Genomic DNA, 72,089 nt, shown 5'->3' on the forward strand with positions numbered 1-72,089 from the left:
CATGCTTCGTGTATCATGCTTCGTGTATCATGTTTCGTGTATCATGTTTCGTGTATCATGTTTCGTGTATCATGTTTCGTGTATCATGTTTCGTGTATCATGTTTCGTGTATCATGTTTCGTGTATCATGTTTCGTGTATCATGTTTCGTGTATCATGTTTCGTGTATCATGTTTCGTGTATCATGTTTCGTGTATCATGTTTCGTGTATCATGTTTCGTGTATCATGTTTCGTGTATCATGTTTCGTGTATCATGTTTCGTGTATCATGTTTCGTGTATCATGTTTCGTGTATCATGTTTCGTGTATCATGTTTCGTGTATCATGTTTCGTGTATCATGTTTCGTGTATCATGTTTCGTGTATCATGTTTCGTGTATCATGCTTCGTGTATCATGCTTCGTGTATCATGCTTCGTGTATCATGCTTCGTGTATCATGTTTCGTGTATCATGTTTCGTGTATCATGTTTCGTGTATCATGTTTCGTGTATCATGTTTCGTGATAAACATGTCTCACGTATCATGTCTCACGTATCATGTCTCACGTATCATGTCTCACGTATCATGTCTCACGTATCATGTCTCACGTATCATGTCTCACGTATCATGTCTCACGTATCATGTCTCACGTATCATGTCTCACGTATCATGTCTCACGTATCATGTCTCACGTATCATGTCTCACGTATCATGTCTCACGTATCATGTCTCACGTATCATGTCTCACGTATCATGTCTCACGTATCATGTCTCACGTATCATGTCTCACGTATCATGTCTCACGTATCATGTCTCACGTATCATGTCTCACGTATCATGTCTCACGTATCATGTCTCACGTATCATGTCTCACGTATCATGTCTCACGTATCATGTCTCACGTATCATGTCTCACGTATCATGTCTCACGTATCATGTCTCACGTATCATGTCTCACGTATCATGTCTCACGTATCATGTCTCACGTATCATGTCTCACGTATCATGTCTCACGTATCATGTCTCACGTATCATGTCTCACGTATCATGTCTCACGTATCATGTCTCACGTATCATGTCTCACGTATCATGTCTCACGTATCATGTCTCACGTATCATGTCTCACGTATCATGTCTCACGTATCATGTCTCACGTATCATGTCTCACGTATCATGTCTCACGTATCATGTCTCACGTATCATGTCTCACGTATCATGTCTCACGTATCATGTCTCACGTATCATGTCTCACGTATCATGTCTCACGTATCATGTCTCACGTATCATGTCTCACGTATCATGTCTCACGTATCATGTCTCACGTATCATGTCTCACGTATCATGTCTCACGTATCATGTCTCACGTATCATGTCTCACGTATCATGTCTCACGTATCATGTCTCACGTATCATGTCTCACGTATCATGTCTCACGTATCATGTCTCACGTATCATGTCTCACGTATCATGTCTCACGTATCATGTCTCACGTATCATGTCTCACGTATCATGTCTCACGTATCATGTCTCACGTATCATGTCTCACGTATCATGTCTCACGTATCATGTCTCACGTATCATGTCTCACGTATCATGTCTCACGTATCATGTCTCACGTATCATGTCTCACGTATCATGTCTCACGTATCATGTCTCACGTATCATGTCTCACGTATCATGTCTCACGTATCATGTCTCACGTATCATGTCTCACGTATCATGTCTCACGTATCATGTCTCACGTATCATGTCTCACGTATCATGTCTCACGTATCATGTCTCACGTATCATGTCTCACGTATCATGTCTCACGTATCATGTCTCACGTATCATGTCTCACGTATCATGTCTCACGTATCATGTCTCACGTATCATGTCTCACGTATCATGTCTCACGTATCATGTCTCACGTATCATGTCTCACGTATCATGTCTCACGTATCATGTCTCACGTATCATGTCTCACGTATCATGTCTCACGTATCATGTCTCACGTATCATGTCTCACGTATCATGTCTCACGTATCATGTCTCACGTATCATGTCTCACGTATCATGTCTCACGTATCATGTCTCACGTATCATGTCTCACGTATCATGTCTCACGTATCATGTCTCACGTATCATGTCTCACGTATCATGTCTCACGTATCATGTCTCACGTATCATGTCTCACGTATCATGTCTCACGTATCATGTCTCACGTATCATGTCTCACGTATCATGTCTCACGTATCATGTCTCACGTATCATGTCTCACGTATCATGTCTCACGTATCATGTCTCACGTATCATGTCTCACGTATCATGTCTCACGTATCATGTCTCACGTATCATGTCTCACGTATCATGTCTCACGTATCATGTCTCACGTATCATGTCTCACGTATCATGTCTCACGTATCATGTCTCACGTATCATGTCTCACGTATCATGTCTCACGTATCATGTCTCACGTATCATGTCTCACGTATCATGTCTCACGTATCATGTCTCACGTATCATGTCTCACGTATCATGTCTCACGTATCATGTCTCACGTATCATGTCTCACGTATCATGTCTCACGTATCATGTCTCACGTATCATGTCTCACGTATCATGTCTCACGTATCATGTCTCACGTATCATGTCTCACGTATCATGTCTCACGTATCATGTCTCACGTATCATGTCTCACGTATCATGTCTCACGTATCATGTCTCACGTATCATGTCTCACGTATCATGTCTCACGTATCATGTCTCACGTATCATGTCTCACGTATCATGTCTCACGTATCATGTCTCACGTATCATGTCTCACGTATCATGTCTCACGTATCATGTCTCACGTATCATGTCTCACGTATCATGTCTCACGTATCATGTCTCACGTATCATGTCTCACGTATCATGTCTCACGTATCATGTCTCACGTATCATGTCTCACGTATCATGTCTCACGTATCATGTCTCACGTATCATGTCTCACGTATCATGTCTCACGTATCATGTCTCACGTATCATGTCTCACGTATCATGTCTCACGTATCATGTCTCACGTATCATGTCTCACGTATCATGTCTCACGTATCATGTCTCACGTATCATGTCTCACGTATCATGTCTCACGTATCATGTCTCACGTATCATGTCTCACGTATCATGTCTCACGTATCATGTCTCACGTATCATGTCTCACGTATCATGTCTCACGTATCATGTCTCACGTATCATGTCTCACGCATCATGTCTCACGCATCATGTCTCACGCATCATGTCTCACGCATCATGTCTCACGCATCATGTCTCACGCATCATGTCTCACGCATCATGTCTCACGCATCATGTCTCACGCATCATGTCTCACGCATCATGTCTCACGCATCATGTCTCACGCATCATGTCTCACGCATCATGTCTCACGCATCATGTCTCACGCATCATGTCTCACGCATCATGTCTCACGCATCATGTCTCACGCATCATGTCTCACGCATCATGTCTCACGCATCATGTCTCACGCATCATGTCTCACGCATCATGTCTCACGCATCATGTCTCACGCATCATGTCTCACGCATCATGTCTCACGCATCATGTCTCACGCATCATGTCTCACGCATCATGTCTCACGCATCATGTCTCACGCATCATGTCTCACGCATCATGTCTCACGCATCATGTCTCACGCATCATGTCTCACGCATCATGTCTCACGCATCATGTCTCACGTATCATGTCTCACGTATCATGTCTCACGTATCATGTCTCACGTATCATGTCTCACGTATCATGTCTCACGTATCATGTCTCACGTATCATGTCTCACGTATCATGTCTCACGTATCATGTCTCACGTATCATGTCTCACGTATCATGTCTCACGTATCATGTCTCACGTATCATGTCTCACGTATCATGTCTCACGTATCATGTCTCACGTATCATGTCTCACGTATCATGTCTCACGTATCATGTCTCACGTATCATGTCTCACGTATCATGTCTCACGTATCATGTCTCACGTATCATGTCTCACGTATCATGTCTCACGTATCATGTCTCACGTATCATGTCTCACGTATCATGTCTCACGTATCATGTCTCACGTATCATGTCTCACGTATCATGTCTCACGTAACATGTCTAGACTAGACACCCCGTCCACCAGCTGCGCCCAGACTAGACACCCGTCCACCAGCTGCGCCCAGACTAGACACCCCGTCCACCAGCTGCGCCCAGACTAGACATCCCGTCCACCAGCTGCGCCCAGACTAGACACCCCGTCCACCAACTGAGCCAGACTAGACACTCCGTCCACCAGCTGCGCCCAGACTAGACACCCCGTCCACCAGCTGCGCCCAGACTAGACACCCCGTCCACCAGCTAAGCCAGACTAGACACCCCGTCCACCAGCTAAGCCAGACTAGACACCCCGTCCACCAGCTAAGCCAGACTAGACACCCCGTCCACCAGCTAAGCCAGACTAGACACCCCGTCCACCAGCTAAGCCAGACTAGACACCCCGTCCCAAACCCACAACCAGACGAACACACATCCAACAGACCTTAAGTGTAAGTTCCTCAAGCCGAATACTCTTGCTGGAGATCTGTCGATGATGGGTCCAATCGATGATCGGTCCACTGGATGATGGGTCCACTTGATGATGAGTCTACTTGATGATGGGTCCACTCGATGATGGGTCCACTTGATACGTCCACTTGATGGGTACACTTGATGATGGGTCCACCCGATGATGGGTCCACTTGATACGTCCACTTGATGGGTACACTTGATGATGGGTCCACCCGATGATGGGTCCACTTGATACGTCCACTTGATGGGTTCACTTGATGATGGGTCCACCCGATGATAAGTCCACTTGATGATGGGTCCACTCGATGATGGTTCCACTTGATGATGAGTCTACTTGATGATGAGTCCACCCGATGATAAGTCCACTTGATGATGAGTCCATTTGATTATAGGTCCACTCGATGATGGGTTTTCAAGTAGTTGTCGATGGCATAACATAGATGTTCTCCCAAAGTTCTGGTGAAAGTTCCAGTATCCAAATCATCCTGTGATGAAATAAGTTAACACAATGAAGAATTTTGTAATGTTTGTCATCTTATCAAAGATTTAATAATCCCCACCCCTCGCCACACAAAATTTTTTGACAGTTTGGCTATCTTATTAACATTTGTAAAACTCCTTTGCAAGTGATAAGTATAAAATTTGATTTATTTTTACTTGGTTGTTTGTTATACGGTAATTTATTTTTAATCTTACAGTTCACTAATTAATTTCTATCATTCCGAACAAAGAGGAGAATACTTCGAGTTAACTTCAGTATTTTATTATTTACAACAGACATCTCTGACTATACGTTAACAGACTGAACATTCAAAGGACGTAACTATGATATGTATAATACTAGGGACGTAACAATAACTAACAAGATATAACGTAAATCGTACTAAAATAATTTTACATTATAAATATATTGTATTATGTGTTTTGTGTCAATGTGCAAATCGTTTAAGAAATGGTCCTGTATAACAATTTTGAAAAAAAAAAGATTTTTTAAAAGAGGGGTTGGGCGGGGGGAAGAGAACTTTCCTGACGAAAAGCACTAAAATCCGTAATATAACTAATTTATCCTAATAATATAAAAACCCAAGTGCGCACTTCTCCCTCTGTCCGCAAGATATTTTCCGAGGCAATGGGATCAGTATCTTCAGCGATATATGGAGAACTTAATGAAACGGGCTTTTGTTGCAAAAAACATGTTGGATTATTAAATGTATAAACTAAATTGTATATAAAGAAGGAAAATAAAAATAAAGGAATAAAGGACCTATACAATTTTCTCGGCCAAAACACAAAACCGATTGTACAGCCGGGTTTTAAACGGAATCATTTTTAAGTCTGTTAACCAGTGTGTGCATTTAATATTGTGTTGCGTTGACTAATAATGTTTATAGTTTGGTTTTTCTAATAGGTATTGGTAGCCTATGTTATTTTTAAAGGTGTTGGATTTTCAACTATTTAACTATTTCTCTAATTTATCACTAATATCGTTCAACGTGTGTAGTAAAGCACATTGCGTTTGACCAATAACTATTTTATAAATTACTTTTCTCAAACAAGAATAAAAAAATATATAGGACTATAATTCGCATATGCCGGGTACCGATGGCTAGTAGTTTATCATAGGTATTGGAAGATATGCAAAATAAATATATCATGCTACTAACTACTCTATAATGTATATTTCGTATAGACCAATATGAGAAAGTAAAAAGTAAAAATTTAAATAAAAGGTTAGCCCTTATAAATTTTAAATATTCTATACAATGATAGTATACAAAACTTACCTCAACCCTCGTCGTCAATGTGATGCTGTTGTGTAGGTCGGCGTTGTTTCATGGCCATGAGATAGATAAGTTATCCAAACACATGAAAGATGGGCAACATTTTATTGGAACCCTCGTCGTCAATGTGATGCTGTTTTGTAGGTCGGCATTGAGAAAGATAAGTTATCCAGCCACATGAAATATGAACGCCATTTTATTGCAACCTTCGTCGTCCAATGTGATGCTGTTGTGTAGGTCAGCGTTGTTTCATGGCAATTAGAAAGATAAGTTATCCAAACACATGAAATATTTTATTGGAATTTTAAAATTCAAGATGGAGGTCTCAGTCCAAAGGATACGCGCCTGTTCCCAAAGACACATGACCAGATTCTACACAGACAGAACAGATGGCCTACACTGCGCATGACATCTCAAAATATTGTGTCAAACTATGAACTCACTATCCCATTCCCAGGCACTTGTCAAAACAAACACGGGTACTGGATGGCATTCTACTAGCTACTGTACTACACCCATCACACACACACACTTCACACAATCTCACCACACATTCTTTACAGTGAGCGATTTCCCCGTAAACTACACACCAACCACGTCACACGCCAGTCACAATTGTCACCAGCAGTGTTTTTTCCACTTTTTTCTCCTGTGAGGGGGGGGGGGGGGCCTCTTGATATTTTCGGGGGGGGGGGGCGGACACTGGTAAAAGTATGTTTTTTTTAATATAAATTCCATTTCGTTCGGGGGGGGGGGCGTAGACTTTCTTCGGGGGGTGCGGAGCCTCCCCCCCCCCCTCCCTCCCCGAAGAGATGCCTGGAAGAAACTCTGGTCAAAAGCCTCCACTAGAATCTATATTTAAGGGGTCACCATTTATGACGTAGACGTAGAGGGGGGGGGGGGAATTGGGTTCGAAAAAAAATCGACTTTTGCAGAAGTGTGACCTGAGCTGCTCATTTAAAAGCTTGTTGCTATAAAGGCTTCTTTAATTTGTTTTATTTCAAGAAATAAACTAAAAATAACCACATTAAAATTAGATATTCAATTAACAGCGCATGTCGACTTTGTTCGCATAGTCAGCTGTAGCGGGGGTTAAGGTTAGGGTTAGGGTTACATGAAATGGCAGAAGAGTTGGTTTGTATTATGGAAACACGTGTAGCAGCAAAGTGTCAGTAAAGTTATGAGTAAGATAATGAGAACAACGCGTTTCTCGCGTACTTTTATCTTTCATACATAAAATAGTCATCCAAATCTATTCTCCTTTTGAAACATTTTGGCGACATAAATAGAAAAAAAGAAAGAATAGACCAGCGCAAAACCTTTTCGCCTTTTTGTTGGAAAAAGACGATCAGTGAAAAGCACAGTGATTTTTTTTATTTCCGGTCGGATAATTTTCCTATATTGGAAAAGAGCTGAGCTGTGTAAAAAAATATCACAGAAAGTTACATCTCTGATAGAGATAATCCTATATTTTTAAGCCATTAGTCCATATATATATTGTACAGTCTAGCGGCCGTTCATCAATGACTTCACGTTAATTCGCCGAATTTTACACCCAAACCAAATAGTGTGCACACACCAGATGGTCACAAATGACATTAAAAATGTTTTGATCAGCAGCCCACCCACCCCTTCTCAATAAATTTAAAAAAAAAAATGATTTTTATGTCTGCCTGCAACCCCTGACTAACTTTAAGAAAAAATAGTTGGTAAAATCGAGTCGTACGCGGTGTCTATGTGCGAGCACTCTTTGAGTAAACAAAAACGTTAAATAGTCTTAGCACAGTCACACCGCCACAGTGTGTTTATAGATCAACTGTACTTTAATTGAATAATTAATGGTATCCGGTAATATAAAAGTGTAATCAACTTTAATAAACACAAAGTTAGCCGTGGAAAGAAAAATGTGTTGATGTTTTGCGATCAGTGTTTCTTCCAGACTTTTTTCTCCGGGGGAGCACTTGAAATTTTTTTTGGGGGGGGCGGTAGACTTTCTTCGGGGGGGCGGACACTGTTAAAAGTTTATATTTTCTATATAAATTATATAAATTTCAATTCGTTCGGGGGGGCGGTAAAATTTTTTCGGGGGGGCTTCGCCACCCCCGAAGAGATGCCTGGAGGAAACTCTGTTTGCGATTTGTCACACAAAAGATTATTCAGTGCATGACTACGTGATGTAAACACGTTTATTAACCTGATGTCAGTTTCTCATCTTTGTCAACAATCAATCGAGTTTCGTTACCGGCACTAAACAATTGTTTCGGTCTATTTTTCACTGTTCAGTTTTAACTATTCGAGTATTACAGTACCGTTTACAAAATTTGTAATATATCGATACCTTGATTAATTGCTGAGCGGATATTTGGTTTAGTTCTAACTCGCATGACGAAGATTGTCTAAGTACTGTTTTCACATTCTTTGAGTTGGTTGAAGGGTTCTGGAAACGATACTTTCGGAGGCACGCATTCCGGCACCCGGGAGGTATTATCAGTTTAGCTATAACGCTAATAACAAATTGGCCGAGCTATTGTAAATGAACACGTACCATAGAAATAACACGGTGAAGATGTACGACAATGCACGGATAAAATGCTCACACAGAAAAAAAAAACTCTGGCGTATTTCACACACAGGATTTAAATAATCAAAAACTGTAACAAAACAACTGAAGCCATCTTGTTTATCTGACCTATGACCCCCAACACCGTGTTTTACCGTCATGGTTTGTTTATATTTTGTTGTTATAGGTTATATGAAGAACATAGTGTGACGACGTGGTCTATCTAGAACATGGTGTGGTTACGTAGTCTATCTAGAACATGGTGTGGTGACGTAGTCTATCTAGAACATCGTGTGGTGACGTGGTCTATCCAGAACATGGTGTGGTGACGTGGTCTATCTAGAACATGGTGTGGTGACGTGGTCTATCTAGAACATGGTGTGGTGACGTGGTCTATCTAGAACATGGTGTGGTGACGTGGTCTATCTAGAACATGGTGTGGTGACGTGGTCTATCTAGAACATGGTGTGGTGACGTGGTCTATCTAGAACATGGTGTGGTGACTTAATCTAGATAGAACATGGTGTGGTGACGTGGTCTATCTAGAACATGGTGTGGTGACGTGGTCTATCTAGAACATGGTGTGGTGACGTGGTCTATCTAGAACATGGTGTGGTGACGTGGTCTATCCAGAACATGGTGTGGTGACGTGGTCTATCTAGAACATGGTGTGGTGACGTGGTCTATCTAGAACATGGTGTGGTGACGTGGTCTATCTAGAACATGGTGTGATGACGTGGTCTATCTAGAACATGCTGTGGTGACGTGGTCTATCTAGAACATGGTGTGGGGAAGTGGTCTATCTAGAACATGGTGTGGTGACGTAGTCTATCTAGAACATTGTGTGGTGACGTGGTCTATCTAGAACATGGTGTGGTGACGTGGTCTATCTAGAACATGGTGTGGTGACGTGGTCTATCTAGAACATGGTGTGGGGAAGTGGTCTATCTAGAACATGGTGTGGTGACGTGGTCTATCTAGAACATGGTGTGGTGACGTGGTCTATCTAGAACATGGTGTGGTGACGTGGTCTATCTAGAACACGGTGTGGTGACGTGGTCTATCTAGAACATGGTGTGGTGACTTGGTCTATGTAGAACATGGTGTGGTGACGTAGTCTAGATAGAACATGGTGTGGTGACTTAGTCTAGATAGAACATGGTGTGGTGACGTAGTCTATCTAGAACATGGTGTGGTGACGTGGTCTAGATAGAACATGGTGTGGTGACTTAGTCTAGATAGAACATGGTGTGGTGACGTGGTCTAGAACATGGTGTGACCTGACGCGATCTACTACCAATTAAGGAATACCACTACCATGAGCATTCACATCACAACGATACAGGCGATAATCGCTTGACACAATGCCTATTATTTTTTGTTCAATACTTATTTAACAACTATTCTCATTTAAATAAACATAAAACTATCTTTGATTACACGGAGTATCTCTTACATTCTCCCAAGTCCGAACTCCCTAGCTTGCATACCATAACAACCCGTTCCTATGGCAAAACCACTCTTTTTCATCCGCGTCATCAAACTTAATTCGTTATATCTCTCGAATCAACATTCATTCGCACAAAAATACCCTGACAAAACACACATCATAATGATGTATTTAATCTTATTTCATCACGACGCACCTACCTATCTAACTACCTACCTAACTACCTCATATATATATATATATATATGTATATATATATATATATATATATATATATATATATATATATATATATATATATATATATATATTTATATATATATATATATATATTTACGGGTTGGTAGGTGGGGGTAGGTAGGTTGTTAGATAGGTAGATGTGTGGGTGGGTAGTTAGGTAGGTGGTTGGGTGTTTGTGTAGATGATATAGATTATGCACATTTCCAATTTGCTAGCTTAGTAACAGTGTTACGAAACTCGAACTTTCAAACTGGTTTGGCGTAAGGTTAGTTCATTGAGCCAATTGAGTCCTAAATTAAATAGTTAATCAGTTTATTAATGTAGACTCAATTGGATTAGGTCTCAGTGGCGTAGGCAGGGGGGGGGGGTTAGGGGGGGTCATAACCCCCCATAGACCCCTCGGTATATATATATATATATATAAAGTATGAGGGGGGGTGCAATTCGAAAGTTTGAGGGGGGGGGGGTGCAAATCGAAAGTTTGAGGGGGGGTGCAAATCGAAAGTTTGTCCCCGGGTAAAAATTGGAACCCCCCCCCCCCCCTTGAGACGATCCTGGCTACGCCACTGGTAGGTCTGAGTCAAAGCCCGATGTTATAATAAAATTTCATCTCTCTTTGTTTCTTTATAAAAATATGGAAGTTTTTTAAGATCTTTTTTCTGCAAATATTTACAGGATGAATGTAAAGTGATAGCAACAACCATAGCTCTTCTGTTATATATGGTACATGTTTGCCATTACGCTTTTCAGTACATGCTTTGGTTGGATGACGCTAACATTGTCATGTTAAAATGTCATGAGTTTGTTCGAAGTGAGTTTTCATACAAGCCCAACGCACTAATTAAGGCTGTCACAAGAGATGAAACATTATGTCAATGAATTTTCATTTTTCTGTGTGCGCAAAAGGCCGAGAAACAGAACGTCGTGTGCAGAGATCGGATGAAGACGGAGACAGAAGGCGAATAGAAGAGAAACACGGGGTTGGCAGTGGCGGAACTAGAAAAAAAAGGCTCCCCCGCAAAGAAAAAATTAGGGCCCCCTATATATATATATATATATATATATATATATATATATATATATATATATATATATATATATAATTCTCCTCTTCGAGCCGTTAGAAAACAAGCTGCAAACGCTCTCCCTACCTCCCCACCCCTACATGGTTTTAGTGAGCTGTGTTCACTCTAAATGTTTACAAGCAGAGCCAACGATTTTAAACGTAAGGGGGTGGGGGGAGGGGGAAGGAAGGGGGGGGTTATGGTCCTTAACGAGCTACTTATAGTGTTTTAAAGAAATATTTTCAGTGTCAGCGTTGGTACTGTCGAATTCACAAATTATGAATTATTGAAAATTAGAAACAACTAAATAGCGGCGTATGTTATGCCGCGGGCCGGCTCGTATATATGTAATTTATATCCTAACTGAGTAATTAAGTCTATTTAATTGCAATATATAACCATTCTGAGAGAACAAACCAGAAAAAATCTAGTCCAAACCAATCATGAGTTACAATTATATCCTAAATATGATGGTCAAAAATATATAAGGACGTTAGCTTGATTCGTGAATGGTTTCTCGCGTTATGTTTATTTTTTTCATTTTTGGCTTTTATAATATCAATTTTGAAAACATTGATTTTTATAGCTATACCATTGTATAGTACGTCTTATTTAAGTAACAATTCAGAGAATTAATTGCTTTTTAATATACATAGTACAAAACTATTTAAATGAGCTTCGTGGGCATCCCTATTTTAAAGAAGGGCAGTAAGTCATGGAAGTAGTGTGAATGTTTACCTACCTTTCAAACTATAGCTCTTGTAGATTTTAAATTATTTTTCTACGCAACAATCTCTGCTATAGTAGACCTGTTGTTGTTTTTTTTTTTACAAAACCACTTTCAAGATGTATGAAAAACATAATTTTTGAAAAAAAGTGCATTGTTTTTTAGTCGGAACTGGGCCCCTAAACGTCCTGGGCCCCCCCGCATTGCGGGGTCTGGCGGTATGGTAGTTCCGCCCCTGGGGGTTGGCCTACCTAGGCTATAGTGGCCATTTGTGCAACGAAGACCCGGCGAGCTTTATGTGAGTGCAGCGCCCGAGTTGGCTCATAAAGAGTACCTTGAGTACAACCGTCATAGAGAAAGATCGACCGCAGAGAACAGCAGTCAGTAGAACATGAGATACGGAGAGATACAATATATGGAGTGACATTGGAAGTGATGATTTTCGTTATTCTTGGAACAGTGATTATTCATTCCGTTTTGATGGATTACTTGTTCCACATATCGCGTGGCATCAGAGGCGTAGCGACCCTTCCCGGCGACAAACTTTTCGATTTGCACCCCCCCTCTCAAACTTTTGTTTTGCACCTCCCTCAACCTTTCAATTTATTTTTCCAACCCATTTTGGCGCCCCCTAAGGTCGGCGCCCGGGGACATATGTGTCCCCCACCTCGCTACGCTACAGCATGACATCTTTACTGTCAAATCCATGAGAATGATCTGGTAGGACTGTACTCACACACGACACATTATCTTTTACATTGTTATTGTCAGGCAGCCGGACTTGACGCTGTAACCAACGCCAGGTTAGCATGTTCAGTTCCGGAAAAAAAAAATCTGGATTTGTGATATTCTCGATTACTTGTTTGTTTGACGTCCTTATTTGTCTATATTGACGTCCTTAAGGTGTTTGTCTGTACTGTAGGTTGTAAGAAAAGTGATCGACAATCTTTCAGGACATGTTGGAGACACTTTTATTTCGCATCCAAACATAGCCTTGAATGCAGGTTGCTGTAATGAGCGGTTCTCACAATTTAATAATCGGAGGTTCTCAGACTAGGTTATTTCTTTGTCTGCATACATGTCATTAATTATTCTGAACATCATTTGTTCACGTTTATGGAATCTTGGCTAATGTTTTACATCCACGTGTCAGTTCAGTACACGGAATTTTAGATAGGGATTCACAGAAAATTGTTTCTATTCTAAATTAAATTTAACAAATTGTAAAAGGAGGTAGACGAGATCTGATAGCCAATTTTCTTAAAAACATTTTTTTTGTACAGTGGTTATGTGTTATGGAGGGGTCCTTAGAATGATTATATATAATGTATGGGGGGGGGGTCTATGGAAATATATGTTAAATAGGGGAGGGTGAAATCTAAATGATCGCTGAAGGATCAAGGGACAGCCAAAATGTATAGAACAAATCATAACATAATGTTCATGAAGAACAAACACTCAATTACATTTTTTCATAGGTTTATATTGTCAATAAAAGCCAAAAAGAAAATTACAACACCATCAATTGTGGAAAACATGAAAGTGAACAACATAAAATTTGTGAGCTCCATTTTACAATTAGCAGTAGGTTATCACACTTTAATTTTCTAAAAATAAAAAAACTATTCCAAAAAGTCTATGCTGAATATTTATTTCAGTTGTAGAAATGATGTTTTTTGAATGAAATTTTTTTTAAATATCAAAGATGTTAACAATTTTGGATGAGACGGTGTGGTTGTACCATGCAGCACACAACTACTGACCTCAACGTTTCTTATTAGGCTGGAGTCCATAGGACGTCACTGAGCCCACCCAGCTCTGAATAGTACATGACTATCATAAGGAAAATTACAAATGGCTAGGCATTGTGCTGACTAAATTATCCCTACTTCATCTGCCCCATGCAACGTCCATGTTCAAAAGTGTAATTTTACTTTTTTTTTTATTTACATATTAGGATATTGTTTATGTGTATGGGAGATTTCCACGTTGTTATAATGTGTTATATGGACTAAGGGGTGAACATAAACATTAGATTGGTTTGATAAGTAAGTTGACACCAAAGGCTAACAGGTTGTTTCTTTAAACACAGTATATAAGGTGTAACAATTAGGTCAAATTAAAAAGTACAAAAGTGATATTTTCTCTTAACTCAAACTTTGAGATTCTCATAATTAATAATTTAAAAATTATTAGTTTTTGTTGATGTAAAATATTATAAAATATTACACTGGTTTATGAAAATGTTATACGTCTATTATACTATTTGTAGTACTGGTGTGTAAAAAATATTTCTAAATGATTTCTTAAGATTTATAAAGATACATTTTAATGTTTTATGTATATACAAAAACACAAAGCAATAAGAAAATCTAAAGAAAAAACATTTTAAAAATGCAGCCTAACCATATGTGTTAATTTAAATAATTAAGATTTGACATATCGGATTAATTAAAATTACAGAAATGTACACATTCAAAGCAGTATTCTAAAGTAAACATGTAATAACATGAATAATAAGAAAATCTAAAGAAAAAACATTTTAACTAATGAAGCCTATATGGTTAACTAAATAATAAATATTTAACAAATCGGTATTTTAACTCGTTAAAATTCACATTAGAGTTTAATTTGCCAAGTAAAATTTGAAGGGTAGGTGAGTTATTAAATGTGCTCCTATTACGCACAGTGATATGTAAATGTCCTTTTAATACTAAACTAAAACAATTCATAGAGCGTTGAACAAAGACTGATGTTAAATATCTAAAATGTTTAAGAGCATCCTTATATTCACCTCTTATGGGGATCTGAAAAAGTTTTTCACTTGGTTCAAGGGGTTGGACACATTTCTTCAAAATTTTTCTACATGCAGGACTTAAACATTGTTTTCTATGTTCAGTTAAAAAATCTGCAACTGATCTGCTATTATTTTTTTCATAATTTAAAATTAAATTGCAGCAGGCTAATATGGAGTCATCTCTGGAAGTTATTTCCCTCTTATAATTTTCATATTTAATTTCTAAGATCAAGTTTTTACAATATAAAACCTCTAAAACTAAGATTTGTTTTTTTTCTTCCAATTTTAATTTTAATTTGACTACACAATCTTTACTTACTTCTGCAGAAAAATCATAAAAGTTTGGCAAATTAAATATATCACATCCAGTACAATGTTTAAAATCAAACCCTGCTTTATCAGCTTTTGAACTTAATCTAATAGCCTCTCCTTTTATCCAATTACTGGCAAGTTTGTATATCTCAAATACAAAGAAAAAATATCTTTTCATGACAAATGGTAATTCATCAAACTCACCAACAAAATAAGAATGTATAAAAGTGTTTATAATAGTAATACTAAAATTATAATTACCATAGCCATTAGGAAATATATCCAATTTATAATTTTCATTGTACTTTTCTAAATACATTATATTTATTTTATTGTATTTTTCAAATAACACTAACTTATTATTTAATCTCAAACTAAAAATGTCTTTTAATGATTTATTTATTTCAATTTTTTTAAGTATAACTGATTGCATTGAATTTTTATTTTGTGAATTGATAGATCTAGAGAAAGTTATAATTTTATTCATAGATCTAAATTTATTTAGCAAAAATAGATTTAACATTTTTAAAAACATTTTTCTCATTGAAATGTTTTTTATTTTATTTATAACTGCAAATTTTAGTCTAGTAAAAAAATATTCTCTCTTATTATACAAGTCACTTGTAAGCCTGCTATTTATTCTAATTTTGACATATACTTTTGAAATTTTCATTTTACTTAAGGAGAAATTGATAAATTTGCCTACATTTACACATGCATTTATTAATTCTACATAAATTTGTCTAACATAATGACCTCTCTCCTTAAATTTTTTAAGTCTTTTGTGTCCTCGCCTTTTTGGGCCAGTATTCACAAGTATCCCAGATGCAGGAAGTTCACCAGTCTTTTTACAGTCTTGGTCTGTAATATCAGTATGAAGTAATATTAAAAAGCCTGCATTACACAAATGTTGATTGACAAAGTAATAAAATGAAGCAGGTAGCCTGCTATCTCACTTGGACATAAGTATACATAAGAGCCCTATAGATCACAAATCCTCAGCTAATTTCCCTCTCACCCCATCTTTTTTATGTCATCCGTTTACTCTTGTCTACAGGTCTTTCTTGACCTCAACATTTTTATACTGCAGGTTTCAGCCTGTATTTTTTAGCTGGTCATCAGCTACCTGAGCATGTGATCAATCCTTCTACATTTTTAAATATCTTTATGGAGAATTTCATCTTCAGAAAGGCCATTGATTTCTTTGCAGCCATAGTTTTTACTTAGAGCACTTAACTGTTAACTTAGTGGCTTGTAATTGGCTTGTCCTAGTCTTGACCACACCAACCCTCTTTATTCAGAAGTCACAGAAAAAGATAAACCGAACCTTATCTACTTCAATAGTTTTGTTATTGGTAATGGCATTGGTCCAATGGATGTAAAGATTAAGACATTAGTTGATAAATGACTGTGGTTCTAATGTCTTTGTTCTATAAAGCACAACTAGTTCTACTGTTGTATCAAACACCCTTTAGTTTAATCTTGAGTGGTATATCACTGGACCTCAACCCAATTTTAGCTTGCTGCAATCTTGCTTTGCATGTCCTTATTTGTATGCCTGCTTCTCTCCCTCATTATAGACGTATAATAACAATATACTGCCCAGGAAAATAAAGTTTAAACGGTTTTAAGAGTGTGTTGCTTGCTGCACTTTTGTGACTTAAATTTTCATTTTTAAATGTTCAGTCCCACACTCCTTATATATTTATCAAGATTCTTTTTTTTAAAAGTCCTAATCATCTAGTTGACTCGATGACCAGTAGAAGAAAAAAATACAGTAAGTATCCTCAACAATTAATTTCACCAGCTTCAACATGCAGGGTTTGATGAGATTTTCTGCAATTGTGTGAGGTTTTTTCTGGCTGGCATTTTCCAACATAGCTCCATATGCTGCTTGCTCTAAGTAATGCTATGCTCTTTTGTTGAAAACTTGTTGTTTGAAAGTATTTTCATCCCAACAAAAGAATTTAGGATAATTCTAGTGTTCTAAATGATTAGTCTCTAAGTGACGTTTGAGTTTTAAAGGTTTCATAGATTCATAACTGAGAACAATTTTTGTTTTTCTGTTCCTTAGCAAGTCAATATTGAAAAAACAAATTGCATTACTGTACTAAAACTTGGCAGCCTCTCAGATCATTGCGTCCCAGTTTGGAAACCCATCTATTAGTAAGAACAATCACAGTGTATTGTTGAAAGCTGAAGTATTGTAGGTTTTATTCCTTTTAGCCCAACATTGACAAAAACTACAATGAATCTTACCAACAGCTGTGGCTTCACTGTTTTCTTGATCAATTGGAGAAGCTGAGACAGGTTTGGCTAGAATAATAATTATAAAAATAAGATTTTCTTAAATAAAGCTATTAATAAAAAGCCAAACATTAAAAATTATGAATGAACTACTGTACACCAGTGCTGAAATAGTAATTTATAGTAATTCAAATAGTAGTGTATTATTGTATATTTAAAGAAAATCATTATTTTCTCCTTTTTATTGCATTATTTCATAAAAGCTTGTTGTTTAAACATTTTTTAAATTTAAGTTGTACAGTCTAAAACTTTCAGCCAGTTTCCATTAACAGTAGACTAAGTCAGATAAATATCGTAGCTTAAGGGGTTTTGGGTAAGTTTTGATAGAATTGGAGGCACACTTACTACAAAGTTCAGCAATATTTTCTTCAGGACTACTAGGCATAAGTCTCAATGGTTTACTGTCCTTTGTCCCAAGAGGCTGATCTGTAAATAATAAATAGTAAACTAAGGGCATGTCATTAAAAACAGATTGATCAGATATATTTTACAAATACCCAAGGAAAATGCAGGAGGTGATAGGATTACTAAAAACAGCACTGGCTAAAACCATCAGGGAATTATGATGTATACTGTTTTTTACACAGTTTTATATTTATGACCATTACAAAGTACTTGCTCTACAATCTACTTTAATTAATGTTAATAATTCTCACCAGCTTCTTCTGCATGTTGGGCAATGCCATATCTTCCTGCTGAAGGTTTATCTGCAATTAACATAATTTGATATAGTAAAGGTCTGTTAGTAGATCTGACAATCTCTAATCATCAAAATAATTGCAGGTGTATGGAATCCCTACACTAGGTAAATTTATGAAAATCAAAATATTCCCCCCCCCTAACTAGTTCTATGATGCTTTAAATTTCATTGTCCTAGGTAATAGTAGACTTGTGGGTAGGCCTCAAGTTGGTAAAATTTAAATTAAAAGTTTTTACTTGTAACACACATCTCAGTAATTTTTATTTTAAAACTTTAATATGCATACAATTAACATTGGATAGCTTACACTCACGTTGAACTGGTAGGATCTTGTCAATTTGTTGGGAAGTGCTTTCTTTTTCATCTGCAATAAATAATATGACCTTTATGAATAAAGACTTTTTTCTTTTTCTTCTGCGTTCTTAATTTTAGTGTTGGGAATCCCTCCAACACAAATAAGTATATATGTCAACTTGTTATGCGCCATGTAAGCCGCTGACTCTGATTTCAGCCTTCTTTTCTTTTTGGATTTGCTTACATAGCCTTTGTCCAACCAAGAACAATCTACAAGGAAGCATTTGTTTCATTTTGGAGTTGTCTATCCTAGAAGAGTAGCTGTCCCCAGCCTCTGAGCCTCATCTGCCTGAGGGTTTGAACTCGAGACTTTTGGGTTAGCAACCATGAGCTTTACAGACTCAACCGACCCCTAATAAAGACTTAAGAAATGTAATTTTGTTTTTAAAATTTAACTTTAAAGATGAATTATTGTGTTCATCATTTTGTTTATGAAAATTCTACAACCTATTCTAGACTGTATTTATTTATAATTGATTGTATTGCTTAGTTTCTTTAGATGCAAACATTAAGTCACAACATTATGTGCAGAACATTATTTTTTTAAAATATGTACATGTTGATCTAATTTATTTCCTGCTAAAAAGTAATAAAAAGTAAAATAAAGTTAAACAGATCTGGCTTAATAAAAAAAAAATGATAGTTCTCTTAGTATAACTTTAAATAAAAAGAAAAATGCCGTATGTGCTGATCTCTAAATATCAGAATTGAATTTAAACAAGAAAATAAAAAAATAAAAATGACTTGAGCATATTAAGTTTTAGTAAGATACTGAAACAGCAATTAGGGACAAATACAATGACTATTAACTTTTACTTATGCAATACCGTTACAGAAACACCTTTTATAAGCACTCTCTTGGACCAGACGGTAAGGCACATGAAGGAGAATTCACTTGATTAAGTGGTTGTGGATGTACTTGAGTTGTACAGTCTAAAACTTTCAGCCAGTTTCCACTACTAGTAGACAAAGTCTGATACCTATCATAGCTTAAGGGATTTTGGATAAGTTGTGATAGAATTGGAATCATACTTACTACAAAGTTCACCAATACTTTCTTCAGGACTACTAGGCATAAGTTTCAATGGTTTACTGTCCTTTGTCCCAAGAGGTTGATCTGTAAATAATAAATAGTAAACTAAGGGCATGTCGATAAAAAAATTCATAAAAAAACGTTTTAATAACAAGCTTTTATGTACTAATGCACTAAAAAGTAGAAAATAAATTATACACTACTATTTAAATAACTATAAAGAAAAGCGTGGGTCACTTTAGTACTTTAGTACCTATTGGATACCTTCACTAATGTTTAAGAAGAGACCCACGCTTTTCTTTATAGTTATTTAAATAGTAGTGTATAATTTATTTTCTACTTTTTAGTGCATTAGTACATAAAAGCTTGTTATTAAAACATTTTTTTATGAATTTTTTTTTCAGTACTTTACATGTTTTATTCACAATAGAGTTACATGACTAAAAACCATTGCGCCTATTAAACATGATGGCGCGCCTACTGAACTTGATGGCGCAGCTATGGAACGTGATGACGCGTGTGGTGCGGTCGGCATAGACATGCCTATTGATTCGGTCCAAATTTTAATTAATTAATAAAAAATTAATTAGGCATCCAATTAAGTCAAATTTAGTTTCAGATTGCATTGTCTTCATGTGTTGACCCACGTGCCAACTGTGAATCGTATCGGTCAAGTAAAACTGTCCGAATTTTCACTCCTGCGTTTCTATCTAGACTGACGACAGACTGTCCACAGACAGAGGAAGTGAGTTAAATAAAAGCTTGTAAAAACAGATTGATCAGATATATTTTACAAATACCCAAGGAAAACACTGGAGGTGATAAGATTACTGAAAACAAAACTGGCTAAAACCATCAGGGAATTGTGATGTATACTTTTTACAGTTTTATATTTAAGCCCATTACAAAGTAATTGTTCTGTAATCTACTTTGTTGTTAATAATATTTACCAGCTTCTTCTGCTTGTTGAGCAATGCCATCTCTCCCTGCTGAAGGTTCATCTGCAAATAACATGCTTTGATATAGTAAAGGTCTGTTAACAGATCTGACAATCTCTAATCATTAAAATAATTGCAGGTGTATTGAATCGCTACAATAGATAAATTTATGAAAAAAAAATATCCACCCCCCCTTCCCCCCTAACTAGTTCTATGATGCTATAAATTTCATTGTTCATGGTAATAATAGACTACTGGGTATACCTCAAGTTGGTAAAATTTAAATTAAAAGGTTTTATTTGTAACACACATCTCAGTAATTTTTATTTTAAAACTTTAAATTGAATACAATTAACATTGGATAGCTTACACTCACGTTGAACAGTTAGGACCTTGTCAATTTGTTGGGAAGTGCTTTCTTTTTCATCTGCAATAAATAATATGACCTTTATGAATAAAGACTTTCTTCTTCTTCCACTGCGTTCTTAATTTTAGTGTTGGGAATCCCTCCAACACAAATAAGTATATATGTCAACTTGTTATGCGCCATGTAAGCCGCTGACTCTGATTTCAGCCTTCTTTTCTTTTTGGATTTGCTTCCATAGCCTTTGTCCAACCAAGAACAATCTACAAGGAAGCATTTGTTTCATTTTGGAGTTGTCTATCCTAGAAGAGTAGCTGTCCCCAGCCTCTGAGCCTCATCTGCCTGAGGGTTTGAACTCGAGACTTTTGGGTTAGCAACCATGAGCTTTACAGACTCAACCACGCCGACCCCTAATTAAGACTTAAGAAACGTAATTTTGTTTTTAAAATTTAACTTTAAAGATGAATTATTGTGTTCATCATTTTGTTTATGAAAATTCTACAACCTATTCTAGACTGTATTTATTTATAATTGATTGTATTGCTTAGTTTCTTTAAATTGTAAACATTAAGTCACAACATTATGTGCAGAACATTATTTTTAAAAAAAAATGTACATGTTGATCTAATTTATTTCCTGCTAAAAAGTAATAAAAAGTAAAATAAAGTTAAACAGATCTGGCTTAATAAAAAAAAAAATGATAGTTTTCTTACTATAACTTTAAATAAAAAGAAAAATACCGGATGTGCTGATCTCTAAATATCAGAATTGAATTTAAACAAGAAAATAAAAAAATAAAAATGACTTGAGCATATTAAGTTTTAGTAAGATACAGAAACAGCAATTAGGGACAAATACAATGACTATTAACTTTTACTTATGCAATATCATTACAGAAACACCTTTTATAAGCACTCTCTTGGGCCAGACAGTAAGGCACATGAAGGAGAATTCACTTGATTAAGTGGTTGTGGATGTACTTGAGTTGTACAGTCTAAAACTTTCAGCCAGTTTCCACTACCAGTAGACTAAGTCAGATAAATATCGTAGCTTAAGAGGTTTTGGATAAGTTTTGATAGAATTGGAATCATACTTACTACAAAGTTCAGCAATATTTTCTTCAGAACTACTAGGCATAAGTTTCAATGGTTTACTGTCCTTTGTCCCTAGAGGTTGATCTGTAAATAATAAATAGTAAACTAAGGGCATGTCATTAAAAACAGATTGATCAAATATATTTTACAAATACCCAAGGAAAACACTGGAGGTGATCAATATTCCCTCTAAGGGGAAAAGGCTAGTGTGCAGCTTGTATTTTGTGTGTGCAGTGTTTTAAAATCTTATACAAGGATATACATTTTTTTACAAAAGGTGTTATCCATTTATAACGTCCACAAATTTTTTGGATTTTGGACACGCCGTGCCCCCCCCCCCTCCCTTGCCTGTCAACAAAAGTCCATTTAATTCCCTTTTAAAAGTCCACACGCATAAGGCAATTTATGTCGGAGCCTCACTTCCCATACATGGATGACTCCAAAGGACTGTGTGGCAGGTTCAAAACTACTGCGCGGCTGGCAACCGCGCAGCTTAGAGTAAACACTGGAGGTGATAGGATTAATTAAAACAGCACTGGCTAAAACCATCAGGGAATTGTGATGTATACTGTTTTTACAGTTTTATATTTATGACCATTACAAAGTATTGCTCTGCAATCTACTTTGTTGTTAATAATATTTACCAGCTTCTTCTGCATGTTGGGCAATGCCATATCTTCCTGCTGAAGGTTCATCTGCAATTAACATAATTTGTTAGTAGATCTGACAATCTCTAATCATTAAAATAATTGCAGGTGTATTGAATTGCTACAATAGATAAATTTATGAAAATTAAAATATCCCCCCCCCCTTAACTAGTTCTATGATGCTTTAAATTTCATTGTTCATAGGTAATAGTAGACTTGTGGGTAGGCCTCAAGTTGGTAAAATTTAAATTACAAGTTTTTATTTGTCACACACATCTCAGTAATTTTTATTTTAAAACTTTAATATGCATACAATTAACATTGGATAGCTTACACTCACGTTGAACTGGTAGGATCTTGTCAATTTGTTGGGAAGTGCTTTCTGTTTCAGGGACACCCTCTGAATTCATTTTTTTTGGTGATAGATCTAAACAATAATAAAAATTTGGCTGTTCAAATAATTAAAAAAATGAGTTAAATAAACCACTTGAGGCTATTATTTTATCAAGTAACCCAAACTGGTTCAATGCAGAGTTTCTTCCAGGCATCTCTTCGGGGGGGCAAAGCCCCCCCCGAAAAATTTTTACCGCCCCCCCGAACGAAATGAAATTTATATAATTTATATAGAAAATATATACTTTTAACAGTGTCCGCCCCCCGGAAGAAAGTTTACCGCCCCCCCGAAGATTTCAAGTGCCCCCCCGGAGAAAAAAGTCTGGAAGAAACACTGGTTCAATGAAGTAAGAAGATTTGTATTGAAATTTCAAAACAAACTTGAACAACTGCATTTGCAAGTCAGTAGTCAGCCATCTTAAACAAAATAATATTATCAACAAAATTGGATGGCTTGTCCTAGCAGTAGAGAGCTAGACTGCTAACCCGAATGTCTTAAAGTTAAAATCCCATAGAATGTCTCTGAGTCCACCCAGCTCTGATGGGTACCTAACTCACTTAAGTGAAAACAAAGGTGGCTTGTCATAGTGTTGACCACACTATCCCTTCATATTCCAAGGACTTTGAAACAGATGAACTCTACTTTATCTGCCCCATTTGTCTTGGGTACGAACTGGAAAAGATGATGATTTTAGATCTAGATATATAATCTATTTGGATTTGGCGTTTGTGGGAAGCATTTTTTTCCTTTAAGCCCTCATTGGCTCATACAGTCAACTTTTGATAACAAGTTTATTAAAATCTTTGAAGGAAATTAAATCTCTTATAATGTAGATCTAGAAATCTACTAACTGCTACCAACATCTCTATTTTTAGATTAGGTATAATCTACAGTAGAAAATCATGTTATTTTAACAAGTCTAGCTCTAGACTAAGACTTACTTAGATGTAGATCTACATACTACGAATAGCCGTATTGGGACTATTCACAGTCGGCTGGGAATAGCCCCAAAGCCCAATACGGCTAGTATTAGATTCTAGTAATTAGTGTTACATTTACAATCCATTAACAGCCATAATCTTACAAAAAACAATAAAATAAAATGGTAATCTATCGTTTTGGGTACGTAAAATCGCCCGCGGCTAGTAATGTACGAAAAAGTTACCTCATTGTCAAGGCTTTAATAGAAGTATATTTTGATATATTTGTGTCAAATATTATAGATAAATGAATAATAAACCTAAATCAATAGCTAAATATATCAAAATAGGCAAGAAATTAACTTTTAACAGCAGTGTTTGTGAGCAGTATTTCCTATATAAACAGCAGCCATTTGTAAAATAGAGTTGCCTTCCCCTGAATCTTGCGCTATTAGTCAACAAAGAAAGAAGTTAAACAAGATGGCTGCTATAGTAAATGAGCATGGTTGCATCTGTTGGAAACATCGCTAGTCTTTATTTATTATTGAAAAGTTTTAATTCAATTGTTTGAAAACAGGTACATAAATGAAACAAGGAAACATTTTTGTATTTTTCAAAACATAAATCCTCCTCAAAATGTGAAATAATTATTAGAAATTTAAGGAGTCACCTGTTTTTCACATTACTAGTCGCGGGCGATTTTACGTACCTAAAACGATAGATTACCAATAAAATTAAGTTTAATTAAGCCACAAAGAAAACATTTGTAAACAATTGTTACCTGCGACGTAGGCTAAAAAAATTTCACACCTGTCACTGTGTGAAGTGCCTGAAGTGTGTGCTCGATCTCCAGATTGCACAACACAACGAAATTTAAACCAGATAAATCTGGATCTAAATCTAGAATTTCAACGTAAAAAAACAAAATAATTAAGAAGCAATGGGCCCCAACAAGTAAGTACCGCCTCACCAGGCTCGACTGTAGATCTAATTATCCGAGATCTAGAATCTATATTATATCACTCCGTAAACAATTTCAGATTCCGCGTACAAAAATGTCGTTGGTTAGGCCTAGATATCTAGATCTATACGCTGTGACGTCAGTCACTCGTTGCACATACAGTGCACTGTGGTCGCTGCAATGATTCTCAAATCAGACAGGTTTAACCAAGTGAGACGGTCTTATAAGAAAGAAGCCAGGCAAAATGTGCTTCATCCTCCACTAGACTTTGAGGTTGTGATAACATATCAAGATTGTCAGCCTTTATCACGGATAGATCTATACTAATCTATAGTGCTGACAACCTGGAAAAACTAAACAATAGGGCCTAGAATCTAGATCTAGACAAAATGCGAAGCGAACAGTAATCCAAATTAAATCAAGAAAGCACAAACTACAAACTAAACAAGATATTTTTCATAGTCTCAAGTCTAAAAAAAGTCACATAAACGTTACTACTGATAAATATACTTTATATAGATTCTAATAACTTTAGACGATGTACCATACCAGGTCCTAAAAAAGGAGTGTAAATAATCAGCTACGCAATTTGCTTAATAAAATTTGGTCAACAGAAACCTCGCCCACATAATGGGAAAAAGTCTATAAACATCACAAACAGCGGGACTTATCACAATGTAAGAAATGTCGAGGATTTGCCATATTATCTGCACCAAACCGGTTTTTGAAAAAGCAGATCTATTCAACAGAATTAAAGAAGCATGTGCCGAACAGCGAGAAACAGGCAGAATTTACCATCAAAAAATCCCCGCGCATTCGTACTTTGTTAAAAAATCTGGCTGATATTTGCACCCACAGACCCACCTGGACACTTAGGGCCTATACTCTACCAAACCGATTTCTTTAAAACTGTTCACATACGCCTATGTATATAAAGATGATACTTAAAAAAAAATTAGTTAAAAAGCTCATTCAATTAAATGCAGCCTAGACTCCAGATATAATATTAGCCATTTAAAAACTTTAAATTTTTTTTTTAGATAGGCTTTATGAGAAGAAGGGGAGTTAACTAGGTCTAGAATTTCTAGGTGGCAATGATATAATGATAATGATAATGTTTATGGTTTCATGAATGATGTGAAAAAAAATTAATGAAATGTTATTAATAGTGATTTTTTTACATCTACATAACACATTTAGAAAAATAGGATAGTTGTATGTAATAGATTAGGCTAATTTATACTCGGCTAACTGAGGCACTTGAAAATTCGTAATAACAATCCAGTTTTTTAACAAGCTAGGACCCAAATAAATGTATTGATGATATTTACAAGAAATTTTAAGGAATAGCCATAGGAGCATTTAGAATCTATATCTGTTTTACCCATAACAACAATGCTTTACCATCCGTCCAGGTCCTACTGTAACAGACAACTCAGTCCAGCCATTTTCTTCTTTGTCAACCTCGCCTTCTCCCCCTTGGCACATGCCCTGCGTGGTACAATTCGACTGAATTATCCTCAAAGAGGATACACAGTGTTTCTTCCAGACTTTTTTCTCCGGGGGGGGGGGGGGGGGGGCACTTGAAATTTTCGGGGGGGGGGGGGGGGCGGTAGACTTTCTTCGGGGGAGGGGGGGGGGACACTGTTAAAATTATATATTTTCTATATAAATTATATAAATTTTATTTTGTTCGGGGGGGGGGGGGGGGGGGGGGGGGGGCGGTAGAATTTTTTCTAGAGATGCGTGGAAGAAACTCTGAGGATACAGACGGTTAAGGGGGAGGTTAACCGGGATGGAGCTAGCCATTTCCGGATCGCTTTGCTTTACATAATTTACAGTTATAACAATATATAATTCTCTGTATCGTAATAGTCACAGGACCCTTGGATAGCCCCCTCCCCCATGATTGAGGTCAGTGTTTCTTCCAGGCTTTTTTTCTCCGGGGGGGGGGGGGGGCACTTGAAATTTGAAGGGGGGGGGGGTCAACATTTTTTGGGGGCGGGGGGGGGGGGGCGGGCACTGGTAAAAGTGTATGTTTACTATATAAAATCCATCTCGTTCGGGGGGGGGGGGGGGGGTAGGCTTTCTTCGACTAGTGTCGTTGTCCCCCCGAAAAATGTTGACCGACCCCCCCCCCCGAAAATTTCAAGTGCTGAAAAGAGATGCCTGGAAGAAAATCTGATTGAGGTTTAAGATTGGGTCTAGGCACACGTCTCTTGTGTTCTTTCAGTGTGGGACCACCCCTTTTTTTGTGACTGACTTATCAGCTTAACGGCGTTATACCTCTCACAATTTTGAATATTGAAATAGATGTAGATTGTCGGATGGGATCAAGAATAAAAGGACTCTGATTGCTTTTAGAACATTAACATCGAATTAATTAACGTTCTTCCATAAAGTACTTACCCCACAGTAGTCATACGGCGTCACAAATTGCCAGGACTTCATTTCCAAAATGGACGTCATCAAATATCACCCAGCTCCTAATTAGGGCATGAATGCAATGGCGTTGCTAGGGGAGGGCGGGTGGGCGCCAAAAGGGGGAGAGAAATTAATTTAAAAGCTCATTTTAAGCTAAGTATTGAATTATATAAAGTCAATGTCAGAAAATAAACGATTTCAAGGCTTTACACACTGATTTAGAATCTATCTGTTTTCTCTATCAATTTTGTGGCACCGAAATAGAAAATGTTACGAGATAGTAACTGGTAAAAAACGCTACAAACCTTTCCAACTGGGGTGGAGAGGGGGGGGGGGGAGGGGAGCTTTTTCACAGACAGGAATAACTATATATAAATGGGAGGGAGGGGGCGCACAATTGATAGTTCGCCCGGGCGCCGGAATAGGTCGCTACGCATCTGCCTGAATGGTTTTGATTATTTGTGTTCTAAATATAAAACAAAATTCTACGTCACATTTCTTTACCCACCACCACGTAGCACATCGTTACAAAAGTCTGAACCTTCCCTACCCCTAATATGTGAAGCACTGTAATTTATGGACAATGTTCGTTAACTCAGACAAGTTGTGAGATTTTTACAGACTTTTATATTTATTGAGTTATTTCCCTTTATTTATATAATTTCGTCTACTAATGGATTTTCTTTTTTGTCAAAGATTTTTTTAAGTGAATGGCATATACCGTGGTATACTCTTATTATTGCCCCCTCCCTCTTTAACACATAATCATATATATATATATATATATATATATATATATATATATATATATATATATATATATATATATATATATATATATAAATATATATATATATATATAATATATATATATATATATATATATATATATATATATATATATATATATATATATATATATATATATACGAAAGATAAAAGACAAGGACTCAAGTTTTTTTAAAATTTTAAATTACTTAATTAATTATATATTTTTTGCTTGTTGAGTGGGTCGCAACGTATGTGTTTCAGTCTAGAAGTAGTCCAGATTTTTTTTTCTAATGGAAAATGATGATTAATCATCCAGAAAAGTAATAATAGTTATCGTGTTAGAGCATCATCAACCGTGTAGACTATATTTAAAATTGCAGGGAGGGGTTTAACAATGGGGAGAGGGAATGGGGAGAAACTTAAAAGAGTTGCTGTTGACGAGGAAAAAGGGGCGTGACTTTTAGCGATTGTAATAATAAGGAAGTGGTGGTCAAGTAGATGCCAAATTTGTCAGTACCCTTGGTTATTGAATATTCTATTTCTTTTCAAAAACTCGGTCCCAGATATAAATGTATAGGCCTGTACTTTTTTTGTACTCTAATTTCTGAGTTTTAAGTACTATTTTTTATATTTTTTACAAAATTTAGCATAAATGCGTCAAACACATTAACGTGTTATTATCTCATCTGTAAATAGACTGGCCTTGGAACAAATGAAAAGTCGATAACTATACGATGTCATTTGAGGTCAGGTCAAAGGTCACATGAACCGGTGCCACCCCAGTCGTCCATGCTGGCTGCAGCCCAACGTTAATTCTGGCTAAACAAATTTTCAGGTAATCGGGATAAAGGTAGAAATTAGTAATACTAACATATGTATGATTAAAAACATTTTTTTAGATATAAAACTATTGGGTTCATATCAGTGGTGTAATTTTAGTACTGACGGTGGGGTTATCACAGCAGAGCCATTGAATTGTGAGTCATTCGGCTGCGCATGCGCAGTGGGGAGGCTGGGTGAGTCGCGTGAGGTCACTGCTGTGTAATTTATTAACCCCGCTGGATTAACATATCGGGTCGCAGACGTCTGTTTAGCCCCGGAAAATCAATACCAGCAGCGGAATGACCTACATCTTGTGCCGGGTTCACGCGCCTCATGAGCATATTTTATTTCTAATTCTCTCAGGTCAAACTCGCAGCTTGCTCCCTTGAACAAACTCAATGTTATAATTTGGACAATCTAGAATAGATTTTGAATCAATAGCCCATTTCACACACATTGACTATTACTATTGACTAAATATTCATCAACAGATCTCCAAATTAAAAAAAAGTAAAAAATAAATTGAGGCCATTCATTCCCTCACCCCAGATTTAGTGACGTAAAAAGGGATTATATATATATATATATATATATATATATATATATATATATATATATATATATATATATATATATATGTGTGTGTGTGTGTGTGTCTGTGTCTGTGTCTTTCTGTCTGTGTGTGATTTGGCTGTCTCTAAATCTGTGTGAATCCTCGGCCATGAATATTTTATTGTACTTATCTCCCTGCCAAAATACACACAGGAGCAGCTTCATATTTTAAAAAAAAAGCACGGCATCTAGATCTAGTAAAAAATTTAAAAAATTTAACAAAAACTAAAAGAGCACACATGAAACGGTGCAGTTTACATTGTAAAAGATCACCAAGTGCCAAAGATTTTTCATAATGTTGCGGTGTGGTGTCAAGCTGTCTGTGACGATTTTAGACCCGCCAGGCATTCTAGTATCATATTATCTGTTTTATATGTGTAAAAATGTACCACACGTTTTTTTAAAAAAGATTGCGTTTGTTTTTAATAACCCATGCCTATTTTACAGAGCTAGATAAAGGATGCAGTGTTTCTTTCAGGCATTTGTCTCTTCGGTGGGGGTGTGGGGGTACGTCTACCGCTGCCCCCGAACGAAATAGAATTAATATAGGAAATATGCACTAATAACAGTGTTCGCCCCCCTCGTCTCAGAAAATTTAGTCCGCCCCCCCCCCCCTCCGTAAGTTTTAAGTGCCCCCCCCCCCCCCCGAAACAAAAAATATAAAAGAAACACGGCATGAGTAGACTGTGTGTAGTCAAGGCGAATTAAGTCAAAGTGGGTCAGTGTAAACATATTTAGGACTCCTTTGAGAGGGGTTGGGGGGGGGGGGTGGTTGGCACCAAACCAAAAAATGCCAAAATGTTGGAGGGGTTGGGGTGACACTCTTAGTTACCGCACCGGTTGACACCCTTACAAGTGACGCCACTGCTACTTTATCGTATCACTGTAGTATAGTATAGACAAAAGAACAACAAATTATGGTTCCCTGGAAAACTTGGACCATATATTTAACAACCCACACTTCCACACAATAACAATAACAATGACCACAAAATAGGCAAAGAAAATTATGTCAGATTAATTATTATTATTTTTATTAGTCCAGTTGTAAAAAAGACGATTAACTAATTTATGAAATGTAATATTCGTGTTAAGGAAATGTGGGGGCCCCCTCAGCGTCGGCGGCCCCTAGAAGCTGCTAGGTCAGCCCTCGTCCAAATCCGCCGCTGCCGGTAATGTTAGCACAACGCAGGCCTAGCCAGCAACAGAACTTGTGCAAAAAACTAGAAGTGGAGCTCTCTACTGACGCTGAACAGCTTTGGCTGCGCGGCAAATTTCGAATAGTGCCCTGGAACATGTATTAGTAACCGGTTCCGCGGAGGCCATGTTTCTCTCGCTTGAGTCAGAGCACGCGCTGTAGCGGTGCAATCCCAGCGAACGAAAAAAAAAAGCATAAAAAATGTCTGGAACATCCCCATCCTGTATTCTAACTCACACCACCCACCCACCCCTGTTTCCTTATCCAAAAGGATTACCTGAACTCTGAATCTATTTTTTTTTTTATCTTCATTCGTAGTTCAACTGCATTTTTTTCCTTGTCTTCTGCTCTTTGAGTCGGGAACACTCAACTAACTACAGCCTGGAATTGCCTCGCGTTTGAAACACATAGGCCCCGGAGTTTACACACACGCGAACCGGTACTCACACACTGTTGTCTGGCGAAAAAACCGTTATTCTATGGCAGTGAGTTATTGAACCGTAGTGGGGTTTTGACTTTCGCGTGTTGTGCCCTGCTCTCGTAGTGCTGTTATACGTTTAACATTATTTTTAAAAAATTTAACGACCTTAATTTGTTATAGTGTTGTTAAATATTTATTAGATCCTAAGCACTATTTTTATACGGTGACCTGAATGTTTTTAATAACATAAACAAACATTAACTTCACCATGTAGAGAGCATGAACACATTTGTAAACAAACCGTTGTAATTTTTCCTGGTTTAGTACTAGTACTAGTATTTGGGACCGTTATTCCTACGGGACAGTTCGCTGTGAGGTGTTTATTTATTTTGATTGACCTCGCCGTGTTTGCTGGCTGTGTTATCGTCAGCTGTTTGGACGACTTCTGACAGACGAGAGTAAACTCTTCAGTGCTTACACGAAGGTCCAACGTCCGTCAGTTCTTCATTAAGCACGTGATTATTACCTGCGTGTAGGTGAGTACTCACACTGTTTGTTCAACTGGGCAATTGAAATAGTGGTCTGGTGGGGCGGGTGGTAGAGCGCACGGTGTGGTGAGCTGTTTGTCATCATGGCTCGTTAATGACTGTACTATATTGTTTTATGTTTGAGTTATGAATAAATTAAGAGAAGGCATTTATTACTAGCAACGTTTATATTTCTTTTAATACGTATTCTGTTACTATAGTATGAAAACATAGTGTTATATTTTTTAAAGGAAAAACCCTACATTTTCTTTCCTTATTTTAAAATATATTCTTAAAGGAATAATATAAGCTGTATTAAAGACTAGTTTATTAAAAAGCCAATAATATCTTTAAGTTTAAGAGTCATAAAATAAATATATAGTCTGTTATTAATAGGAAAGCTCTTTATCGACCTGTCATTTAGTTTATGTGACTGGGCTGTTCAGTCATAAACAAACCTTCATCATTTAATTATTTATTATTACTCGCTCTATGACATAATATTGTGATTAAATGTGTGGTATAACACGCGTGTAAACTTATAACATTTTACTTTCGTGGTGTTGTGTGTTGTTTAAAACTTGATAGCCGTGAACTAAAGTAAAACAGGATGCGATTAGAGATATTAAATTACAAAAATCCATATTCCAATCAATAGGTTTCGTGTTACCCAGTAATGTACCCTTTTCCACGATGCAACATTTGAAACAATTTTAAAGTGGTTTATAAAGTTGGGTACCATTAGCTTTGTACCTATGACATAAATAATGTAGTGGGGGTGTTGTATGCACAATCTTTTAACAGAACTATAATTACTTACATATATATATATATATATATATATATATATATATATATATATATATATATATATATATATATATATATATATATATATATATATATATATATATATATATATATATATTTATATATATGTGTGTGTGTGTGTGTGTGCATGAACCAATACTTCTAAAACTATTTCGGCTGTAATAACCTTTGTATGCATAATCTAAGCAAGAATGGAGATTTGATTACTAAGAGAACTTGTTTTAGTAATTCTTATGTAAAAATAGGTAAATTAGTTATCAGGAGCTTCTATTAACGTTCAGGCATTTTTTATTAGGCACAGAATACTTGAATATTTAAATTGAGCACTTGATAATTATAATGGTTTAAAAAAAAATTAACTGTTGTCAATTGAAACCATTGTGCTAAACGACTTCAATTATACAATTTTTCAGATACAATTAACCACGGTTTCAACACGTGTCACATACTTTGATGAAATGTTATGCTTAAAGAATATTTCAGTCGTAGGCTATTTATAAAATTATATAACTGAATATCGTGTTGTTTTTAGTTATCACGGTGCTCATTAAATACAATAGGAGAAGAAGTACTAATAATAACCTCACCCAGACTAATGCTGTATTCCCTTCTGTTAAGACCACCGGTGGTGGGTTGTAAAGGTAAAGAAAGGTGCTGGGGATACACTAGGCCCGTGCACCTGATATTTTAGTAACAAAAGGTGGAACACTAGAAGATTTGGGTGCATCCATACATGTATTTATAGACCTACCTAAATAGTTTATCGATGTTTTAAAGCATTCTATTTCGGTCGATCTAGATATCCATCATTTTGTTGCATACATTTAACCACCAATATATTAATCCACCCATTTATTTATTTCTTCATTCATCAATTCGTTTGTGTAAAATTATTCACCAATCCATCTATTCACGTACCTACCCATCCACCTACCTATCAAAATCTCCTAGATTATGTATCATGTTTATTATACAATTATCAATCAATTTAGTTATCTACACCGTCACATTTTAAAACATTATCCATCCATCTATCCACCCACCCCTCTGTCAAATCACTTTCATCCATACAGTTATGCATCCACCCATCCACTAACCCACCCATCCCAGTCCCCACATCATCACACCAACACAATCCACCATATTTTTACATGATCTCACCAACACCATCCACCATATATTTACATCACCTCACCAACACCATATATTTACATCATCTCACCAACACCATCCTACATATATTTACATCATCTCATCAACACCATCACCATATATTTACATCTCACCAACACCATCCACCATATTTTACATCATCTCACCAACACCATCCACCATATTTTACATCATCTCACCAACACCATCCACCATATATTTACATCATCTCACCAACACCATCCACCATATATTTACATCATCTCACCAACACCTTCCACCATATTTTTGCATTATCTCCACACCATCCCCAGCCATCCACCATATATTTACATCATCTCATCAACACCATCCACCATATATTTACATCATCTCACCAACACCATCCACCATATTTTACATCACTCACCAACATCATCCACCATATTTTTACATCATCTCACCAACACCATCCACCATAGTTTTACATCATCTCACCAATACCATCCACCATATATTTACATCATCTCACCAACACCATCATTCCCAAACATCAATTCTCCACCATATTTTTACATTATCTTACCACCATCATCCCCAACCATCCACCATATTTATACATCATCTCATCAACATCCTCAACCATCAACCATATTTTTACATTATCTTACCGCCATCATCCCCAACCATCCACCATATTTCTACATCATCTCATCAACATCCCCAACCATCAACCATATTTTTACATCATCTCACCACCATTATCCACAATCGACCATATTTTCCACCGTCTCACCAGTATCTCCCCCACCCTAACATCCCCACCCCCACACCTTGTCGCGCGTCCTATCCCCACTCACCCAGACCACCCCTTGTTTACGACACTGAGTCAGGATTTAACCCCCCCCCCCCACCCCCTCCCCCTGTTGTGTCATAACTCTGAGCTGGACAACCTCTGGCCACTTGTCTGCGGGTCACTGTGTCAGGAACGTAACTCAGACCACCCCCCACACACACACACTCCCCCTCCCCCTGTTGTGTCATAACTCTGAGTGTTGTGTCATAACTCTGAGTGTTGTGTCATAACTCTGAGCTGGACAACCTCTGGCCACTTGTCTGCCGGTCACTGTGTCAGGAACGTAACTCAGACCACCCCCCCCCCCCCCCCCACACACACACACTCCCCCTCCCCCTGTTGTGTCATAACTCTGAGTGTTGTGTCATAACTCTGAGTGTTGTGTCATAACTCTGAGCTGGACAACCTCTGGCCACTTGTCTGCGGGTCACTGTGTCAGGAACGTAACTCAGACCACCCCCCTCCCCCCACACACACACTCCCCCCACCCCCACACAAACACTTGTCCTTGGATTCAACCACGACCAATCAATACAAGGCACGATGAATCAGCTGATTACACCCCCACCATGCCATTCTATTCTAACATTTTGCAACTTCAAAACCGCACAGTGAAAAATAAATATAATAAAAATGAATAAAGAAAACATAAAAGAAGAAACAAAAGACAGAAGGAAACTGACTTGTCATGTTCGTAAACATATGTTATATGTTAGGGACCGTATACAGGTCGTATAACGTGCAAGCAGCACAGTAGTAGTTTATTATATTATTTTATTGAGTCATGTGGGACGTTTAGGCGTTATAGAGAAATGTTATACTACACTGACTCACTTTTTAAAAAAATGTATATTTTTTTGCCACATTTTGGACATTTTTAAAAAATTGGAATAAACAGGTGGATATAGGCCTATCTAACTCGTACTCAATTTTTTAAAACACAAGTAATGCTTTTAAATGTCGTTTGTTAAGTTGTATTGGAGATGATTTAATATAAAATGAAATAATTCTAATTTATTGAACTTAATTGTGTTATGACTTCAGGGAATGAAGGAAGGAATGTCTATAAGAGTTACATAATAATTAATATACGTGGCATATGGAAATATATAATTATATGTTGTCGATGGTGGGTACAAAAAGGATATTTTGTATAATATGTGTGATCCCTAACCATATGGCTACAGGGTATGGTGGAAGGAAGGTCTAGAAAATGTAGATTATATACGTGACATATGGAAATATATAATTATATGTTGTCGATGGTGGGTACAAAAAGGATATTTTGTATAATATGGGTGTTCCCTAACCATTGTTTAAATTAGCTTGTCTCACACAAGTAACTTACCTCCCCTGTAGACTAGAGTTCTGTAGTATAATGCTCATCTCTGCCTGGCTTTAAAAAACATTAATGTTTGTAGCTTGATAAGGTTAAAAGCTCCATGGTTTAGTACAGTGGTTCTCATGATACTTAGCGTACCCCGCTCTTTCTGAGCTTTTCTTTGGTGAAGTTTGACAATAGAGTATTGTAAACTTGAAACCGTTGTTTTAGACTTGATTCGGTTTCAGTTTTCAGGTAAGATTTATATTAAGGCTAGGGTTTAGGTTGAGTTTAGAACTAGATTTATAAGTTATAGATGACGTCATTATGTTTATAGTGCCAGTATCCTGTACATTTGGAGCCGTTGTTTGAGGATTAAGCTCATATCATCTCATGGCTTAGGTTTAAGGTAAGATCCGATTTAGCGTTTAGGCTTAGATCTAGTTTAAGACTCGGATACGTTTTTATGTAACTAAAATACCGATCGTGGCTATATCGACAGTATTTTATAATATTTATAATACAACACCACCTAATTTTCTAGGTTTTGTGTCGACATCTTTGCATGAGTTTTGTAACCTAACGACTCAATTCCAATTGGTTGATTAATGTCATATGTCATATGTTCGGGTCCTTCTGGTGCAGGGTTTCTTTCAGGCATCAGGGGGGGGGGGGGGGGGGTTAGCTATGCCACGCGCCCCGAAGCAGAAGCACGTCCGCCGCTCCCCTCCCCCCGAACGAAATAGAAATATTTATTTGAAATAGAAAATATATACTTTAACCAACGTCACCCCCCTTCCCCCAAGAACATTTAAATTCGCCCTTTCCCACCGAAAGGTGCAAGTGAGCCGCAACCCCGTGAAAAAGTCTGAAAGAAACACTTCTGGGGTGGCCTACAGTTTTAATTATGCTATTTTTGTACTTGTATTTTATTTAAGTACAGTTTCAGTGGCTCTAATGCAACTGGCCGTTGTCCACCTTAGGGGTCAACCATAAATGACATCACGCTTTTTTGACGATTTTACCTCCCCTTCCCCTCCGTCACACGTCGTCACAAAAAGCCAAAATTACAGTTGAATTTTTTTAAAACATCGATATTTTTCTAAAATCTTGTCTAAACTATTACAATTTATTAAAACAGTTATCTAAAACGCGAAATAACGTCTAAAATTCGTTTTCTAAAATTGCTTTTTTATAATGCAAAAGTGTGACGTCGCAACATCTGAACCCCCCCCCTCCCCCTCATCACACATCGTCTCAAAATTACGGACCCCTCCCCCCTACGAGTGTGACGTCATTTATGGATGACCCCTTAATCAATTTTCTCTATGCAACTAAAATGCAGACAAAAAACTACTTAAAATTCAGGATGTCCATTTGTCTTAAAACTTAAACTTTACTAAAATACTTTATTGGTAACCTATTTTAAAACGCTAAGGATTGAATGCTTGTACTAAACACTAAAATCCAAAGCTCTAATTGACCACATGTTAAAATCTAAAGTGTCATTTGACCACTTGTTACAAATCTAAAGCCTCAACAGACCACGTGTTATAAATCTAAAGACCCAACTGATTACTTGTCCCTAAAATTTAAAGACGAAGGCTGCATGACTTTTGTCTTTTTATTTAAAAAGCCAAATATTTAAACACTGAGTGACCATTTTTTTCTGAGTAGGCTATCTGAAGACTGAAGCCAATGGCTGTAATTGTAAATTCATCGTTTAAATAATTAAACGATTTCTACACCATTCTGGTTATCGTTTCAGGTATGATATCAAGTTCTACCTATAAAAACTTGACATAGAAAAAAAAAACGAGGAACAATAAAACATTTTAGCAGCTACATTTCTCTGTTAAGGGTCGTTTCTAAATGTCACACTCTTTTGGGACTTTCTAAAGCCCACCTCATGTAGTTCCATACACCCTTAAAATAACAATACTTGTAACATAATGAACACGTGTTTTTGGGGGCATATCGTCACAAAAATCTGCCCCCCCCTCCCCCTCCTACCCCTAGGTATGTGACATCATTTATAGACGAAATGACTGAATGAAAATATAAAAAAAAAAACTAACAAGGAATAGCGGACGAATCCATTTATTTAGCCATGCCACCATTGACAGTTACTCTATTTCTCACGGGGATGATACAATCAAATCAACATACTTATCTTGTCAGTATTTTCATAGGGAAGATATAAATAGCTGTCTGTGTTGGTGTGTATGGTATAGGGTAGTTTAAAAAATTTGGGTTGGCTGTTTGACAAAATGAAACAACGGTGAGTTCACAGACAGGTAGGGTGGGGGGGGGGGGGGCGGTTCAGAATTTAGTGACGATGTTTTACGTGGGGGTTGAAATAGGTATGAGAAATATAATGTTGGAATTTTTTTTGCATATGTTAAGAGCACAAACTTATAATAGCAAGTTAGTTTAAGTCCGAATTATGGTTATTTAGGAAGGGTGGGGGTGATGAAATTTTGTAATGTCATAAGGTATCTGTTGTTTTTTTTTGACGACGTGTGGCATTTAGGTTGAGGGCTAAAATTCGACCAAGTTAGCGTGACGTAGTTTTTGGACCACCCCCCTCCCTGTGTATGTTATGTACGCCGTGGCATGTCGCTATCTACTCCTAGCAGCAATAAACATTTCGGTATCCTGCATTAACAAGATTTCACTTGTTTTACTTTATTGAATGACGAATACACAAAAAACTAGGGCTTTGTCTATATTCCTACAACACATAAGGTCAAGAGGTGGTTGTTATATCTTGACGCCCCCCCCCCACACCCATATATATATATATATATATATATATATATATATATATATATATATATATATATATATATATATATATTGTTATATTGTGTAAAATTAGTTAGGGCCTGATAAAGGGCAATGAATAATATAACCGCCTTTAATTTTTTTATTTTTATATCCGCACAATCTTGGCTTTTTACTGGCAGGAACATTGTTCTTTATCACACACAAAAAATATGGTTTTACAATTAGTGTTTCTAATGCAGGGTGGGTGTGGGGGGTGGGGGTAGCGGACGGACGACGACGACACTTAAAACATGAGGGTGTGGTGTTTGCAGTGTTTCTTCCAGACTTTTTTCTCCGGGGGAGGGGGGGCACTTGAAATCTTCGGGGGGGGGGGGGGGGGGGGGGTAGATGAGATGCCGAAGAGATGCCCGGAAGAAACTCTGTACATAGTTATGTGTTTTATGCATTATATATGCAAATCTCTTTTTTAAAAACAAGAGCCAAACTTTTGGTCCAAAACAAAATCAACGGCAGCCGTTGTCAACATTTTAATTGTTTTTAAAATTACACTTTTAAATAATGTTTTGATATTTTTGCTATAAATGTAATTAGTTTGATTATAAATATAATGTTATTATAAAGAATTTGAACTCTTACTTTACATAATTAGTAATGAGTGTGTATAGCCAATATAACATCAAAACACTTTTTATTCAATCTATTTTTTATAACATATAACGAATAGCCTATATAATAGCAAAACGAGGTTGGTTGAATATGTTGTTATTTTCGTTAACATTCAACATTATTCCCTATATTAAGCAAAACAATTTTAATTTTAAAAAAAAAAAAAAATCAGAAAAATAATGACGGGCAAAAGATACAGTCTTCCAAATCAATATCGATGTTTGAGTTTGATATGTGAAGTACCCTTTCGAACCTTACGGTCCATGAGGGCAGGTGAAGTAAAGTCAATCCGTTTCAGTGACCACAGCTTATAAAGGGATAGTGTGGTCAGCGCTATGCCCAGCCGCCTTTATTTTCCCTAACTTGAGTAAGGTACCCATCAGAGCTGGGTGGACTTCAGTTCGTTCTACAGACAAGTCCGGGATCCGAACTCAAGACTTTCGGGTTAGCAACACCATTCTAGACTGTATTAAAACGAACCAAAGTTAAACCGAAAGTGCATATTTGTTTCGTCAGGTTTCAGTCACAAAATTTAAATGCTCACCACTCGGCTTTTTATTATCACCAACTCATCTCTGTATTTACAACCGGGAATTCCCACTCAACGCCCTTTCCCCCTTCTTCCCACTATCCTTTCCATTCTATCTCAAACTTTTCTTCCACTTTTTCACCTGCCTCGCAATAATCTTATCCCTCCACATCTCCTCATCCACCCCTCATCACTCCTACTCACCCCTCCACCCCTCATCACCCCTCCACCCTCACCCCCACCCCATCCGCCATTATAACGAGGTAGGAAGTACAAATACATTCCTCCAGCTCTTTGGGAATCCCAACCAGTTAACGCAGGGGAGACGACTCTCGCCTTTGTTGTAATTCAACAGTCCTTTGATGACAGCGATCTCTATCGTGGCACTGACATACCCCCGCCGACAGACACGTGACATAAAACCTGGAGCTGTTGTCCAACCTGATACCCGTTTATGTCCGGGGCTGTCAGTCCCGAGAGTAAATAACTTGGGGGAGTTGGGTTCGATTCTCGGTCGTACATTTTGTTGTCTTGAGTCTGTAACAACCCCCCCCCCCCCCCCCACCCCAACACACACACCTTAACTCTGACAGAGAAGAAATTAAATGAGGGGTTTTAGGTTCGATCTTTCGTCATATATTTTACTGTCTCAGTCTGTAACCGCCCCCCCTCCCTCTTTCCCACCCCCAGCTCCTATGGGTAACGTACAGAGAAAGGACTCTCCATCCCCCCTCTCCCCCACCCCAACTGACTGAGAAGAAGAAAAAAACTGTGGTTTTTGTTTTAGATTCGATCTTCTGTCTTATATCTTGAATCAAGTCTTTTGGACCCCCCCCCCCCCCCCCTCACACACACACACACACTGCTGTTCTGATGGGTAACTGACGGAGAAAGGGTAAATCGAAGAATTTTTAGTTCAATCCCCGGTCATAGGATGTTTAACAGGGAATTGAACTCTTCGTAAGCCAAGTACTGATATGTACCTGCTTGAGGAGAATTTGTTTAGGACTTTTGTGTTCGATCTTTGGTAATATATATCGTAGTCTCGAGTCCGAAGCACCCTCCCCACCCCCATGCTCTTAAGGGTCATCCATAAATGACGTCACACTCGTAGGGGGGAGAAGGGTTCCGTAATTTTGTGACGATGTGTGATGAGGGGGAGGGGGGGGGGGTTCAGATGTTGCGACGTCACATTTTTGCATTATAAAAAAGCAATGTTAGAAAACGAATTTTAGACGTTATTTCGCGTTTTAGATAACTGTTTTAATAAATTGTAATAGTTTAGACAAGATTTTGGAAAAATATCGATGTTTAAAAAAAATTCAACTGCAATTTTGAGGGGGGTTGTAGGTTGAGGTGTGACGTCATTTTTAGGGGGGGGGGGGGTCTGGCTTTTTGTGACGACGTGTGACGGAGGGGAGGGGGGGGGGAGGTAAAAATCGTCAAAAAAGCGTGACGTCATTTATGGATGACCCCTTAGTGAAAAAGCTAAAATCCTATTGTTGATTCTTTGTCTCTCTCTACTTCCCCCCCACCCCCTTATCCCAGTGCTTCCTGCTATGATGGATACCTGATGTTGCTGAGCGTGCACATAGTACAAAAATAAAATAAGATGGTATATATAAACGAAATCCGATACCACGAATAACTTTACATTTCCACAGACACAAAACCACATTTGAAATAATCCTTGCTGGTATCCTCACACTTCCCTATCTTCACATACACATACAATTCAAAACACCACATAGTATTAAAATATGCGGTTTAAAAATAAATTACGATAGACACAACATTCTTTGAGAAATTGACTAATTTCATCTTAATTTTTAAAAAATGCGAACTCTTCTCTTGTGTTTCAAAAAAAATCTTTTTCATCCAACCATTCCTAATTGCAGAAATTAAGCAAAACTAAGATGAAAGAGAAGAAAGGCAGTTTTAAGTAACGTTGTTTTTAAACCAACCTTTTCCCTATAAAACACACCACAGCATTCCACCGTCGTGTTTTATATGTGCACTATGCACGTATGTAGGAGAAAAACGTTGGACATTTACTAGTCTATGAGCGGGATAAAATTATACATTTTAAAAACATATCATTTTATAGCTACTGGTATCTCATAGTTATACAGTCTTAACTAAATTCCGATTTCAATATCATAAAGTTTTATAGAAACAGTCCAACTCTGCTCCACCTATCCCTTGTACGAGAGAGAACCACACTTTGTTTAGTAAATTAAATATTTGTTTTACAATTCATATCACCGTGGTCGGAGCGTATTAGTACTGTAAGCTTGGGCGCCCGCACCTTGTGTCAAGAGGGGGGGGGGGGGTGTGGGATCAGCTGACCACGCCCTGGAGAAACCAAGGGGAGTGTATGCATGGAAAGTGTTTGTGTAACAAACATCCACCCCATCTCACAACCCCCCCCCCCCCTCTACAAGATAAAAATATACGAAAATAAACCGGGAGTGATCTCCCCTAAACTTTCTCGAATATTTTTATATAAAATAACAGGGGATGGGAACTCGGGCTATAGACATGATTTTTAATCCATTTTAAATACTTAAAGTTTTAAAAATAGAATAAAATCTCGTAGACAAATTAATTGCACACCAAGTGAACGCGAAATAAAAAAGCGCATAATAGTGCGCAATATTATTAGTACTTTTAAAATTAGTTTTTTGAGAAATCGGAAGTAGCGTAAATTACTACTTCCGGTCAACGGAAATTACTCAAAATTTAACAGAAGGTAGAGAATTAGATCTTTTACTTACATGTGAAATTTCATTTATCTATCTGAAATAGTACTCAAGTTATAGGCTTTTGAAAAATTCAAAGTAGAAAAAGTACCACTTCCGGTTGTCGGAAATCGCTCAAAAGTTGATACGGATCTACGATTTTGATATAATACATATATGAAATTTCATGAACCTAGCTGTAACTGTACTCAAGTTATCGTGTTTACACACAGACACACAGACACACACACACACACACACACAGACATACGGACAAGATTGCAAAATTATGTTTTTCCGTATCAGTGAGGTGTAAAACGTCGAGATTTGTAAAAATCTCGATTTTTTTTTTTGCACGATTACAATACTTTCTCTATACTACGTATATACGAGAAAGTAAAAACTCTAATTGCTAAATACGAATAGCTAAATAGTATTAAATACGAATACAACTCTAATAGCAAAATACGAATAAAACTCAAATTGCTAAATACGAGTAAAGAAAACTTCTAAAGCAATAGATGATGAAAGCAATGTAAGATTTCTAGTTATCTCAACATTTTCCTCTAACAATTTTGTTTACATTTTTATAAATATTCCCCCTCCCCCACTACCCCACTACTTCCTTCTATTGACTTAACATTTGATGCAGGTAAACATTTTCTTTCATCTTTCGCAGGTGCTCCCTCGTCTGCCCAACAGAACAAGATGGCGGAAGAAGAGTTTGATTTTTTCAAACCCCACCCCCACCCCACCAAGCCCAGGGTCAAGAGTTCATTTTTTGAGGTGGTGCCCGACGCCTTCGACGACAAAAGTCTCAATTTCACTGGTGACCACAGGAGAGTTAAGAAAAAGGTATCGTAGGGTTTCTTTCAGACTTTTATTTTTCTCCAAAGGGGTAGGGTGCTATTATAGAGATCGGGGGAGGGGGGGAGTGAAAGTATATAATTTCTATATACATTTTCTATTTTTTTTATTCATTCCGGGGGAGGGGGGGGGGGTATTCCCCCGGAGAGATGCCTGAAAGAATTGGACTAATTAAATGATACTGTCGGGGTCGGCGTGGTCGAGTAAAAGCTCATGGTTGCTAAACCAATACGTCTCGAGTTCGAACACTCCAGTGTTTCATCCACTTTTTTCTCCGGGGGGGGGGGGGGGCACTTAAATTTTCTGGGGGGGGGGCGGACACTGATAAAAGTATAGATTTCCTATATAAATTCCATTTCGTTCGGGGGGGGGGGGGGGTGCGATAGACTTTCTTCGGGGGGGGGGGGGGGGGGCAAAGAGATGCCTGGAAGAAACCCTGGAACACTCGGGTAGATGAGACCCGTTAGCTTGGGACAGCAACTCTTCTAGGAGAGACAACTCCAAAATCAAACAACTGCTGCCTTGTAGTTTGTTCTAGGTTGGACTAAGGCTATGGAAGCAAATCCAAAAAGAAAAGTAGGGGTGAAATCGGAGAGAATATCTTCCAACACTAAAATTAAAGACGAAGAAGAAGAATACTGTCACATGTAGATTTATTGAATTGAAAATGTCACAGTCAAATGTAAACTTGTTAATTGACACTGTTACTGGGTCAGAAGCACCCGCAGCACATCCACCACCGCCATGATGGAGTCTGGATTTGTTAAATATTCTGTGGTTGGTGTTCTATGCAAATGTAATATAACTTTGGATGTAAAAATGTCATATTTTTCTGGCCATTTTTCTCAACGTCTGCGTATAATTTGTCAGCTGTTCCCAAATTACCCCCATACATAACAGGGCTGTACGGGTAACTTTGTTTATGGGCTGTTATCTTTGTCTGATAAAACTCTGATAATGGGAAATAATAATCATTAAAAAAGTTTTAAAAAACCCACGTTTTCTGATTGAACTAAAAAGTAGAAAATAAATGCTATAGGCCCTACATCACAATAATGCAAGCGATCACTCTACTATAAGCGATGAAAAACGTGGGGCGCCGAAGTAAAAGTTATATTACTATTGATTAGATAATACTATTGACTTTTATTAGGGAGCTTGTAGAGAGTCAACAGTATTAGAAACTGTAAGAAAATCACGGCGCCCCACGTTTTTGCTCGCTTATAGTAGAGTGATCGCTTGCATTATTGTGATGTAGGGCCTATAGCATTTATTTTCTACTTTTTAGTTCAATCAGAAAACGTGGGTTTTTTAAAACTTTTTTAATGATTATTATTTTCTACTTTTTAGTCTTTGTCTGTTTGTTTGCATTAAAATCTTGCTATCGATTTTATCTTTTCACTTTTTTTGGGTAAACGAAGACAACTCGTAAAAAGACAACTCGTAAAAAGACAACTCGTAAAAAGACAACTCGTAAAAAGACAACTCGTAAAAAGACAACTCGTAAAAAACACGTTGTTTGAATACGTTACTGACTAGAACACATAGATTTGAACCCGTGTCGAGTGGGATAGCAATCGTGTGCCCAACCACTCGACCATATCGTCTCCCCCAAACTGGTCTACCTCCTGTAAGTTTAAACTCGGTTCAAGCTAAATTCTCTGCCCCTAAGCCTGTGGCGACATGTGATCGTTCGCTTCACTGCGCGCGAGGTACGCGTCGCTGGTTTTTTTTCTAATGGCTAGCAGAGGAGAATTATATATATAGATTATATAGCGGTCTAAAATGCTCAATAAAATGTTTCCATTGATCAATTTAGTAATAATAACAATTGAATATTCAATGGTCATCCAAAAGAAAGCTTCCCTGAAAATTTCAGCGCGCTAGCTAACTGGGAAGTGCCAGAAATTTCGATCGCAAGATTTGATTGGAAAGACAAACACACAAACAGAGAAAGCAAGTTAAAGAAAACGTGGGAAAAAGGGAAGGAATGGCTTTAATTTCAGCAACTAGGGTAGACAATTTCGTTATAAGTTCCATGTTTACCTCCCTTGTGGTAAGGTTCAACCAGTCCATATTTCAAAATGTATCCACATTTTTTTTTTACACATCCGGGGGATATGCTAAGCTAAATCGTTTTGATGAACTGCAGCAATTTCGCAGAATGTTGGTTGAAGGTTATAGTATTGTATCTGCTAAAATATGTAGGCTCACTGCTTGCAATGAATTAAAACAAAAGGGCAAAAAAAATTTGCTTAACTCAATTTTTACAAATAATGTTTTACATTTAATAAATACATTGTATTTAGTGTTTTTTTTTAATCAGATAATTTTTTTTAAATTCATGGATTTGAGGAACAGTAACTTATTTAATTAGAAACTTTCGGCCCTGAGGCAGGTGCTAAAACTAGTGTAACATTACCCTAACTTAAACACCTAATATAACCCTTACCCAACTTTGAGCTTCCCCCCCCCCCCCCCCCCCCCCGAAGAGATGTCTGGAAGAAACTCTGTTGTCAATCTCTTTCATAGGCCAATCGCCAATATAATTCATAGACGGATTACCAATCTCATTCATAAACTCAATGCTAACAATAGACTACTACGCAACGTGAACTTTTAATGTAAACCATTTTGTAGAAGAAAAAAAATACCTTTTAGCGATCACCCTGACCTACCTTGACCTCACCAATAATTCGATGTGTGGTGTTTAAATATTCACACGTCTTAACTCGGCGGGAACAGCCAAAGTATTGATCGCAGCACACCATCTGTGTAACACACAAACCCACACTGTGTTGGCTATACATCAACGTGTTGGGCTCTATCAAAAAAGATTTCTTCTTGTACGTTCGCTGTTTCAATTGTGGCCGATTAAGGTAGGGGAACAGCACGTATTTATTAGGTAACGCATTTTTACAGGTGTTTAATGTCTCGATCCGGTTAGATAACTAAGCCACATGTATCTAGATAATATTTTCTTCAATACTACTTGTATTAAAAAGACATGTATTATAGAAGAAAAAAAATCTTAAAATATCCTTACAGGTCTATGTCATGTCCAAATGTTTATTTATTTTAAAATGTTAAATCTTCCTTACTGCTAATTTCTTAAATTAGGTCTAATCATATTATATTTATCTTTTTATCTAGTATAATATCTTTAAACTTAAAGATAGGAACGTATAGTATAAGTACGTCATTGGAACATTACCTAAATTAAGAATGTCGGTTGTAAATGACGTCATTCAATTTTAAACAATTTTTACCACCCTCCACCACCCTATTACAAGCATCATTAAAAAAAAGTTAGACCCCCATAAAATTACGTCACAACGTTTCACACCCCTCCCCCCACCCACAAACAAACCTAAAATTATGTAAATGAACATGTTTTCCATTTACCCACGCCCAAAGTTTTAAACATAAGAGCAAAACAATCTTTTCCCAGTGTAAATTAGTGTTAGATTTAGGTTAAAGTTCAGTTAGGGTTATAGTGCAAGGGCGAGGTTAGTGTTTAGTTTGGGATAGGTATTTGTGTCGACAAAAAATTAATTACAAAAATTTAATTGGATTCTACCTAGCTAAAAAAGCATTTAAATTATCAACAAAAATCAGAGGCGTAGCGACCGATTCAGACTTGCGGGGCGAACCATCAACTTAGCCCCCCCCCCTCCCCATACATTGATAGAGTTATTCACATTGGCGAAAATGAGCCCACCCCCTTCCTAATTAGGAAAGGTCGGGAGCGCTTTTTACCAGTCACCGCCCCGTTACATTTTTTATGTTATTGTCACACAATTGGAGTTGAAAACAGTTAAACAAACCTTTAAAGCAGAGTAACAGTCTATTTTCTTAACTTCGATTGTGTACATATAAATAACGGAGCTCACAATGAGCTTTAAAAAAAAATAGTTTCCTACCCCGTTCGGCGCCCCATAGGTCGGCGTCGGTCGCCTCCCCCCCCCCCCTCTACGCCTCTGGCAAGAATGCAGCAGGCAACCGACTACTAGGAAACAATTAGAACAAGCTGTTTAGCTAGGTTATATACCCAGAACTGTCCACAAGCTGTTGTTGTGGGTACCTGGTGACAAGTAAAGCAGACAAAACATTTTTTGATAAAGACAGGCTGATTAAATTAGCTGAAAAAAGTGAGTAGTTAATTACATCGTCGGGAATTTAAATTAAATACAGAGGAATGTGTCACACTACATACGACACACTCACATAGACACTCACACAGTGTAACATATGGGTGAGGAATGTGAGTCGTTGCTATCTGTTAACACTCGTTCAGATATGCCGATACACATTTTTTTCATAACCTCATACTGAAAACAACACAGTATGTATATAATGTTAAAAAAAATTACCTTATCTGTATGGCTAAGAAATAAAATAATTATAATTGAAATAATAATAAGAAACAGAAAGAAATAGATGAGGTAGACGAAGAATGAAATAAAATAATAAAGATATAAAAACCAATTATCTTCATCATTCATGTGAACCCTTGTGGAGCATACGGACACAACCACACATCTCCATCGTACTCGGTTCTGGGCGATTCCTCCAAGTTGGGTCCACGACATTCCGGCAGCTTCTGTTTCACTGACCTGTCCTTTTTCAAGTTCGTTTTAGCCTACCTACTAGCCTACTATCATCTTTCCTCCGGAATTCCAATCTAGTGCCTTTATGGTGATGTTGCTTGTTGGTTTACGCAGGGTGTGTCCAATCCATCCCCATTTGCGTTTATGTATTTCTTTACCCTTAGTGTCTTGCTCAGTTTTTCAAAAAGCATGTGACCTCGGCATGTAAAGGGATAGTGTGGTCAACACTATGCCCAGCCGCCTTTACTTTCCTTAACTTGAGTTAGGTACACATCAGAGCTGGGTGGACTCAGTGACGTTCTACTGACTTGAACACGGATTCGAAATCGAGAATTTCGGGTTAGGAACCTTGCGCTGTACTGCTAGGCCACGCCGTCCCATCAAAGATATTATAAGGAGAAATAATTAGGAAAATAACATCGATAATATTAATAATTGTAACAATACTCAGTGATAACGATACTCCTAACGATAACAATACGACGATAGCGGAAACTATACATGCAAAAACTTAATGACAATTTTAAATATATATATATATATATATATATATATATATATATATATATATATATATATATATATATATATATATATATATATATATATATATATATATATGTATATTTCTATGTTAGACGTATTTGTGCTTTTCCTTCATACAGGCAGAAGAAGAAGCCAAAGCCCTTGAACCCGTCCCTGAACCCGAAACTGCTGAACCCGAACCCGATGTTGCCATGTCTGAACCCGTACAAGAAAACATAATCGCTCACGACGTCTGCATCACGTCTGCAGAACCCTGGGTGGCAGGAGACAGGGTGAGTGTTTGTTTGCTTGTAGGCTGCGTGCTTGTATGTGTGTTTGTAGGTAACGTGTTTGTGTTTATGTGTGTTTGTAGGCAACGTGTGTGTGTGTGTTTGTAGGGTGCGTGTTTTTATAATTTTAGTTTGAATGTGTGTTTAGGGTGAGTGTATTTGTGTTTGTATGTTTGTTTGTAGGGTGCATGTTTGTTTGTGTGTTTATAAGGTGCCTGTTTGTATAATTTTAGTACAAGCGAGTGTTTAGTTGTATGTGTTTATGTGGGGTGTGTGTTTGTATGTGTGTTTCTAGGATGCGTGTTTGTATGTTTGAAGAGTACGTGTGTATATACTTTTAAAGGGGATCAATGTTTGTAGGGGGGAGTGTGTATTTATATATTTGTAGTGTTTGGGTGTGCATATTTGTATGTAGGGAGTAATAGGTCTTTATATATATATAGAGCGAGTGGGTGTTTGTTAAATGAGTTTGTGTTTGTATGTACTTTTGTATATTTGTTTATAGGACGTGATAGGGTTTGTATGTTTGTAGAATGTATGGGTATATGTAAGATGTGTGTTTTTATGTACATTTGTAGGGTGTGTGTTTGTTTATTTGTTAGTGTTGGGGTCGTATGTTTCTTTTTATGGTACATGGGTGATACGACAAATTGTGTTTGAGTACGAATGTATGTGTGTGTATATATATGTGTGTGGTTTGTGGATTGCTAATCTGGCTAATCTCCATATCTCTGTATAGTAAAAAATGTCAGCCTGCTTATAATAATACAAATAATATATTGTTGAATTGTGTTTTATTTTGATGTCTCCCGTCATTTCATGTCTGATTGAGGTTTATTGAGGTTCGATCTTTTTTTTTCCTATCACCACTCAGTAAATTGAAGGATACAAAATTCACTGCAGACCCCACACAAACATAAAAAACACAACTGATGTAACTAAACAGGTTCTTGACTGCTTATAGATCAGTGTGGCAAATTGTGAATTACGGTGTTCAGTCTGAGAATGTGCCATGTAAAATCCACCCTATTCAATCCGATTGTCTTTCCCTTTTGTTAAGCTGGTAATGGTGTGTAAAGGTGGGGTGGGGGAAGGAAGGCTGTTATAAAGACTTCCTAGATCTTGAGGGGGTAGTTCTATGAAAATACGTTATGTAGTGGAAGGGGAGCAGCTTTACGAAACGTGACGTAGCATACACTATTTATTTCAACAAAATTATATGTTGTTAATCAAGATTTTTAAAGAAAATCTAGTATGTTTCATTTACGGACGACCTCTATATGGAATCTATGTCTAGCTATTTGTTTGATAATAATCACCATTGTTTCCGCAAAATGCGTTATCATTTTTCATTGAACCCTTGAGACGTGTGCGAATAAATAACATATTTGCCTCAAGTCAGAATTAACAAATGCAATTACACCCCTTTAATAAACTAGTTTTTGCTAATCTCTTTGGGGGAAGGGGGTCCATAGATGGGATCCGAACTCGAAACTTACGGATTAACATTTGGGTAAAAAAATCGATTTGGGGTTGAATTAGATGTACAATCCTATAACACAATAGGGCTCCTCTCTGTTGAGGCACTGATTAATAATAGGTGTTTAAAATAGATTCGAATTATAGTAATATTTAATTATTGATACAATAATCCATAACTTAATATTCAATAGATTTAGATACATCGTTAAAATTAAATCAATATAATAGTCGTTTTACAGTTAATATTAAATTATATTAGTTATGTCCCATTTATAAAATTACAATAATCAGGGGATTCAACTTTTAAGTGTGTTAATAAAATTCGTTAAAAATACAGAGAAGTTTTTAAAATAATAAAATGAAATAAAAATTGATAATATTGTTTTAATAAACTGTAACATTTGAAACTGTACATGACAATTTGTACAGTTTGTATACTTATGAATTCGCAAATTACCATTTGAGTCTAATTTAATTATGTAGCCATTAAAAACATTAAATACCAATTAAATACACATCCGAATGCACAAAATATTAATGTAATTGTTCGAATTCGGCTGTGAATGTAATTCTTTTAACTAACGCCTGGGTCACTAAAGATGACTCAAAATAATTATCTTTTAGACGACCTATGTCAGGGGTCGGCAACCTGCGGCTCGCGAGCCGCATGCGGCTCTTTTGATATCAAGATGCGGCTCTCCAGCTCCTTGCACAAATACTAATAATCTTAATAAAAAAATAAAGTATTTGAAATAAAAAAATGTTAGTGGCTCTAAAACCAGGGAAATTTTGAAAATTGTAACTTTTGGCTCTTCCGCTTCAAAAGGTTGCCGACCCCTGACCTATGTCTATGTCAGGGGTCTGCAACCTGCGGCTCGCGAGAAGCATGCGGCCCTTTTGATGTCTAAATGCGGCTCTCCAGTTCCATAATAATTGTATTATTTTATTATTTTATTTTCAAAACTAAAAATATATTATACTGTAAAAACTAAATAAAAAACAATGAGAATAGGTGGAGTAGAGCAGCAGTAGAATGTATATAGACAGCTGACAGCCGCTGGGTATTAGGCCCAGCCCCACAACTGTGATGTGGCCAGCCCCGTGGCAATGGTTCCATGCTTTTCACTAGCGAAGTGCATATATAAATGTTGGTGGCTCTTTAAAAATTTTGAAAATTTGTAGAATGTAACTTTTGGCTCTTCCGTCTCAAAAGGTTGCCGACCCGCAGATTTATGTTATTCAAAGCATAACCCTTCACTGCACGGCCCCAATGTATGTAGGTGTAGTGAGGTTGAAAGGCGGCAAGATTTTGGTTTTTACAAGCTTTAATACTTTAACTTGCTTCCTCTGATTGTGGTTCTTCGTCTGTTATCGATCGAAACTGCCGAGAGAAATTTCGACCACTCCTAACCGACCAATATGTCTGAAACTTGGCACGTGGGTCAAGACCCGATGACAACAAAATCTTTATTAAAAAATGTAAGGGTCGCCAAACGGGGTAGAAAAAAAGGCCAATACTGAGCTGCATCACTAAACTATTCACAATCGAAGTTGGTGAAATAGACTGCCACTTGGCTTTTCGGAATGATTTAACTTTCACATCGATTGTATGCCACCAAAATAAAAACGGTTACAGGATAGTGACTGGTAGGCGAGGGGCGCTTTTTCGATGCCTTGCCTAATTATATAAATTTTAAAAAATGTGTATTTGTGGGGGGGGGGGGGGGGGGGGGAGCTAAAAATTGACAATTCGCATCGGGCGCCGGAATGGGTCGCTACGCCTCTGACGCCACTACACAACATTTCCAAGGTGCATTACCCCCCCCCCCCCCCACCCATTCCTTTCTTTTCAAGAAACGAAATTTAAAATAAAAACTAAAAATTCTGGATTGAAATCTTTGAAATGTTAAGGAGTCGATCTATGAACAAATAAATGATGATACTGTCCATATTTGACATCGACGCGTAACGGTTTAGTGCCGTAGGTGGTTCATTTGTCGTCACTATTTGTCGTTACAAATCTAGAGTGGAAGAGGTGGAGAAGGTATTATTTTGACACTCACATCCTTCTCCTTAACGAGAAAGGAGAAAAACAAAACAGATGTTAAAGGCCTGATACAAATGCTTCTACTATGGGACTGTACCTTACGTCATAGCTTGTGCTTCGCTTTCCAATTGACAGTTTCAGTTCCAAGTCTCTAGCTATCACTTCAGTAGCTGTCCATACCTTTTCCCAACAGAAATAATTAGGAAAATAACATTGATAATATTAACTCTAATAATTGTAACAATACTCAGAATAAATCAGTGATAACGAAACTCCTAACAATAACAATACGACGGTAGCGGAAACTATACACATACAAAATGAATGAACATTTTATATATATATATATATATATATATATATATATATATATATATATATATATATATATATATATATATATATATATATATATATATATATATATATATATATATATATACTGTTTCCAGTATCTTAGGTATCAGCACCTGTTTCCTACAGCTCAGATGTTAGCACCTTCTTCTTAAGGCTCAGATGTTGGCACTTTCATCCAATATCTTAGATTTTAGCACCTGCTTTCTACATCTGAGATGTTAGCACTTGTTTCCTAAAGCTCAGATACTAGCGCCTGCATCCAATACCTTAGATTTTAGCACCTGCTTTCTGCAGCTCAGATTTTAGCACGTTTCCTACAGATCAGATGTTAGCACCTGCTTCCTACAGCTCAAATGTTAGCACCTGCTTTCTACAGCTCAAATATTAGCACCTGCTTTCTACAACTCAGATATAAGCACCCGCTTTCTACAGCTCAGATGTTAGCACCCGCTTTCTACAGCTCAAATGTTAGCACCTGCTTTCTACAGCTCAAATATTAGCACTTGCTTTCTACAGCTCAGATGTTAGCACCTGCTTTCTACAGCTCCGATTTCAGCACCTGCTTCCAATATCGTCAATTTTAGCACCTGCTTCCAATATCTTTGACTTTAGAGCCTGCTTTGACACACTAGGTAAAAACGCTCCATCTTAAGTTCACTTTTCTTGATGTTATGAGTGCTGTCAAGTTTAGGCCAAAACTGACACGGCCTAAAGGTACACTTATTATACAGGAACATAACTTATCCTGAATAAGACCAACTTCATGTTTGTTTACGTCATGTCAAAATTTTTTTTTTTTTAGCGAGCAGCTATGCAATTGAATAAAATGCAAACACACTTATGCAGAAACCGCGAAACGGAAGTATAAGAAATTTGTATTTTAAAAATAGACCTACCCATAATACTCCTTTAATTATAATAAGGTATCAAGCTTATTTGGTTCAAATAAAAAATGAGGCTATTTAAATGTTTTTAGTCTGTTTCTAGAAAATGCCATATGTATTTTTAGCACTACTTGCAATCTAAATAAACGCATGTCAACCGAACATATAAACAATTATTTTTTTTAAAAATACAAAGTTTAAATCGTGTAGGCCTATATACTTATGTGAACTCACAATAACCCAAGTAAGTTTTTCTTTTGCTTGGTTTGGTGGAAAAAATAAAGTTACCAACAATTCTATGACATGTGCTTTTTTATCATCGTTAACTTACACGTTCCTTGGTTCGCATATGTTGTTAATTATGAACTACAATCACACAGTTAAGACTATATTGTTGGATTTATAGTGTATTAATAAAAATATATCTGTCGATTGGCGTTTGAATGATATGTTATAATGGCAACTCGAGGAAAAGTAATTTCCTTGTATTCTTTTTTTTTCCATCACTGTAGGTGAAACATGAAATTTTCGGGGGGGGGGGGGGCGGACTAAAATTTCTGCGGGGAGGGGAGGGGGCGGCGGACATTGTTAAAAGTATATTTTTTCTATATAAATTCCATTTCCTCCTAGGGGGGGGGGGGGGAGGAAGACTTCCCCCCCCCCCCCCCCCCCGAAGAGATGCCTGGAAGAAACTCTGTTTACTTTTGATGATGTTTTAAAGCTAATTAGGTCTAATTAGGTCTAATGTTCTTCGATTTTTTTTTTATAGAATATTAAATAAAAATAGTTGCGCGATTAAAGTGGCTTTACATTATTTTTGAAAGGGCTATACGTTTATACTGGTAGAGGTAAAAAAAAAAGAAATGAATACTTAAAGAGGGGAGGTTACTTCATGCAAAGTTATCTTCCTTGGCAATCTCAAAAATGGCTGCGTATTTCTGACCGGGTAGACAGTAGTCTACCATATCCTTGCTTGTAAATGGGGCGTGCAGGCATATTTTCCCTCTTTGTCTGGCATGGAGGTTGCGGTGTCGTGAGGCGGAGTGTGTGTGTGTGTGTTTGGGGGTGTGGGGGGGGGGGGGAGCAGGAGTTCCAGATCTCCCAGAAGATCTCTTATCACCTAGCTAACACCTCTCAGCGAGCATTGTTGTGACGAGTGTATTTGGCTTGTTTCGTTTTCGTGCGGTTTCGTTTTCGTGTGGTTTCGTTTTCGTGTGGTTTCGTTTTCGTGTGGTTTCGTTTCTTAGTGTTTACTGTCAAGATGTTAGGTTATTAGTAAGGGGTCTGGGGTGTATGTCAAAGCAATGGTCGTTTCACGTATCATCGGATAAATAGGGAGGGTAATTTAGTTTTGCTATGTAAATGCTATTTGAAGTTACCAGTATATCGAATTTCTGTTTTAAATTTCTATGTGCTGGTATCTTTGTTGTGCCAGGTACAGAATTCAGTGTTTCTTTCGGCCATTCTAACTTTGGCATGGGGGGGGGGGGGGAGGTTTGGACACTGGTTGAAGTATATATTTTGTATTTCATATTTCGTTGGGGGGGGGGGGGATGACTGAAAAAAAACTGCTAGGTTAAACAAAAAGTGTTATTCTGCATTTTTAATCCTTACAATTTTAAAGTTTAAACCTCACAAAGTTTCTGTTATATGCTAGATGAAAGAGCTTATTGTTATATCTAATATAGCTCGGTTATATTTGGCATTTGCTGCTCTGTATCGCAAAGAAATGTGGAACGGGTGGGTGAATGGGTAGAGATTTTGTTTACATTGTTTTTTTTTAAATACGTGATTATTTTGGCATGTAATCAGAGGCGTAGCGACCCTTCCCGGCGCCCGGGGACAAACTTTTCGATTTGCACCCCTCCCTCAAGATTTCGATTTGCACCCCTCCCCCCTCAAAATTTCGATTTGCACCACCTCAACCTTTCAATTTATTCTTCCAACCCATTTTGGCGCCCCCTAAGGTCGGCGCCCGGGGACATATGTCCCCCCCCCCCCGCTACGCTACTGCATGTAATTCACCTCGACAGGTCGACAGACTCACGTTGTTAAAGTATCTGGGTAGTCTGGGTAGGTTTGAAGATTCTGTTTTGTGCGTGGTTTATACACTCAGTATACAACAGCAAATAATATACGGAAGTTGAAGCAACTATAAGATGTTGATGAGATCATACACATCGAAACAACTATATAAAAGAAGATGTTAGCGAGATCATACACATCGAAGCAACTATAAAAGAAGATGTTAGCGAGGTCATACACATCGAAGCAAATATAAAATAAAGTTTTAGCGAGATCATGCAAAACATAAAGAGCACACATTTTTTTTAGCTTCAATAAAAAAAATTAAAAATTAAAGACAAGTCCGGAATATCTACTAATAAAGGCCTAAGTAAACTTAGTCAACCATGTTAAGCAGATCTATACCTAATGAAAGTCAGTTTTTGTCATACAATCATGTAAGGTATCTCTTCCTAACCCACATACGTTTAGAGTTCGAGTATAGAAATTGTGAAAAGTGCTGTCTAGTGCGTTCAGGCTTGCCATATTGGCAACGCTAAACCGACAGCAAAAAATAGTCCTGCGCTTCCTTCGTCACTCAACACAAGTTCAACGAACTTCAATTCTACCTTCAACTGCAGGTAACTACAACAAACAAAACAAAATCAAAATATGTTTCAGTTTGAAAAGTTTAGATTAGTGGGATTTTTAATTATTTAGACCAAATATGATTTGTTCTGTTTATAGGAAAGGGTGAATTTTACATTATCTGCCAAATGGCAGTAAAAATAAAGGTGTTCTTTGTTAATATTTTTGTTCGCTTGTAATTAACAACGTATTAGGTAAGTCAAATAATGTTTTAAATAATCTGAAAACAGATATTATTTAGAATTTTCGAGTTCTTAATTTACCCACATCATAGCTCAAATAACAAAAATAAAAAATAAACTCCCCAGAAGCCAAAACTTGTGGGCAAGGAAGATGATATTTCCGCGTGTGTGTAGTTATAGAGAGCACGTGTTATGTCGTCTGCGTTCCCCACACTCTCTAAGACGCTTCTCAGTGCCTCACCCAAACCTTTTCCTGCCTAAAAGTGAAAATCTAGTTAACGTAGGTCGACGTTTAAAGGAAAAAGTTGAAACGGAATTTTCAACGGGAAAGTCAAGTCAATTTTTAAAACGATGTTTTTCATTCCCCTGTGCCTCGCGAGCTTGTCAAGATTTTTCAACGGATTTTTGTAATCTGTTTAGAATTACTTTTTTGTAATTACACCTTTAACAAATTTTAAGTTTTGTGGACAATTTCCGGTTAAATTTAAAAAAAAAAAAAGGGAAACAGTTTCGGCAGTGTATTAAAAGAGATTTTTCAGTCTAAAAATAACTAGTGCCTTGTTCCATATGTGTTCTCCGGCGTTCGTGCATTGAATCAGCCGACCCCCCCCCCCCCCCTCCCACATCCCGTGGAAAATTCTAGCTTGACCATCCACCATCCCTTGAACTAATAATCTTGCAGGAGCCCGTGCATTGACCCTCCATCACAATTTGAACCTATTTGCAATGATGTGTCCTTACAATATTTAAACATCCAGCTGTATATATGCTGATTTTAATTATTTAAATTTTGGAAGTTTTACCGTAGACTGTCTGAAACAAGAGTCCATAAATTTAATAAAATATTGCAATTTCGCATTTGCTCTAGATAACATAATGGGCTGATTTTGTTTTAAAGTTTCTTTATAAGATGCATGTTTAAAGATTTAAAAATCCAACTTAAATGAGAGCATATATTTATAAATAATTTGCAAAGATTTTAGCAGCACAAACAATAACCAATACATCCTCCACACATTTTGGAAATTATAACAGTCAGAGGCGTAGCGGGGGGGGGGGACATATGTCCCCGGGCGCCGACCTTAGGGGGGGGGGCGCCAAAATGGGTTGGAAAGACAAATTGAAAGTTTGAGGGGGGTGCAAATGAAAAGTTCGAGGGGGGGGGGTGCAAATCGAAAGTTTGAGGGGGTGGGGGGGGGGTGCACATCGAAAGTTTGTCCCCGGGCGCCGGGAAGGGTCGCTACGCCTCTGTTAACAGTAGTTCAAAACTCGAATCGTAGCGGATGAACATAGCCTTTCGTGCATCACGTGACTCAATCTATTCAATCAAATAATCGATAACATTTAATAATTTAATATGTTAACAAAACCAAATCAAATATAGGTAGTTTGTTCATATACATTGCTAGTTTGTTTAATCTACTCTGTATAGGAATCTCTAGTTTCTATCTAGACATTCGCTAGTTTGTATATAGACAATATGTATATTGTGCACATGTACCATTCAGGTTGTAATAATTAGGAAAATGCAGAAAGGCACCGATGTTTTCTTGCCGCTATCGTTGTTAGGATTATGATTAGGGATATGGGTAAGTTAAGTGTTGGGCTAGAAATATGTTCAGTTTAAGGTTTAGGGTCACGATTGGTGCTAGGGTTATTAAGGCATAAGTTTAAGTTAGGATTGCAAATAGGTCTACTGGTAAAATAAATGTAGCTGCGAATACGTCCTCTATCAACTTAATTAATAAAAGCTAGTAACTGTTATATGTTAGTCGTAGAACCGGTTCAACTAGGTACCCGCACCTGAAGAAAAAAGAAATAAGCACAGCTCTTCATGCATTGTCAAATGCAACCACGATTACACCATCAAGTCGAACTATAAAACAGTTCTATTTTCTCTGTCTGATTTCACTTTATACCCTCCTCTCGATCTCACCAGTGTCATATCTCAATTAACATATTCACAGGGAATTTCTTACTGGTAACCCCGAGGTTTACGTCCCATAATCCCACGGGAATGATAATAATAATCCTGCGGTTTCTCGTGTAACAAGCTCAGCCCGTTCGCACTGTGTCGAGTGGAACGCCAATGAGCGCACCATCTGCTTGCCTGTGGAATTCCCGAAGCGCGCACCATGCTTTTAGGGAGCAGAAATGTGCATGCGAAACGTGAAGTGTGTCTACTGTTATCTGTCAGAATGAGTTTTTGTCATTTGCTAGTTAAGTCGGTACAGGGTCGGTCTGCTTTTTGTAATGTTTACAGTAAAATAAAAAAAAATACATATAAATAAAAAGAATGTAATTGAGATTTACGAGCTTCTTGCAATATACGTCAGGACAATGAGGGTCAAGGCAAAGAGTCAACAAAGTTAGATTACATATATAATATGGAAACATATTTTTTAAAGTACACACACACACACACACACACACATATATATATATATATATATATATATATATATATATATATATATATATATATATATATATATATATATATATATATATATATATATATATATATATATACAAAATGTGTATTTAAATCAAACACTTTAAATTTCCTTTCACAAAATCCTATTCCATTCTAAAATACTGTCCCCGGCTTTCAGTCTATTGTATTGTATAAGGTGAGTACTTGGCAGTGTTTCAAACCTCGAGACTGTAATTGCCTACCTGGCTGCACACGTGTGTCAGGGGTCATTCAGCCCCCCCCCCCCCCCCTCACACACACTCTCATACCCACGTGGCTGATTGATAAATCAAGCGAACCAACCGGGAGATGCATCAGTGGTGGGTTGGGGAAAGTAGACAACCGTTGGGCACCTGAGGTGACTGGTCAAACTAAATGTGGGGGTGACTGGTCAAACTAAATGTGGGGGTGTCTGGTTATTTAAAGTTGGAGTGGGGGTGTATGGTTAATTAAACTACGTGTGGCGGTGTATGGTTTTTTAAACTACGCGTGGGGGTGTCTGGTTATTTAAACTACGTGTGGGGGTGTTTGGTTAATTAAACTACGTGTGGGGGTGTCTGGTTATTTAAACTACGTGTGGGGGTGTCTGGTTATTTAAACTACGTGTGGGGGTGTATGGTTAATTAAACTACGTGTGGGGGTGTATGGTTATTTAAACTACGTGTGGGGGTGTATGGTTAATTAAACTACGTGTGGGGGTGTATGGTTGTGGGGGTGTCTGGTTATTTAAACTACGTGTGGGGGTGTATGGCTAATTAAACTACGTGTGGGGGTGTATGGTCAAGCTATACGCTCGTCTGATTATTTTATAAATATGTTTTAAGTCGGGTTTGAGATTAAAGTACGAGTGGGGGTGTATGGTTAATTAAACTACGTGTGGGGGTGTATGGTTGTGGGGGTGTCTGGTTATTTAAACTACGTGTGGGGGTGTCTGGTCAAACTACGTGTGGGGGTGTTTGGTTAATTAAACTACGTCTGGGGGTGTCTAGTTATTTAAACTACGTGAGGGGGTGTCTAGTTATTTAAACTACACGTGGTGGTGTCTGGTCAAGCTATGCGCTCGTCTGATTATTTTATAAATATGTTTAAAGTCGGGTTCGAGATTATTTATCATGTCTGTGTCTAACATTAACTGATTCAAAAGCTAGGAAAAATTAATTATCAGAACAGTAATTGTAATTATTGTTATAATTATTTTATTATTATGACCATCATCGTCATTCTTTTAAGTTGCTTGAGGAATAAAGGTTCTACTAATTATTATATCTGTTTAGGGCGATACGGTTAAGGGCTCTGGTTAGGGCAATATTATACTCAAGCAATATTACACTAAACCCCCCCCCCTTCCCGTTTTAGTTGTATCACCACACACACACACACACACACACACACACACAAACACACATACCTTGGTCCTGTCGCAGTTTGACACTACATTTCCGCAGTTTAACGCTACATCTGGTGATCCATTCATGTACAAAAAATATTGGTCCAAATACGCAGTTATCGATTTTATGCAAGGGGGATGTATTTTTATTATCTTGTGATGATTAATCCCACCTCGCCGTTATGGGCGGGGTGGTGGTAGATGAACGGAAGGGGATGGGTAGGAGGAAATTATGTTTGAAGGTTGATCATAAATAACGAATGTTTCTAGTGTGTAGGCCTAATTGTTATGAGTAACACAGCTGTCTAGTCGGTGCGTGTGCGGTTCATTGGCGGCGGCAGACTGCTAGGCCTACAAGGTGTTAGAGAATTGGAGGGCTGAGACACGAATATGAACTGTATTATTTGATCTTTGGTTTAACTTTTCGAACAACTGTCTTTATTTAAGAAACAAGTAATATAAATTATATCTATGGCACTAATGACTTCCAGAAAATAATATATTATCATGTCTACACTTTCTTGACTTTTTCCGATGTAGATTTTTAAAGGAGTTGCCAGATAAAATTGGATTACTATTTTGTTAAGCCAAATATAATTTTAATTATTTTTTTTTTTGTAGTTTTGTATACATTTACGAATAACTAAAACATATACACGCGTTATTTAACTCAAATCCAAGCAAACTTTAATTATTTAGGACATTAAAAAAGTAGTAGTTTACCCCATAATCCCAAAGTAGCTCCCATAATAAAAAAAACACCTTTACTTTAAATCATAACCCAACTCTTCGACTACTACTTTATCAGCAGATCTATGCTTGCTGGCAGATTACTAGTGTAAAACAAAGACAGCCAACTACCCTATCACAAAGTAGTAACATAGTTTTTTTGTCCTCATAATGCTTTCTATATATTAATGGGATTCCAGGGTTGAAGTAAAAATTCTTTCAGTACTACGTTGCTGTTTCTTCCTGTCTTACCTTTTACCTTTCATTCTTTATGCAATTACCGTTTCCAGCCTCGCGGTAATTAGTCACCCCCCTTCGATGCCACACCCAATTGGAGGGTACAAGACGCCCCAACCCCGGGGTAATCTCAAACAGAACAGCTTATTACATCTGCACGGTTCCCCGAGAACAAGCTGAGATAACCCAAGCAGCTGTTTGCGTTAATTCTGGTCGCCAGGGTAGTCGGCCTTTCTCCTTAGATTTAAAAGAAGCCTCTTATATTTAAATCATACGGGGTAGGCCTTTACTAAGAATTTAGTTATTAACAACACATTTCAAATTAGGCATTATTTTTAGGAATGAAAAACATACTTTATTTTTGTGGAAAAACAAGTTTATCATTACTTAATGAGAAAATGGCACAATGGAGCTGAATGTTTTTTTTAAATGTTTAACGCTTTATGTAATCAAGTAGGCCATTCAATAATTAATACCTGACTTTGTGTATAGATTTAAGCCTTTTTAAATATAGTCTGAAATTCAATGTTTGAAATAATTTGCCCAACTATGAATTATTATTATTATTTATTACTTTGCATTTTCTAACAGCGACTTCTACTCATCATTATACATGCATATAGCATCCAATTTAGGGTAAGGGGTCATACATAAATAACGCCACTCTTCCATTATGACGAGTTTTACCTCCCCCCACCCCCATTGTCACACATAGTCACTACAAAAAGCCAGAACCCCTAAAATACCCCTCCCCCTTCAAAGTTGTAGTTGTTTTATGAACATATTTCTTTCTAAAATATCGATTGAACTCGATCAGCAGAGAGTATACTAATCAACTTCTAATGCAATTTACAAAAAAAAAAAAAAAGAAGTTTCTAACAGCTAAAATTCAGTTTCTAACATTACTTTTTTAGTATTTAAAAGTGTGACGTCCCGCTATCTTAATTCCCCCCCCCCCCCCCCCCCAACCCGCCCATAACATATCGTCACAAAATTACAAACTCCCTTTCCCCTTAGGGCCAGAAGTTTGACGTCATTTAGGCAAGCTGCACCCCCCCCCCCAACTGTTTAGCTTACCCTCGTTCACACGAAGGTTTTGAGTAGGGGGAGGGGTACGTGTAATCTGAGTTGTTTCTCTGCTCTTCAAGTATCTAATTAACAGCAGGCTTAAATTAGTTACATCTAGCTGTCACTGTCAGTTTTAAATTAACAAAACATGTTTTTAAAATTACATGTTTACAGCAATACTTCTCCTTTTACATCAAAATTATTAATTAGACGACCCAACGCTGTTTTAAAATTCCCGATACATTAATTACTAATAGATCTACATTCTTATTTAGCTCAAGGATAAATATAAAAAGAAAAATCGTTGGGCCTAGTCCTAGATAATGCACCGCCCTAATACTCCTGTTACTATTTTTAGACTTCTTTTTTAAACACAGCGACCTGGCACTCATGCTTGTTCCATGGCCTTCCCGCCGTTCGCGTGGTTGAGTTTAACCCGAATGAGCCGCTCTCGTGTAATTCGCGTAGCTGAAAAACACCGAGCGCTCCGCCGAAGGCTCTTTTCGCTGAAAATTCGACAGGCTTTTAAACATTCCGACATTGTTGACAAGGTTTGAGCTACACGTAGCACAGCGCGTGGGTTTTTAATTGCGGAAATTAGGGTTGTTACAGTTACATCAATGTATTTTATGAAAACACAGCCGGCGTGTAACAGGCAAAATAACGTATCACTTGTAGGATCAAAGCGCCGACGCGACGTGTTGTGTGACTGCAACAACTGTGACTTGCGTACTACGTCACAACACAGCTTCGTGGTGTGACCGCTGATTACGGATAATTTATTCTATCTCTGTGTTAGAAAAACCGGTCGGTGCTGTACCGGTTCCGTTTCCTCCACCAGCAGCCGTCTCGGTTTATTTCTATCGCTTGCCGTGTCAGTGAGTTGAACCGGTAACCTCCTCCCCCCCTCACCCACCCGAAAAACCCTTGCCCCACTGGCGGCGAAAATAACACAACTGCATAGCAAAAAAAGATTTTTAAACTTCACCTTACAAGATTTGCGGATGTGTGTTGATGTGTTGTACTTCTCACAGGACTCCGTGTAGTTAACACATGACTATTGATTATTTTCGTGTTAGATCCACTTTCTAAAACAGAACGTGTAGTTCTAAATATATTTAGTCAGACGTGTCAAAATAGGATTGTAATAACTTAATAAGCTTGAGCTATTTGACACCTTCAGTGTTACATGCTTCATATTTTCTTCACCAACGATTCATCAGGAGTATTTGAATATTTCGCGGGCAGCCTACGCAAACTATTTTTCTTGTAAGAAAAGTCCATTAGGACTCATTCCAGATTTTTGTGTGTCACTGTAAAGCAAGGGATTACACAACGTCAAGTTATACATAATTTATTTTGTACAAATTGAACCATGAGTCGAACACCGGTGAAAAAAGTACCAATTCATTTGCAGGTAAGAACACTCCTGAACAGGAATCTAGATTTAAAATTAAATCTAAATCTAGATCAGACTAGATAAAGTAGATATCTAGATCTAGACTAGATCTAATCTTAAATCTAGATCTAGATCAAGATCTAGATCTAGATCTAGATCTAGATCTAGATTTAGATTCTAAAATCTAAAATTATTCTAAAACGAGATTAGTAGATCTAGATCTAGATTCTAGATATAAACTAATATAATTAGATATTAGATTTAGATTATCTAGACCTAGTTACTAGTTAGGATAATTAATTAGGCCTACTATTTAATTAGGCCTACTTCAGTACTATAGATTAGTATAGATCTAGTTGGCTATAGTCATATCATATACTAAATAGTTAGGTTATTAGAATCTAGTCAATTAGGTGAAATTGTCTATTAGACATTAGATTAAAATTAGATTTATGCTAGATCTAGAATCTAGATCTACCCTGAACAAGGTATTTATTGTTGAAAAATACTCCAATTAATTTAAGACTTAATATTACTTAATAATAAGGATGACATTTTGAGATTGTGGTTGTTAAAAATGCATGTTAAAAATCAAGTTAGATCTAGAATTCTAGATCTCTACTTGTACTTTATTTTATAGTGTGTCAAAGTTTTAAAAGTGTACCAAGCTCAACTGTTTCTGGGTGTTATGTTACCTTTTTGAAATCTAGAAATTAATAATTCGCTGTTAGGCCTATTTGCTCATTAGATTCATTAGATTTTGCAAGTGGACAAATTTAGTAGGGCTTTCTTTTTCACAATTTAGTAATTGAGTCATCATAGACACTTTGATATCAAGTGTCAGGAAATCTGTATCAAATTGTATTTTTAATATTCAACAGAAGCTAATTTCTATTTTTTTTAAAAACATAAATTCATATTATATTTTTAACTTTATGATCAACAGAAAAATTGAACATATTTTACAGATTCAGTTACATAAAAAAAACATCTGCTTCTCATCATTCATTCGATTTACTTCTTTCTTTCCCTCTGTCTTTGTTAGCTAAACTTCTGAACTTATATTTTTTTGCTCTGTATTTAAGCTCCTACATAATCATATTTCAATTCTACACTGGTGGAGTTCCTTGTCTGAAAACCTGACAGGAACCTGTAGTGTAGGTGAGCACCTAGCACTCAGTGGTTGTATAGTGTGAGCAGCATGAGTCACTGTGTCATGCACAACCCCACCCCCTCAAACACACTGCTTATGTTGATTTCTGCTGTATCTTTGGCCATGGGAAATTTGCCAACTATGATAATCTTTGGGAAATCACTGCAAAGTGTTTTACCCTAAATATAAATTTGCTGTTGAAATCTGTTTAATCTTTTGCGAACAGCTAAATTAAATTTCGATACTAGACTCTTATATTCTTGGAAGAATGTATTTAAATATTGTTGGAGATAATTTTTTGAATAATTTGAGAAATGCGAAAAAGGATACAATTTTTATTTATTTAACTGTAATGGTTTAGCGTAGGCCTATTCCATGGTGTGTGGTAATTGTGATCCTTTTCTACTTTCTTTTTCTAGTCTTTCAAGTTTATCTTGATGGTAAACTAACTGATAGCTGGCTTTCACATACATTGAGTCACTTAATGCTAAATATGATTATGGAGGATGGGGATGTTGACTTGACAAATTTTTTCCAGTTTAGCCCCATTGTTTTATTATATATCAATATATATATTTGACTTAATATCACAATATATAACAAGACTATGTTATAATTATAAGCTGTTTTAAAGAGCCTTACAAAACAAAATATTTCATGTATCATATATTATTTTTTTAAAATCTTAAACCTTCATACAATTTTGTCCTCTCTACAATATTATACTCGTACTTCATTATCTGAAATCTAATAGGCCTACTGCAAAATTTGCTTACAAATAATGATGAAACTACTAACTTTTGGATGGTTTTGTTTTAGACTATTTAAGAAACATTCAGGGTATCAACAATCTTAAAAAAATATTTCCTTTAACCTTCAGTTTATTGAAACTTGCTAAAAAAAGATAACATTTCTTTAAAAAAATCACCTTTTATTAAATAGACCTATAGTCCCCCCATAATGTTTCTGGGAATAGAAACTATTTTCACATTTAAATTTTGGACACAAATTTATTTACATGTACAAGGATATAAATACACCAATGTGATATATGTATACATATCTATATCAGTCTAAATCCATCTATATGCATTATATATACCATACAATGCTATTCAGAAACTGGGTCATGGGTTGGCTTTCACCCCCAAGGCCAGGTACATTGTTAATCACCTTGGCCCAGGTTAAAAATAAAATTTTATGAATAGTGTGTTAAAAATACAGGTGGTGTCCACCTCCCTGGCAGGTGCTACTGGACACTCCTGGACAGTGGAGTCTTTACATAGAGCAACTTGTACCTGAGATGGCCTTAGAAATGGCAAGGCCCACATACAATAGGTTCAAGGCTCTTGTCTTGTGGGGCTAGTTTGTTCTTGTGAGGTGGTTGTTGGTCTAGACAGCTGTCACTGTTTAGTGTGGTGTGTGTGTGTGCAGGTGTGCCGGTGTGTGTGGGACAAGTTGATGACAAAGCTTAAAGTAAAGCTGACATGACCAAATGAAAGGACTAAGTCAGCTTGCTGTGTCAGATATGTTGATTAATTGGTTACTTAATTAAAAAAAAATGATGCATAGCCAGTTCTTTAAAAACATGTTTTATAGCATTTTATTTATGGGATTAGATATGAGATAGGTTTACTTGAAAACTAGTTCGGCTTGTTTTAATCCAACGTGGGATTAAAGTATTAGATTAAACATATACATTGTTTAATTGGTTTATACAAAGATAACAAATACAAATCTTATTGTTAAGTAGCTGCACCTGTAGTCAAGTTGTGTTAAGATCTCAAAACAAAATTCAAAATGCTGTTTCAACCTCCGGGAAATAATTATATTTAATCTAGACCTAACCCTAACAATACTTTTCTTTTTGTTCTGGTGTCGTCCCGTGTTTCCACCCCCACCCTTTCCCACACACCATATCTTTCTGTTATTTCCTCTCGTTTGAATAAAAAAAAAAACTAACTGAAATAAATGTGTTTAAATTACAAAGTGGGGGGGGGGGGGGGATTCATCGGTTGAGTTATTTTTTCGGATGCAACCATTGAATAAGGAACTATCTCGTGTATAATGATGTCACCTGACGTTAGTTGACTTGAGGAGCTCTAGTGGCGAGGGCTGAGGCTTTAAGTAACAGTAGCAGATTCACTCGCTAGCTGCACTGACTAGACCAGTAGAATAGGGCTATAGCACACACAATAACCTGTTTGGGTTGAGAGTATTGCCGGGTTGTATGTAGTCCCTTGGGAAAATATTGTTTGGGTCTTATATCTTAGTTTATGTCAGTGTACCAAGTCTGTGTTGTTAACAATTGCGTTGAAGTGAGTTCTAACTGTTTGTAAGCTTGTACATCGGGGCGTAGAGTAATAGGCCTGAAGACGTTGACAAGTCCAGTCAATGCTTTGTTTAGTGAATAAAAACCCTGTCTGACTCTTTTCCTGAACCTAATCCTTAACCTTGGCGCTAAAAGCGATATAAGAACTCATGTTGGTTGAGCTAGCGAACTGTATTTATCCGTTACGAAGTAGGTCAGCATTGGAGCCCATTAATCCTCTCATGTATGGTTGGTTTGGTAAGGACCTCAGTGTTAGTTTTTTGTTTCTGTGTTTTGTTTTGGGAGACATATATGAGCTATTTCAGGGATACCGACAGAGCAATACAGTAGTATAAGAAATCGAGCTATTTTTTTTTCTACCAGTATCACTTTAAAGAGTATGTTCAGGATTTGGTTTAGAATTGGAGTTGGGGTAGCGATACTGACCAAAAACATCCCTTGCAAGAGGACCGATATGTCGGAGGACGACCAAGGCCGCCTAGTAGACTGTAAAGCACCAAACATTGAGCTTATTGATAATTAACACCGCGCTTCTCCCCTGTGTTTAAAACATGAGCCGCCTAGCTTATGTTTATTTATTTCACCTCACGTCCCCGCTTAGAATTGTAAATATACCACTGCTGTCTCGAGCGGTCAGTCGAACGGTGTGTCCATGCCGCGTGTTGACACAGGCCGAGGTAAGGGTGACGTAAGAAGCTAAGGCGTGTGGGGGGGGGGGGGGGATTCAAACAAAACCCACTTACTCCATAGGCGGTTTTCTTGATTCCGTTATCTAAATTTATTAGATACCTTGATCTCAACTATAACTACTAAGTTGATAATATACAATGAAATAGGTGGGTAGTATTTCTTCATCGCAGATTTGATGGGATCTGCTGTCTACGTCCATGTAGACGTTATATCGCAACATCTCAGCGTTACTGATACGACTCTATTTACTCTATTTTGATCAATCTGTCCAACCCATACATACGTGCACACACAATATGTACTCTACAGCACTATTGGTATTTACTTGTGAGCCTGTGTCTATGCTTGTGTTAGTAATTAATTGTCCTTCCAATAGCTTATTAACTGTGCTGACTAACCCGTTCATGAACCATACGGCTGGGCGTTCTATATCAAGAGCACTTTGCTAATTGTTGAAATCCCGGATTGTATTTTTAAAAAAAAAGGAGTTTCTAGTTGCCGAAATACGGGGAAAACTACGCGGACGCTTGGGAAAAGGAATAGGGAAATACCATACGCTCAATGCTAGCATGCACCCGGGAAAATCGATGCCGTGTGCGTAATGGTTGTGTATTTTAGTTGATGCATTACTCATGTGTGGCGTATTGATTGTGGGGCGTTTATTGTCGGGGGTTTCTTTTTTTCTCAAGTACCTTGTTGATTGGTCCTTTTTTCCCCCATTCATCATTTCATTGGTGTTTCTTTTTTTTCCGGTACTTAGCTTTTCTTTTCTTTACGTTTATACAGGAAAAAAAATTAGATAATGACATTTTGATATTAATAAGTGTGTCCTTGGTTGTGGGAGTGTATTAATCATGCAAGCATGACCTAATTCTGTTTACGTTACTTGACCTACATTTCGAGGCCGTGCATTAGCGAGGGGAAAAATCGATACTTTCCCGGGCGAGTTCGATTTTGTTGGAGACTATCAGCATCGTTCCGTCTTTGTATGAAAATATGAGCAGCGTTCTGTCTGATTTGGTGGCTAGGCAACGTAATACAATGAAGGAATGAAAGGGTTGGAATATATATGTAGATTATTGAAGCTTAATTTAACTATATTTTTAAAGCAGATAAATTGCGCAAATGCCGGTTTGTTTTTAATTATTACCGTATTGCAAAGACTGTTAAAAAAAACAGACTTTTTATATAAAAAAAAACCCCGACCCTTTTCAATAAATGCACATTTATTTATGCATCAGACATGTTCACATTCTAGAAGCATCAACTTAACAAAACCAGTGCTGTAACTTTTTGTTTTTGTGTATGCATAAAATGAAGGCAACGTTTGGTTTTTAAAATATGCATATAAAGGAACGAAAATACAGATTCAAATGGGTGTGGCTACCTGTGGATTGTGGGACGGTTTTAACCCACGTCAAGTTTTTCTCAGGCCGTCTCAAAGTTTTTTTGAGTGCTTGTGAGCTCTCTAGGAGCAGATAAACCCAAACTGTTTATTCAATTGCTTCCCTTTTGTTAGAGTAGACTGAGAACGCCTTGCCTAAGCTGCACTGCACTGTTGAACAGCATGGAGAAAGAAAAAAACAATCCAGGACACGCAATAGTATTTGGCAAGTATACGTCATGTCAGCCATCATAAATCCCCCATTTCCTTCACAACAAAAGAAAACAAAAGGGTTAAGCTTAAGAGGTTGCCAGTTCTTCCCATCCACCTTTACTGCTGATTTCAACCCCACAACCCTCCAGTACTACAGCCCCCCCCCCATCCTATTCTTTTTGACAAACATTTACTCTCTATAAACATTCGAAGAGGTACGCACGCATAGCAAATTACGGCTACCGAAAAATGATGTAATGCTAAGTTTTCAAGTCCTTCGCCCATATTGCCGCCATTTCTGAACGTCATAACACAGAGAGCCCCCTTCACAGATAAGACATGAAACGTATGGAAGATTCCATTCCGGTGATGAGGGAAATTTGCGGCATCAGGAATTTATTTTTAGATTCAAACCGGGCCAAGGTTTTTTTCTCCAAACTCCTACCACTGAAGAGTTGTATACTCTTATTTTTTTTTTACAGAATTTTTCGAAAATTTAACCTGGTATTCTACTGCTCTAGATTCTATATATATTTACCGTACAGTCTTCTTATTTAGAATGCATTGCCTATAGACTCAAGACTTCAGACACATTTCTTAAAAATTTGAAAAAAAGTGCTCAATAGTTAAGTAGTAGATTATATCACATAACTCAAAGTATTTTGATCAAATTCATACATTTTGCAGGGATTACAAATTCGACCTTGATTGAAAGTATTATTTTCAGTCTTTCAAAATGACACAGATCTAAACCAAAACTCATTAGCATAATTTCTGGCTATCAGTTACTTTAACATATCAATGAGACAAATGCACAGAACTATACCCAGCCATTCTAGACTAAAAGCTGCCAAGCTTTATATTGATTATTATATATCTAATGGAGATGTCCCCGTAAACGAGATTTGCGCGAGGCTTTAAAACTTCTCTTTGAAGACTGGGGCAGAAACAAGCGCGAGGCTGAATCGATACTCTAGCTCGTGCTATCACAGCGAGGCTGTAGCCAGGGTTGTGGATTGTACAGATTGTACTCTCGTCAGCGGCCATTACGTGTTACTAAACAAAAAATAATATTAAAAACAAAAACGCATTCTTAGTTCCAAAAGTTAACTCCAGTTGTCTCTTGTCGAAAAAATAAACATCACTGTATCATTTTTATACGGAATATGTTTTGATGCACCCCCACACCTCGCTCAAGCCCTACTCTAGGGAGCGACCACTACGTATTACTATATAATATATAATGTGAAATATATTCTAATATCCAGAAGCTAACCTTCGTTATCTCTTGTCCAAACATAAACACCACTGTATCATTTATATACGGATTATGTTTATATGCCCCCCCCCCCCCCCACCTGTAGACCTACTCAAGTCAGTGACCACTTCCTTTTACTAAACACTACAAAATATGAAAGATATTCAAATATCCAGAAGTTAACCCCCGTTATCTCTTGTCCAAAAATAAACACCACAGTATCATTTATACACGGATTATGTTTAGATGGCCCCTGCTGTGAGCCACGTCAGCCCCAGACGACTCATCCATCTATGTTTAGAGCGGCCGAGCACTTCGTTGAAGGCCCACTGTAAACGGCATTCGTCGCATTGCTGCCCTTTCGTCTTGCCCATACCTTGAAGCTAAACACATAGGTGAAGAATGTCTCATAATTAGCTCACAGAGCAGGTATCCGCTGGTCTGTCGTGTTGGATTCTGGATTTGATGTTTTCTTGTAGTCCGCTCACGTCTTCATTCATTTCAAAACACTGAATCAAATTTTTTTGTCTTTTGGTCGTTCAGTTTTTGAGGTTTGGTGTTAGTTTCGAAATGGCTCAGAGAAAAACTGAGGACTCGACCATGCAAATATAGTTTAATAGTATGACGCGCTCCTGATGAAATAACTCATTTAGTAGGCTACCTTGAAATTAAAGAGTGGCAATCCATGCCCATAATACGACACCAAGTTCATCGATTAGAACTAGGTAGTTAACAATAGCTTGGCATTTTAATAGAGACATTCAGTTGTCACTAACAATGTTCTCATTGTGTTATTTCTTACAGTAAAGTTGGAGCAACTCCATCGCTGCTTCCCTCCCTTTTATTAAAGCTACAATACAGGATGAATACATGGCAGTTGTGAGGAAATTTTAAGTGATAACGGAAGTAGTAAACGACTATCTACACGATACACTAAATATACAATACATGTGTACACACGAAAATTGTTCCTGCAGACATTTTATTCTATTGATTTGCGAATTATTCACTAACTTCTTATAGCT

At 37.2% G+C, this 72,089-nt stretch overlaps 2 protein-coding genes across 4 annotated transcripts in view; one reads left to right on the top strand and one right to left on the bottom strand.

Moving 5' to 3' along the window:
- Nucleotides 1–15,367: 15,367 nt before the first annotated feature.
- Nucleotides 15,368–25,232, bottom strand: LOC131947383 (uncharacterized). Its single transcript, XM_059308593.1, has 8 exons — nt 25,023–25,232; nt 23,268–23,354; nt 22,925–22,975; nt 18,143–18,223; nt 17,750–17,806; nt 16,062–16,351; nt 15,498–15,638; nt 15,368–15,400 (listed from the first exon to the last, which is right to left on the bottom strand). The coding sequence occupies exons 2-8, from the start codon at nt 23,335–23,337 to the stop codon at nt 15,368–15,370; spliced, it is 723 nt and encodes a 240-aa protein (XP_059164576.1). The 5' UTR covers nt 23,338–23,354; nt 25,023–25,232.
- Nucleotides 25,233–31,427: 6,195 nt separating this feature from the next.
- LOC131947294 (dihydropyrimidinase) overlaps nt 31,428–72,089 on the top strand; it is a 72,132-nt gene continuing 31,470 nt past the window's right edge. Inside the window, exons 1-3 of one of the 3 annotated variants that reach the window (XM_059308470.1) lie at nt 31,428–31,986; nt 43,522–43,697; nt 48,985–49,137. In XM_059308470.1, coding sequence (XP_059164453.1) covers nt 43,551–43,697; nt 48,985–49,137 — 300 coding nt within the window. In that variant the 5' untranslated portion in view covers nt 31,428–31,986; nt 43,522–43,550. Of the gene's footprint in view, nt 31,987–43,521; nt 43,698–46,518; nt 46,589–48,984; nt 49,138–63,145; nt 64,053–72,089 lie in introns of those variants that run through there. The other 2 variants (XM_059308477.1, XM_059308486.1) reach the window with 2 other exon arrangements.

Source organism: Physella acuta, unplaced genomic scaffold, assembly GCF_028476545.2.
Source record: "Physella acuta isolate Inbredline_101_S28 unplaced genomic scaffold, ASM2847654v3 ptg000056l, whole genome shotgun sequence".
Classification (NCBI taxonomy): Eukaryota; Metazoa; Mollusca; class Gastropoda; family Physidae; genus Physella; species Physella acuta.

Excerpts from the sequence above, each read along its gene's own strand:
- LOC131947383 (XM_059308593.1), bottom strand. The coding sequence starts at position 23,337 with ATGAATTCAGAGGGTGTCCCTGAAACAGAAAGCACTTCCCAACAAATT. Across the intron at positions 18,224-22,924 it reads CCAACATGCAGAAGAAGCTG|ATCAGCCTCTTGGGACAAAG; the intron begins GTAAATATTATT and ends TATTATTTACAG. Across the intron at positions 17,807-18,142 it reads AAATATTGCTGAACTTTGTA|CCAAACCTGTCTCAGCTTCT; the intron begins GTAAGTGTGCCT and ends TTATTATTCTAG.